At 41.2% G+C, this 54,093-nt stretch overlaps 5 protein-coding genes across 13 annotated transcripts in view; 1 reads left to right on the forward strand and 4 right to left on the reverse strand.

The window, feature by feature from the left end:
- Positions 1-1,103, reverse strand: part of ppp5c (protein phosphatase 5, catalytic subunit) — a 30,468-nt gene extending 29,365 nt beyond the window's left edge. Inside the window, exon 1 of the mRNA XM_035528510.2 lies at positions 996-1,103. Within this exon, the coding sequence (XP_035384403.2) occupies positions 996-1,095 (100 nt within the window). The 5' untranslated portion in view covers positions 1,096-1,103. The remainder of the gene's footprint in view (positions 1-995) is intronic.
- A 9,619-nt stretch (positions 1,104-10,722) lies between these two features.
- Positions 10,723-12,352, reverse strand: LOC118241748 (gamma-crystallin M2-like). The gene is made up of 3 exons (XM_081723102.1): positions 12,299-12,352; positions 11,586-11,750; positions 10,723-11,463 (listed from the first exon to the last, which is right to left on the reverse strand). Exons 1-3 carry the CDS (start codon positions 12,350-12,352, stop codon positions 11,320-11,322), a joined length of 363 nt encoding a protein of 120 aa, XP_081579228.1. The 3' UTR covers positions 10,723-11,319.
- Positions 12,353-17,527: 5,175 nt separating this feature from the next.
- Positions 17,528-32,960, reverse strand: tgfb1a (transforming growth factor, beta 1a). Of its 2 annotated transcripts, none has more exons than XM_081723824.1 (8): positions 32,204-32,960; positions 30,556-31,567; positions 24,010-24,300; positions 23,056-23,133; positions 22,678-22,825; positions 22,117-22,267; positions 19,317-19,427; positions 17,528-19,237 (listed from the first exon to the last, which is right to left on the reverse strand). In XM_081723824.1, exons 2-8 carry the CDS (start codon positions 30,890-30,892, stop codon positions 19,190-19,192), a joined length of 1,164 nt encoding a protein of 387 aa, XP_081579950.1. In that variant the 5' UTR covers positions 30,893-31,567; positions 32,204-32,960; the 3' UTR covers positions 17,528-19,189. The 2 variants fall into 2 exon arrangements, with proteins under 2 accessions (XP_081579950.1, XP_026886447.2); XM_027030646.3 differs by having other exon boundaries at positions 24,010-24,276; positions 32,204-32,940.
- A 2,636-nt stretch (positions 32,961-35,596) lies between these two features.
- cyp2y3 (cytochrome P450, family 2, subfamily Y, polypeptide 3) lies at positions 35,597-51,622 on the reverse strand. 7 transcript variants are annotated; one of them, XM_081723819.1, is made up of 13 exons: positions 51,295-51,622; positions 50,284-50,446; positions 49,025-49,174; positions 48,792-48,952; positions 48,490-48,666; positions 47,814-47,955; positions 47,345-47,532; positions 47,009-47,150; positions 43,660-46,583; positions 42,428-43,021; positions 41,601-41,852; positions 41,379-41,445; positions 35,597-35,934 (listed from the first exon to the last, which is right to left on the reverse strand). In XM_081723819.1, exons 1-9 carry the CDS (start codon positions 51,460-51,462, stop codon positions 46,402-46,404), a joined length of 1,473 nt encoding a protein of 490 aa, XP_081579945.1. In that variant the 5' UTR covers positions 51,463-51,622; the 3' UTR covers positions 35,597-35,934; positions 41,379-41,445; positions 41,601-41,852; positions 42,428-43,021; positions 43,660-46,401. The 7 variants fall into 7 exon arrangements, with proteins under 7 accessions (XP_081579945.1, XP_081579944.1, XP_081579948.1 ...); XM_081723818.1 differs by having other exon boundaries at positions 42,948-43,021; positions 51,295-51,613; XM_081723822.1 differs by having other exon boundaries at positions 35,597-35,966; positions 51,295-51,613.
- On the forward strand, positions 35,998-44,594 carry LOC113590493 (cyclin-dependent kinase-like 1). Of its 2 annotated transcripts, XM_027030647.3 has the most exons (10): positions 35,998-36,933; positions 38,683-38,881; positions 39,083-39,204; positions 39,929-40,001; positions 40,687-40,777; positions 41,656-41,856; positions 42,956-43,038; positions 43,466-43,522; positions 43,674-43,826; positions 44,348-44,594. In XM_027030647.3, the coding sequence occupies exons 2-10, from the start codon at positions 38,714-38,716 to the stop codon at positions 44,453-44,455; spliced, it is 1,056 nt and encodes a 351-aa protein (XP_026886448.2). In that variant the 5' UTR covers positions 35,998-36,933; positions 38,683-38,713; the 3' UTR covers positions 44,456-44,594. The 2 variants fall into 2 exon arrangements, with proteins under 2 accessions (XP_026886448.2, XP_081579951.1); XM_081723825.1 differs by lacking the exon at positions 35,998-36,933 and having other exon boundaries at positions 37,482-38,881.
- Positions 51,623-54,093: the final 2,471 nt, after the last annotated feature.

A 54,093-nucleotide genomic window follows, 5' to 3' on the forward strand; every position in this document is an offset into this window, starting at 1 on the left:
ACACGACCAGACGGTATACTTGAGAAAACTCGAACAATTATCTACCTAGGGTTAGCTAGTTATCTTTGAGTAATCATGCGGACAGTGTAGCCTAAGGTAACCATGACATGTTAGACCCTATATTGAAAGCAGGAATTGCATTTGAACAATACAAATATGACAACCATAAATGATCTCTATGGGGGGAAAAATCAGGCGGGCAAACTCAGTACTCTACTCGCAGACAGCAGGAATAGCACCAGAGATAGGTAGCCAATTTCTCATCCTGTAGAAATAGTATAAACTATAGTGTGTGGAAGTTTCTTTTAATATTTGAAAATACTGTTTAGCTGAGCGTGTTAAAGTTTGCAAAATGTGTTACAGCTTCATTTAAAGTGAAAGTCACAGAACAAAAATGTCAAAGATCACTACTTTTGTTTGAATTAACCTTTTTGTCTCGCGCTAATTCGTAAAATATAAGTGAGAAGTTAGCCAAAATTGTTCCACGTTAGGATTAGGGTTCCGGTTAGGGTTCAAACTAACTCACGAACCGCTGACAACACAACTCCCGGGCAGAAAGCTCCTTTGCTCGTTTATTCCGGCTCGTATGTTTCATAGCTAGGTTAGCTAGCGTAGCATGGCTAAGCTGCGCGCGAGATAACTCGTTGGCTAATCAAAACAACACGTAGAGAACACAACACTTATTCACCTACTAGTGCACCAAACGTGTGGAGCAGAGCCTTTTATGTTGTGGAGAGGGTTAGAGCCTTTTCGTCCTGCCCAGGTTAGCTACAGTAACGCTGTAGTAGAGTAGCCAGCTAGCTTTAGCTCGCTAAGCACAGCGGTTTGATTCGCTACCGGCTTCGTGAGGAGGGCTAGCAAACCTACCCTAGCTAACTAGTCTGCAGAACTGCACTATCGCAATACACACTACAGATATTGTACTGTGACAGACAACATAATTGAACAACCTTTAATGGACGTATTTCTTTCAATGACACCCAGTTTGCCTTTACCTTTAAAGTAATTATTCGCCTTCTCCTTGAGTTTCTCAGCCTTCGCATTCCGTTCCTCCTCCGCCATCTTCTCACTGCCAAAATCCGTTACGCTGGTCATCAGAACTCGAGCTGGTGTCGTAAATATGACTGAATTTACGACTTTTTTCAAACCAGGTTCAAAAATTACTTAATGGGAAGGCTGTACTAGACCTGAATTATATAGTTTAATAAACATTTTCATAATCTGTGGATGCAGATATTTTACGTATCAATAATAATGATGGTGGTTATTAAAATGGTTTGCTTTGCAATGTTTTGCCCTGGCCTGCAGAGGGCAGCACATGTCTGCTCAATACAGGGAGTGTTGTCATGGGCCTCCTAAAAACCTGTGGTTGTTTGAACGTTTGTCATAACAATATGTGCTAATAACTGCTCAGACATTTTTCTCATTGAGAAACAAGGGTTTTCAATTACATATGGCCTGTTAGTTCCATGAATTTTAAATGTACTTTACATATATGGTCAACCCTTCCTGGCTTTCCAGTTCCCCTATGTTGCAGATTGTTTGGGCTTCTCGTTGAACTGGTTTAAGCACTTGTACTTCTGGGAAATGAAAAGCAGTTGGATCAAGGGAACATATGGGAGGGCAGCGTAGCACAGATGTAGATGTTAGTCACACATAGGCCTGTGATCTGACACACAGCACCTGCCCCCACATAATGTTTGGGAAAAACACCATGTAACTTCAAATTAAAACCACACCAGCTCTCACAGTTATGAGTGCCTCACTGCTTATACACACAAAAACAGCACTGCACCTGTGAACTGTGTGGGCTGTTGAATTCTTTCTTACTCTTCCAAAAAAACAAACAAACAAACCCTGATTTATAAGGTCTGACTAAATTAGAATTTTTCCTCTTTAAAGAACTTGCAACAAATCAGAGCTCTTGCACAGTTACTGTCTTATAAAAAGGGAATGTGAGACATGTTCAACCTTCCTGAACTGGAGTGATATCATGACTCAAAGTAAGATTAACTTGACACAGTCATCCACACAGAAGAGGTATTGGTGGATATAGGGGGTGGGGAAGGAGCCTGACTCACTGGGGACATCCCATGTAGGAGTAACAGAGGCCAGCCACCAGGAGTGAATCACCAGCCTCATCAAACAACCTAAGAAATGACCATCAAAGTGTGAGCAAACTTTCACTCTCTGATGTTTGAGGAGTGAGCCACTCTGCCCGGTGACATTAGAACTTGGCTTTCATTCCTGTTACAGAGTAAACAGTAGTGGGGTCTTGATGCAGGTGAGAAACAGGAAGAGAAAAATGAGTGGAAACGATCCCTGGGAGGGGGGTATGATGCCCATTGATGTAGAACAGACATGAAGGAAGTCAGCGAGGCAGACAGAGGGGGTGGAAGAAAGTCATAGTCATATATTTTCAAAAGGTAATTGAATTTTTTAAAGTTAAATGTCAGTTTTCTTGTGTAACTTTATGTCCACATTTTCTGTAGACTATATCAAATAACTTTAAATTGGAAATATGTATACACAATACTTTTTTATAAAAGGTTATAAAAGTAATATGATGTCATAAATTGGTTATTAAATATTAAATATTGTAATTACACTGAGATTTGAAGATTTTTTCACTAAAAATGACAGACATATAGTTTCTATTTTCATAGGCACACCATTGTATTATAATACAGACTGTAGCTGCAGTTCCAGTATAGTACAGACTGTAGATACAGATAGTTCTTTTTCTGCTACACCAGTCCAATCAATCCCACTGGTTGTGGAATGGTAGTTTCTAACTGAAAGTTAAACCCAAGTGATCCTCAACTGCCTAATTATATGACAGATTTTCTACATAAAATGGATCATGGTGTTATTGCAGTTATGAAAATGGTTATTAACAAACTGAAGTTTAAGAGGAATCCTGTTAAATGTTCTAATGTCTGGGATGTTATTTTACTATAGCAGTGTCTCCAACTCCAGATGTCACGAGGTCCGCACTTTCAGTATCATTTCCTAGTAAAATTAAGGGCAAATAAAATGTCTTATTCTTTAAAGTAGGAAGAAGGGACTCAATCCCATCTGCTGATGTGTGGGTGCTTAATTAATTTACAATAAAGACACTTATCAAATGCTTTATACATGCTATACTTTTGTTTAATAAACAGTAGTCAGGTATCTTAACTGAAATTTTCCTTTTGAACATAACTACAAGTCTCACATTTGACACCCCATATAAATATATAGTAGTTGATGGGCATGAGAAAGTGTGAGTCTATATGAGCCAAGAGGAAGAACCTTAGTACTGTGGTAGAACATTAGAACATTCGTACTGTGGTAGAACATTCGTACTGTGGTAGAACATTAGTACTGTGGTAGAACATTAGAACATTTGTACTGTGGTAGAACATTAGTACTGTGGTAGAACATCAGGACATTCGTACTGTACTAGAACATTAGAATATTAGTACTGTGGTAGAAGATTACTACTGTGGTAGAACATTAGAACACCTGGTGGAGCAAAGTACTAGTATCATGAAGGTTGTGGGTTTGATTTCCAGGGAGCATGCATGCTATCAACTGATAATTGTATGTACGTTGCTCAGGATAAAAATGTTTGCTACATTCTGAAAATGTAAGTAACGTAAATGTTAGACATTCCAGTGAGTTGGCAGTGTTGTTGCTTACAGTCACCAAGCACCTAACATTTTAAGAGCGTATACATGGGTTATTAATACTCTAATACCCAAACCTGTTAAGTGTGTATACATGGGTTATTAACACTCTAGTACACAAATGTTCTTCTGACAAGACACACAGAGATCCAGGAGTGAAATGTAAATTTATGAACTCCTCCACCCTGCCTCTTGTGTGCCAATATCCCACACCCATATATGTTACATATGGCTGGAGTTTTCCCACACAAAGTCATTTAAATATTTTCTTTTCCTTTCAGATCCAAAGTCAGGCAGGGGCCTTTTACAACCTATAACACATCATGTCTGAACCATGGAATTAACACATTCTGCATTTAAATACTTATATTCTGACTGCACTATCTTTGCAGACATCAAACACGGTTCTGTTTTTTGGTGGTGGTGGGGGTGGGGGGGAGGTTGAGTAAATGACCATGGTGTATGAAAATGTAGGTAAAGCTATGCTGTTCTCTGAGTGATAACTAATGAAAAAAGTGCAACTCCTCTCCTATCATCTTGTGTGTCTGGTAAGGTGTGGGTGCTTGGAGTCTGGTGGAGGGAAGGGCATTTATTATAATCACAAGTATTTTTTAAATAGGTATCAGGGGGTGAGGCCCGGCCAAGAAGCAGTTCAAAAAGAATCAGAGATAAGTCACTGTTTGAGTAAATAAATGCTGATTTGTCCAGTCACACCCTTCCGCTCAACCCTCATCCACCCCCTCCCCCCACCACCCAGCTCTCACTTTCTCTCTTCATTTCCTTCTTCAAGCTTTAAAACATGGCTATAATGGGGGAGGGGCTGTATGCTCTGTGCTATTTTGAGGCTTTTAATGGCATTCAGTTTGTCTATCAAGCTATATCAGGGTGAGTTTGTAATGCCCCATCATGACTGTGTATGTTAAGGTGTCTTGATGGCATATTACAGGTGCTGTGTGGTGCAAAATGTAAATGTACTATGTAAATCAGTTTTATGAAATGTAAATGTCTTATGTAAATGTAAATGTAATATGTAAATATAAATGTCCTATGTAAATCAGCCTTTATGAAACTGACATTGAATGTTTAGGAATGAAAAACAGAAACTGATGTGGTGAAAAAAAAAAACTATATAATGCATACCTGACTGAAAACACAGCCTTTTTAACTTTCATTGTGTATACACACACACACAATCAGAGAGAGACACTGAGAAATGGAAGAAGAAAGAGTGTGCATGTTTGCAGTTTTTTAAGCATCTGTTTACATTTCTCATGGAGCTGTTTAAGATGCAGGGTATTTACTCAGTGGATGTTCTGAAGTATGCTGAACTCCTCCTTGCCATGTGCAGTGGATGTTCTGAAGTCTTTAAACCCTAACCCTAACACTTTCCCTAACCCTAACACTTACCCTACCCTTCATCCTGTCTGCCCAATGGAGTTTATAGACCCATTACACCATTCAGATAAATTTCTACAAGTGGCAGATTTAGAAGCTAGACTGGTAGATAAGATATGTCTTAATTAGAAGTAGTTTTTTATTTGAATTTTAGGCCTATTCCCATTACCTAAATCAGTGTTTTGCTTTACAGGGGTTCCTGGCATCAACTATTTTTTGTCAAAATTGCTACTGCCGGTCAAAATTTCATTTTTGCTATGAGAACGAATATGATTAGTTTTTAGGGCTGTCTTGTTTCTAGGTTTACCCTTCATTATTATGTTTCTGATGCTAAAGCAGAATGTTTGCCTTCATTTTAAACCTCAATTCAATGAGGATACCTATTGACTGTTATGAGTTCTAAGGCAAGCTCATGGTGACGGTAATGCTGGGTTATGTGAGTTAAGATCTAGCCACAGTAGATACCCAGCCATGGTAGAGCCTCAGGACCAAGGCATCATTTTTTATGAATCTCCCATGACATAAGTGAACCCCGCTTAACTGTAAAACTTCACTTTATGAGTTAATGTTTCCATTACTAAAACAAACAAATAAGCAAACAAAGGGTTTAGTGAGTCTCCATGGACATCCACTAGCCTGCCCAGGGGGACAGGCAGGACATCGTGGCCCCACTAATTTCTAGAGTTATGTTTACCCTTTAATTACTCGTAAACTCATAATGTGGATCTGTGGAGGGTAATGGGGGGGAGAGGATTCTTGTGTTTTATTTAATGAAGCCATAATAGCTCCCTCCAGGTCCGCTGGTACTGCATAATCATTATGACGGATTAAGAACACAGCAGGCCGTGAAGATGGGCAGGATACAGAGGTGAGCCGTCGTTGAACAACACAGACGTTTATTAACACGGAACAAAATGAAACTAAAACATGAAGAACGGCATTATGCTAGCAAGACAAACACAATAAACGGCTAAACACAGTGAGTGGCAGAAGCAAAGGTAACAATAGAGATATGTGAGAAAGATGGAGTGAAACATAGACAAAGAATGACTATAACACAAGGATGTAAATATACGTTATCAACCACTTTAAAGAGGGACAGGTGTAACACATAACTGACTAACAAAGGAGGGGCGTGGCCATGTAGACAGACAGACACACACACACACACACACACACACACACAAAGAAGATATCACACGGACATGGGGAGCAGTCAAGGAGGAGGGGCCAGGTTGTGACCCAAGCTAAATATATAATGTACATAAATAAGATCAGTTCTAAATATCTAATTTACATAAATTATGTCAGTTCTAAAAACAAACAGTGGAGTAAAATATATGACACTTCTCAAAAGCCAGCATGAGGATATGCAGGAACAGAGCATTTTGGGGGATTTGTCAGACTCTCTGTTTGGCTTGGGAACTTGTGAGAGACAGGTAACCGCGTGAACCTTGGCTTGGCCTTTTCCCTACTGTCCTGTCCTCCTGTTGCTTTCCTCCACTCTCCCTTCTCAGCAGTGGTTCTCATTTCCCCTCACTTCCTTCCTGCCTCCATGTACAGGCAATATGTCACCTTTGTAACTACCATTTTACTTCTCCACTTTGACATCAGATGTGGACGAGTGTCCACTAACACACAGAGACCATATCTGTCCCCAGCAGGATGAGAATCAGCCATCTCCCACTCACCCTCCCACTCAGACACCTCCCACTCACCCTCCCACTCAGACACCTCCCACTAACCCTCCTACTGAGACACCTCACACTTACCCTCCCACTCACAGACACTAACATCAGACCATTGTTCTCAGTCTGCCACATGCTGTGATGTTTGTGTATTTTCTTCCACTTTATTACTTTTGAAGCGATGACCACTGCCAGCCTGCAGTGACAGCATGCATGGCAAGTGACTCAGGCTGCACCTCTGTATGCCATTCTAGATGACTGTCTCCTAGCGAACCATGCAGTGTGTATGGCTGTGTGTGAGTACACAGGGAAGCAAAATAACCCACTGCACAGTTTTCAGATGTGCCGTTAGCAAGTAGAGCAGCTGCTTAACAGGGCTGAGGTGAGCAAAGTGTGTGTAGGTTTTTAAAAACATTTTTCAACAAATTCTCCCACACAAAATTCATCTCACAAACACAGCCACACATATGCAATTATACTTCTATCCCTTGTGGCACAAAAAAACTAAGGCATTCTCAAATAGAAATATTAAAATATATAATGTGTGTCAGGGTTAGGGTTAGGGTTAGGTATATAACGTGAGTGTTTTAGGGTTAGGGTTAGGTAAATAATATATGTGTGTTAGGGTTAGGGTTAGGTAAATAACATAAGTGTGTTAGGATTAGGATTAGGTATGTAACGTAAGTGTGCAATTAATACTCATACTGGAGAATGTTGGAATTAGTGTGAAACCCATACTGCCAGAAAATGATTTATCACTTCTTCCTCACTGGGTGGCCTACAAAAGGGTAGTCATGGGATAGTCTCTGAAAAAATAGTGGGAACATTTCAGCTAATTGTCCACATAGTTAGACAAGTACAGTCTCCAAGACACTGTGGGAATATTTGATCTGATTGTCCACATAGTTAGACTGACTATCACAGTCTCTAAGACTGTCAAAACAGCTCATCACTCACTGAGTCATCAGAAATTATTTTATCCCCTTTAGGGCCATGCACCAGGGTTATGGTTATGGTTAGGGTTAACTCTACGACACAATGTTTCATTAACTTTCTGAAGAAAATGAGTGCAAGTGAATTATGTGTTTAGTGCATACAGCGAGGAGCTCTGTGGTGTTTAATTGTGTAAAAAAACTTACAAGCAGTAAGATGGGGGAAAATCCCATCCAGGTTTGATCATATATGAACTCAATGCTCACCATAAGCCTAACTGTAACCCTAACCTTAACTGTAAACCTAAGTGTAACCCTAACCTTAACTGTAACCTTAACTGTAACTGTAACCCTAACTCACTGCTCACCTTGCTTGTACTACAGAAAATACAGTTACTACATGACCAAGAAGCCTGTTAGAGACCAACAACGTGCCAAAGAGTACTAGTATTGGTCACAGAAAATTGATGAGATGTGTGATTGTGTGTGTGTGTGTGTGTTGTGCGCACGTGCATGTATGTGAGTGTGTGCGTGCATATGTGTGCGTGCGTGTGTATTATTTCTGAGTCTGTGTGTACGTGTGTGTGCATATGTTATGTATGCGTGTGTGTGTTCATAAGTTTTTGTGTGCATGTGTATGTGTGTGTTTGCATGTGTGTGTGTGTGTATGTGTGTTTGTATACATGGTTGGGAGCTCGTGGGGGGAAGTGACTGTGCCACTTGGTCAGGCACTGACTGGCATGAATAAAGATCTAGTGGTCTTGCTCTATTTAACTCCCCCTCGAATCACCTTCCTCTGTATGTGTGTGTAGGTGTGAGAGACTGAGAGAGTGGGGGAACTGCTTATATATACTTATGTTTACACATTTATCTTTTATTACTTATATGTGACTGCTTCTCTAATTGTGTGTGTGTGAGTCTGTGGGAGTATGTGTGCGACACTGTGTGTGTATGCATGAGACTGTACGCATGTCTGTGTAAGACTGTGCAGGTGTGAGACTATGTTTGTGTGTATGAAACTGTGCTTAAGACTGTGTGTGTGTGTGTGTGAAAGAGAGACTGTGTCTGTGTGCATGAGACTGTGCGCATGTATGTGTATAAGAGAGGGTGTGCATGAGACTGTGTATGTGTGTGTGACACTGTGTGTGTATATATTCATGAGATTGTGTGCCTGACTGTGTGTGTGACTTGCGCATGTGTGGGACTGTGTGTGTGTATGAAACTGTGTGTGTGTATGTGTGTGTGAGACTGTGTGTGGAATGATTGTAAGTCCCCCCAAAGGCAACTTTAACTTTAATTAGAGCCACTACTTCTCTACCCGTCCTTCTCTTCCACACCATATCGCTTCTTGGAATTGAGTTGCATCAGATTCAATCCCTTCACTGAAAGCAGGTGGGGAAACGTCTTGCTGCTTTCTCATACTTGAGCAGGTTTTATTACACATATATGAGAAAGCAGTTATCCCACACAGTCAGGAAACACCAGAGAGGCGAGCACTAGATAGATATGTTGATATACATCTATCCTGGCCTTTTAAACAAAAAGTTTCTCGGCATACCTGTTTTTTTTTTTTTTACCGCACACATACACACTCATACACCCACCCACCCTTACACAACACCACATATACACACCCACCCATTCACACAACCACACATACACCCCGACCCATACACACAACCCCCCACACACAACCACACAGACAGCCACACATACACCCACACACCCATACATAACACCACATATACCCACACCCACTCATACACAACACCACATATACACACAACCACACACACACCAACCCACCCACCCTTACAGAAAACCACACATACATACAACCATTCATACAGCCACACATACACAACACCACATATACACACAACCACACATACACACACATACACCAATACACACAACCACACGTACACACACCCATAGACATAACCACAAACACACACACACCCATACATACAACCACACATACAAGTGGTTTGTGTGGAGTGACAGAAGGACTGCATTATGAAATGGTCAGAAAGAGAAGGAAGTCACAGGTCCATGGGGAATTGAGAGAAACATTAAAGAGAAGAGAAGATAGCAAGAGAAGAGGAAACACTGAGAGAGAGAGGAAGAGAGAAGAAAGAAAAAGAGACAGAGGCAAGAGTAGAGAGAAAGAGTAAAAAAAAGAAAGACAGTGAGAAAGAGAAAGAGAGTGAGAAACTGTACCCACCAGTTCCACCTCCACACCAGTGTCACTGCATCTACCAGCTCCACCTGATCCTAGATCAGTTTTATATTGTGAGGCTTGACTGCTGGAAAATATTATATACATGTGACATCACACATAGGACATCACGTCATGGACTCATCACACTCGCTAAACAAATTAAACAATGTTGTCCATAAAAAGTAAATAAATGTAAAATGAATTAACTGTATTGCAGATTTTTACAGTAATGTATCTGTGATGTAATTGCTGACACTTCATTACTCAATTTTAAATTAGTTTCAGTAAACTAGTACCAGAGTTTTCTTGAGTTACTTTCTGAAAGATTAATTTCAGCCAAACTAAGTTTGTCATTGTCTGAGGATCTAAAAGCTAATTCATAGCATTTTCCACAAATCTATGCAGCGATCATTATTATATTATTATCATACTGTCATTATTATCATTATCATTATCATATCATTATTATATCATTATACATTCAACAACATGATACCTATAGTGCTCAAATCATTCTGGAACTATAACAACTCATAAAGTCAGTATCAGTGATGCGGAAGTAGATAAGTGTCATGTGCCTAACTCTGACCCTAACCCTGACCTTAACCCTAACCCTGACCCTGAGCCTAACCCTAACCCTAATCCTAACCTTGACCCTGACCTTAACCCTGAGTGTTACACTAGGGTGCACTGTGTGATGAGCCAAATGTTTTCCTGAACACTTCTATGATTTTTTTAAAAATCAGGGGCACATGAAAAAGACAAATAAAACATGTTGAAATTAGCCTGTGCTTGAATACATCAGAGAAAGAGAACTTTATATAACGTTGAGCGGTTCAGAGGCGGACGCATGTGCGGAGAAGAGTGAGATTTATTATTGGAAAATCCAAAATCAGAGTCATTGTAGCAGTCCAGGGTCATAGAGCCAACACGGAGAGTACGGGGATACATAATTAAACAAACAAAACACACGAAGGCAAACAGGGGAAGCAGGCTATAACGAAGGCTAGGAAACACAAAGTCTAAGAAAAACACAAAGGCACAGAGTACAAAGAAACACAACCATTTGAATAAATATGCAATGAACAGCATCGACACCAGTAACATGACAGGGTTTAAATACATGAACTTAACAAGGTAGAAACGAGGGACAGGTGTAAGCAATCAAACAAGGGGCAGAGAAAATGAAACTACAGCATGGAACTAAAATAACACAAGACAGGGAAAACACGGAACACCAAAGCTGGAAGGGACTAATCAGGACACTTTAGTTCAGGGGGTGTGTACAAGTTGAGAAAAACAGAATAACAGACAGACTCTTCTTTTAAAAGTTTTCTTAGGGTTTATATTTAATACCAGAAATCCGTGATATCAAGAGATATCATGAGTCCAAGTACTACATCCTAGTACTACATCCTGCCACTGTAGTGGGGATGCTCATACATGAGCCAGTGGCCGTCCAACACGTGGCAGAAGTAGCAGCTGCCGGTCCAGTGGTAGCAATCAGTGAAGGAGTCGCAGTTGTCTGTCACCTCTGGCCAATAAGGTTCTCCCTGTCATATATCACTCTGTAGGCTCCCTGTGCTGTTTGAGAAGAGAACCAAGCCTGTCACATTGGTAATGACGCTGTTGTAACATGTCCGTTCACTAACCTAAGTCAGATCTAAAGTCCTACCATGGAGATCAGGCTGCAGGACCTGGGCCAGCTGCTCCCACCCCACAGGCCCAGGCAGTCTGTGTACACGCTCCTCCTGTGGAAGTGCTGGCTGCCCATGTAGTTGGTGTGGTCATAGACCATCCAGCAACCACTCTCCACCCTGCAGGAGTGACAACAGTTTGCCTACCCTTCCCATGGTCATGATGCGTAGGCATAAGAGCTGACGATCTGATAATCAATGTTGTTTCTAGCTGGTGAGCTGACCCTGGATCTGGGTTTAACCCTGGCATTTATACCTGATCCAAAACCAAAGAACATGTACTGCCTATTGTGAAAATCCCTGACCAAGCAGCAAGGACCCATGCAGGTCCTTTCCATGTGCTTAGTCTCCAGAAGCCTTTCGAACAGATGCTGTGTGAAACATAGTGTGACCTTGTCCTTTAGGTCTTTAGATTCTGAATTACAGGTTTGGTCCTTTTCCATTTCAACATGCATGTTTTGAGCATTTGTTGCTTGAAAGTTTTATGAGAGCACATATTACACTCTATTACATATTACGTAATGAACCATGTCCGTGTTATGCATGACATTAGAGAACACTGTTTAGTTTTGAACAAGTTTGACTGGGGGATGCCCAGGACATTTTACTCTCATTAACTACTGCACCTCCCCCAGGGCCCATCTGTTTCAAGTCCTTTGAAGTTCCTGCTTCTTTAAGACTGGGGATTTACCCTAAAGGGACACCTTTCCTCAAAGGCGTGGACTTGGTTGGTTTCTGGAGCCATGGTTGGTTCCACTCCTGATTGAGCTGATGCTAGATTTAGCCTGCTCACTGACCTCTCATGCTCAGGCTGGGCACAAGTGCTAACTGTATGATAGGGCTATACATGGTTTAGATATTATTATCTTGTAGCTATAAAGATGTGGTTGCCCTCTGTCTGATGCTACTAATAATGCTATTAATATATCATTACTAATGAATGGCATTGCATTCATTAGTACTATGACCACTAGCCAATGGTTTATTATTGTTCTATTAGAATCACCCTTCTTTTAGAGGCAGACAGGCCTCTACATGATCTACTGTAAGTGTTAGACTTCAAATAATGGTCACATAAATGGTTTTATATGAAATACCACAAAAGGGGTCAGTGAAATATAAATATTATAGAAGCCAAGAAGCATCTCATCCAGAAAGGAACCCTCCATAGTCTTTTCTACTCCTGGAAGCTTTGTTGACCAAAAACAGCAAAACTGTTTTCACTCACTATGACTGTGACTAATAAGCACGTATGACTGTTCGTTTACCCATTTTGGGTTTCACAGGGAATTGGAGCTGCTCAGTAAACACAACATCCCACCCCCACCGTATCTACTCTGACTGTTATGTGACAGATGTGTGTATGTGTCCTTGGAGTTAGTGCTGCTTGCTATGACACTACATTAGTTAGTAGGTGTTAAAGGCAGGCTGTGACTGAGGGAACAGCGTGGAGCTCTGGCTGAACTCCAGCCAGAAGGTCAAGGCTAAAACAGGTCAGCACTGTGCTGAGGAGAAAATCAACTCAGCAGCTTGGGGGAATTTCCTGACCCACAAAACCTCAATGAACTCATCTGACCCCAGACCCTCTGACCCCTGACCCAGCTGCACTCATGCCCATTTGACTTCTGTCCCATGGATCAATGAGAAGAATGAATTTTAAGTGTTTACACAGGTCCCAAAAATCTCATAAATCTTAATTCCTCTCATGAGAGAGAGAGAGACAGGAATGGAGAAACGATAGAGGAGAGAGATTCAAAAGCTTGAAAGAGAGAGAGAATGAGAGAAAATCTCCTGCTGGAAGGGAGGAAACAGAGCAGGAGGTGGAATGAGAGACAGTCACTCTACAGATATAATTGTGATCTTTCTTTTTATAGGACAACCATCTCACCAAAGCCCAGTAAATGAGTCATGTTTAACCAGGCCTCTCCACACACACCACACTAAAGGGGCCAGACAACCTCAGGCTGACTCATGAGTCAAACACCAGATCCACTTAAGAAAATAGACATCCACATGATAAACACTAGCCGAGGTGTCCGACACAATGCCTAATACAGCATAACAGCTCTAGACACATTGACATTCCTGCTCAAGGGAGCCATGTTCCCACACTTGCACATCCTCATTACAATGAGAACAATGAGGACAGTATAGAACAAAGTCCTGAGAGGATATGAATATGCTGAACCCTGAGTATGCAGGCTCAAATCCTGAGGACACACACACACACACACACACACACACACACACACACACACACAACCACCCATCATACTCCAAGCATTCTTCCTCTCTGATTTACCCTTTGATATGAAAACTCTGGTTTTCTTTCTCCAGAGATCAAAGGCACATCACTTTGATCCTCAACATAAGAATCTGTAATATCTGCTGTGACCAACACAGGCTGGTCTGGAGACTGACTATGAGGAATCTAATCTAACCATTAACACACAATTTAATGATTCATTCTTGTTTTCTGTCTACTAAATCATGAAAGAAAGATAAATAGATTTGCTGTGGTCTGGTGGAGGTGTGTGTGGTCCTGTCTGCTGTTTTTTCTTTTCTTCTATTCTGCACCCTTACTCATCCCCTATCACACATTGTGTGTAGAACACAAAGGGAAAAGGAGTGTCTTCAAAGTGCTTTACTTGCAGTAAAGAGGGAGAGAAGATGTGCTTTATTAAGCAAATCTGTGATAGCCATCTTTCCATGATGTGTGCAGGTGTGAAAGAGATAATGAAGAGAAAGCGATGGAATACCAGCAGGACAGAAATGGTGAAAGGTTTAGGGTTAGGGTTAATGTTTAGGGTTAAGGTTAGGGTTTTTGTTTAGGGTTAGGGGTAATGTTCAGGGTTAGGGTTAAGTTTAGGGTTAGGGTTAATGTTTACAGTTAGGTTAATGTTTGAAAAAGGTTTTGTTTCAACTTTCTTGGTTAGGTTGGGGGCTGATAACATTGTACTTTTAAAGTGTAAAGTGGTTCACACATTTCAGCAAAATTTGCATGCGATTTCCCATTTGAGTGAGAAAATAGTTTATAGGTACAATATATGTTGTACCCTGTTTTCCTTTAGGAAATACACCCACACCCGTCTGAATGCACCAGCCACTTCGGTCCTCAAAGAAAACAGTTGAATAAAATAATTTCTTCATTTTTTGGATGTGGTTCACTTCCTCTCACTCTGTGAGAAAGGATATAACAAACTGCTGTTTAAATATGTATGTGTGTGTATGTATGTGTGTGTGCGTGTGTGTGTGTATGTGTGTGTGTGTGTGTGTGTGTGTGTGTGTGTGTCCATGCATGCACGGTTTATTAAAATCTGTCTCATCTAGAGATTTGTTGAAGGCCAAGAATAATTTAAAACAAATAAATGGAAAAAATAAATTAAAAGATAGATAAATAAAAATATAACTAACCATGCAATATTAACAAGTTATATAGCGTATTATTTGTACTTTGGGATGTGTCATCTCGATGGGTAGAAATTTGGTCTTAATTGACCTTTCAGTTAACCTATTCATAAATTAATTATTTGTATTTATTTTAAAATATTCATTCCTTTAATGTCTCTCTTAAAATTATTTGAAGAATGCAATGAGAAATTATTTTACTTTTCTTCTCTTTTAATTTGTTTTGTCTTTATTTTATGTTCTTCCTTTTTTTTCTTTTCTTTTTTTCTTTTAATTTTAATACTTTCCTGAGGTGACAGATCTCAGGATGTGATTACTAATCCTCTATTCATTCTGTTTTCTGTAAAGCACTTTGTAAACTAAGACCTCTTGGTAGTAGTAAACCCTACAGAAACTGAGATGAGATGAAACATATGAATGGAAGATCATTTTAAGAGCTTGCATGCTAATTAGATCTCATTCCATTTAGCTAATTCCAGATGAGTTCCTGTTTTGGTCATGTTTTATTGGATATACGGGAGTGGGGGGCTGAAAGAGAAGTACCTTCAGGGTACCCCCTACAGTTATCACACTGTATACACAGGGGACATAGCACACACATGGTTAGTTTGTGCTCTGCTATTTATAACCAGCAACAGCTATAAACTAAGCAATGTTTTTAAATGTTATGTTTACATCATATTTCAGAATTCCCGTGTCCTAATAGTTATGTTAGGAACAGGGTCTCACGGGGTTATTGTGTTTATGCTTTGGTCCCGGTGTAAGAAGTGTATGTGTGTGTGTGTGTGTGTGTGTTTATGTAATAATAGTGGCCAATGGAAACACACCCTTCTCACCACTCTACACTTAATTAATAGCTGAAGCCTAAGATCTGAAAAAAGTGTAATTACACTGTAGATGTTGTTGTCGTCTTTCAGAAAAAAAGGAGGAAATCTAGATTTTTTTTAAGACAGGGTGGCATGTTCATTTTCATCCTTTCATATTTAACAGTAAAACATAAACACTAACTTTAATCTTAGGTTTGAAGCTAAGCACTGGTTAGCTTAATAGATATACTAATGAAAGTTGTGTTCATTAGGCTAATATAATTGTCATGAGTAATGTTTGTGAGTGAGCCCTGAGGCCAAATGTCACTCTGTAATGAAAATATTTCATCCAAAGCCGTTCTGTGTAATAAGAATCAATTTGCTAATTCCACATCTAATACTGCCAAATACCTGAAGCTTTTCAGCAGCTTGGTGAGCTATGACATACTGCAAGTCTTCATTCTGAGGTAGCAAATAGGTTTCAGAGCAATATCAATAATTTTATTAGGAACATTTGGCTTAGCTGAATAAAATGCAGATAAAATTGCAAAGGTCTCTATGAAGATATAATGGAAGAAGTGAATCAAGATGATTGTGAGAGAGAGTGTATGTCTCAGGGGTTATTCACTTATTTACTGCTCGCTCGCTCGCGCTCTCTCTCTCTCTCTCTCTCTCTCTCTCTCTCTCTCTCTCTCTCTCTCTCTCTCTCTCTCTCTCTCTCTCTCTCTCTCTCTCTCTGTGTGGCACGCATGTGTGTGTCCGTGTGTGCGTGTGTGTGTGTAAGCCCTTCCTCCACAGACCCTGTGTTAAACCCAAGCGCTGAGTGAAGCACTACTTGGAACAGGGTCCTGGGTGCTTTATCTGCCCAGTGGGGCTCCTATATTAGCACTCTGAGAGATTTATGTGACACTTGACAATGGCATTATTATCAGTAGAGCAAAAGCAGGTGGTCAGCATAGCTGCTGCTGGGAGGCCAAAACCCCACCCCCAGTCTAAACCCTGACCCCAAGCTAAACCCTGCCCCACTCTAAACCACGCCCCAGTCTAAACCCCACCCCAGTCTAAACCCTGCCTCCAGGCTAACCCCCTTACTCTAAACCCCGCCCCCAGTCTAAACCCTTCCCCCAGGCTATTTCCCGCCCCGACTCTAAACCATACTCCAGTCTAAACCCTGCTCCCAGGCTAAACCCCACCTCCAGCCTAAACCATGCCCCAGTCTAAATCCTGCCCCCAGTCTATACAATACCCTCAGTCCATCCAGTTTACCTCTGTCAAAACACCCCTGCTTCCCTGGATTGCTTTAAAACACCTAATGAAGATATTTTGAGTTTCGTTGCATGTCTGTGTCCTTCTAAAAGGGGCCATGTGAACAACTCTCAGAGCTTCACTCAAACTGAGAGGCTCCAGAAGTGTGTGCTTGCTCTGGGTAACATGACTGTTCAAGCTCTAAAGTTCACTGTTTCTGTGGTGAACTCCATGTTTGTCTGGGTGTGTGTGGGGTGTATATGTGTGAATGTCTGTCTGTCTGTGTGTGTGTGTGTGTATGTGTGTTTCCATGGATTGAACTCAGAAAGTCCATCTGGGCCCACTCCTCACACTCTTAAAGACTCATGAACAACAACCCTATACCTAACCCCTAACTCTCTACTAATTAAACATTATTTGGCCATTATTTGCAATAAGAATTATTACATGGCCAACGAGAGTAAAACCAACATTACAGACATTTTTAATTTTCTGGTTGCATCAAACTGGTAAAAACTTTGGTTTATTTTAACTGTGTTGAGAGAAAATGGAATAAAATAAGTGCAAATATAAAACCAAAACTCATTGTGGATGAACATAATATCTCTGTGAAGACTCCTCAGTTTTGAAATGAATAGGGTTAAACAAATACAACCATCAAATAGTTTCCATTTTTCTACATTCACAGCTAATAGCAATTACATGTTAAAAACACTACAACAAAATATTAATCTGCAAACAAGACTATTTTATCTTTCAAAAGATGTTCTAAATTGTCTTTCTGATTCAGTCACAGTGTGTTGGGTGTTTAAGTAATATGTACATGCTCAAAACCAACAGAACAGTCTGCAGTTCTTGCCTCCTCGATTTCTGTTGGCAGTGAGCAGAAAATGAGGTTGTCACTGTAAACACCTAAACATGTGAACACATCAAGGACAAACCCAGAGCACAGACAACTTCCCTCACCACAGTGAACAAAACACACCCACACATGCCAACACAGGCTGGACTAAAGAGGAGGAGCTTTTCCATGATGGAAGGGATGCCTTTGGGGGAAACGGACGCACAGCACCTTAAGGTTCCTATTATCCACCATGTCATTTTCCGAGAGGACACATTTAGTCTAATCTTGTGTATGCCCCATCCCCATCCATGGCTGTGACTCTCAGAAAACTGCCCCAAGCAGGAAACATGGAGAGGATCTGGACACAATTTATCTTTGTAGGTTCATCATACAAACACATGCACATACACACAGTAGGGCTACATGGCACACAAGGCAATTAGAATGTGGATAAGCAAAATAAATGAGAGTGACTAGACCCTTCCAGTCAGGGAATTCTCCTCTGAATAATCACTGGAAGGATTAGGTGGTACTGGGGATCAGGGATAGCAAGGTCACATAGATACAGGCTCACACATGGACTTACACATGTGCTCACACACTCAGACACAAGGTTTCTCAGGGTCTCTTTTGCTTTGTTTCTAATGTAGATTCATTGATGTCAACCACTGCTGTCCTCCAATACACATGAAAAGTATCTGACTGTTCTGTGTCCACCTGAACAGCTTTCTGAGGAACACGTTGAGACAGATGTTCCTCCAAACCCTGTTTGTGTGCTTCCTGACAGCATCTTCAACTAGACACAATACAATGCAACGTTCAACCTTACCCACAACAATAAATAAATTAAAAAAAAAATCACTGTAGAGAAGATTTGTACAAAAAGCAAACAAAACCGCATTTTACACTGAAGTATAGTATGTAGTATGATATATTGTCCTTGGTGATATCACAGAGAGAGAGAGAGAGAGAACATCTGAAGATGAAAAATGAAATGTGAGTGAGAAGTCAAAGTAGTCAGCAGTGTGTTAACACTGGGTTTCCACCTTTTCATCTCTTTCTCTTCTCTTCACTTCTGTTTTTTTTTAAATCCTGTACATTTCCAGTCCACTCTGCTCTTCTTTCTCCAGGTCTCCCTCAGGGAAACTCTCTGAGTATGTGTGTGTGTGTGTGTGTGTGTGTGTGTGTGTGTGTGTGTGTGTGTGTGAGAGAGAGAGAGAGAGAGAGAGAGAGAGAGAGAGAGTGATGATGGGAGCTGAAGGAGAACATTTCTGCAGCTTTAGCTGCACTTGCAGTTTCTCACCACCATGTTGGACAAGTGCTCCACCTGAACACAAAAGACAAACATTCATAATTGTTCTTTATGTACATAATAACTCTTCAAACTGCTTAATAAAGATGTTTACCTTGTGTTGCCGGCCCACATAATACAGGATTGGAAGGGGGTCCAGGACATGAGGCACACAGCAAGGCTGGGCAGATGCACCAGGGTTGTGGTGTTTGTACAGGGCTAAAATCTTCACCACACACACACACACACATATGCACGCACACACACACACACACACACACACACACACACACACACACACACACACACACACACACACACACACATTCACACACACACACACACACACATACACATACAAACATGAACACCAGATAGTTTAGACCAGAGAACATGTAAAAGACCCTCCAACATCCGACAAAGGGTGTTTGTGTGTGTATGTGCGTGTGTGTGTGTACATGTGTGTGTGTGTGTGTGTGTGTGTGCATGTGTACATATATGCATGCGTGTGCTTATGTGTGCAAGTGTGGGCATGTGCATGTATGTGCATGTGCATATGTGTATGTGCATATGCATGTGTGCATCTGTGGACATGTGCATGTATGTGCGTGTGTGTGCAGATCCGTGGAATATGTCCAGACAGCCTTCAGCAAACACATATACAACCACTGAACTTGTACTGCAGCCCCTACATTCAGTAAATACTTGTAAGGCCCTATGTAAAGACCCTACACAACATTACATTCAGTACATACTTGTTAGGCTCTATCTAAAGACCCTACACACTTATTACACTCAGTACACACACATAAAGCCCTTTGTAAAGACCCCACAGAACATTACATTCAGTACAAACCTAACTAGATGGAGACGTGCAAATTCCTAAGGCCGTATTAAAAAAAAATGGGACAGATGACAGTAAATACAAACTCATAACACCGTATTTCAAAGAAAACCTATAACTGACAATGATGTACATATTCAGATCTCTAAAGAGCAGCATCTACTGTGACCACACGTGACTGATCAACACACTACAAAGCACAAAGCTATTTGAAGAGCAGATCAGTCCCACTGGCCAATCAGACCATCTGTATAGAAAAGATGTGGCACATCTTCACTCTCTCACTGGATCCTCTTAGACCACACCAAAGATGGATGGTCAAGGATTTGACAGTAGACACATGGACCAATACATGAGCATGGCCCGGAAAAGCATTGGTAAAAACACCAGAAGAGCCAAACACCAGCTACTGGTGGATAAAACTGTCTGTAAGACAAGACAGACCAACCTGTCCACCGACTGGCTTGACTACAAGAAAGCCTGTCATTCAATGTCCCACACATGGACCCTGGAATGTTGGAGGACTCTATAAAATCAAAAGACTTGAAGAGCCTTCATAAAGAAGACCATGAAGACAGCTGGAGGCCAACTTCAGACCAATAGCACTATACACCAACAGGTATGAGATTACCAAAGAGATGATCTGTCCCTGCTGCTGTTCTGCACAGGCCTGAACCCCCCCCCCCCCCAGTGACATCATCAGCAAGAGTGGCTACAGATATCCGCTACAGAATGGAGCAAGCATCAGTCACCTCCACTACATGGATGAGATCAAGTTGTACACCAGAAACGAATGAGACATTGATTCACTAATCCATCTCACCAGGATATACAGCAACAACATCGAAATGTCATTAGGACTGGATAAGTGAGGTCCAATGGTTACAAAGAGTGGAAAGGTAATCAGAACTGAGGGGATTGTACTGGGAACAGCTAAGATAATACACAGAACCCTGAAGCTTCTAGACCTCTTGTAGAAGACCTGAGCTTGAAGGAAAGAGACCGTCCAGTGTGAGTACCACTACCACAGACAGAAAAAAAACAAATTTTTATGTCTTACACATTGTGCATGATTGCTTAATGTCCTCACATCTACTGGAGAGGCCGACCTATTTACTGTATGTACATTAGGGAAATCGCTGAACATTGTGATTACCTCACCTGATACCTCATCTGATACCACATCTTTATGGTTTAAAAATACAAACAAAATAATGCCACATGTTTAAATTGTTCTTACTGACTATGATCAAACATTGACCTAATGTATTAATAAAATCACTAATTTTACATCTCACAAAATTTTGACTGGCAAAAATGAATCACCCTCCCAGAACTGCGCCTCTGTCCGTTAGACAGTTTAGTTTAGGTTTGATCATTTAAATCTATATCTTTGGTTTCTGCGCAAAAAGCTACAAAAGCTGTAAAAGACCCAGCTGTAACCCTTTGGGGAATAATTTTATTCTTGTCCATTTCATTTTGTACTTCTGTATTTTATTTTACACTTGTATACATTTCTTCATTTGGCAGTGACTCTTATCCAGAAAAACATCTTGGGAATTGAACTCATGACCTTGGTGTTGCTTGTGGTCTTCAACAACTGTAATTCTCTACTCTCACCTCAAGTCAACCATCAGTTAGGAACACACAGTTCTCACTGAAGTGTTTGCTAACCCCCTGACCCCCAGTGCTGTGTTCCATGGGCAGGTATTCAGGTATTCAGGTATTCACTCAAGTACTCGTTAGACATTTGGACAGCTTTCTCTTGCATTCCACATATGGAACTCAATACATATTTCTTTACACTTTCACTATCATCAGTCCCTAGCAGCTGGTTCACAAGTAGCATGTGAAACTATAATGTATCCTGTTTCTCAATCACAAACTCTGTGAACACTTTTCCAAAGCTGGCTCTGAGCATGCCTGGCCTAGGAACGCCTCCGACGGGAAACAACTTGAGGAAATAGCTGAGTTAGGAAGAAAAAAGAAGGAAAAAAACACTGGAATGTTGTTCTGGGAAGTGTTTGCTGGGCCATCAGGGATCAGGGGCATGAAAGGCATCACTTCCTACCTGGGAATATTTGTTCTCCGTATTCCAGATATAGGTGCAGGAACCCATGCAGTAGTTGGCATAGTATCCTTTGGGCTTGTGTATCCACTTCCAGCCCAGGTCATTGCGGAAATCGATGTAAAGCTTCCGCATGCAGCAGGTCTCTGTTTTTCTGACAGGAAAAGTGGAAAAACAGGCGCAAAGGACAGGGGTAGTGAGCAGAAGGCAAGCCGCTGTGTTTGGGGAAGATAAAAGACTGATGACAGAATGTTGAGATAAACGAACAAACCAGTGAACTATATTACCTATACAATCTTATCCCCCTAACAGCAAACCTCCCAGTGCTGAATTAATACGCTTGGGTTGAACCAACACCAAGTTCTAGACAGAAATGAACACTACATGCATTAAGCCAACACTGGGCATTTATCTCAATGTTCAGGTGAAAGGAGAGGTGTGAGAAAGTAAGAAGAAAACAGAGAATTACAGTAACAGGAGAGACAGGAAGAGGAGATAGGGAGAGAGCGAGACAGAGAGAGAGAGAGAGAGGGAGAGAGAGAGAGAGAGAGAGAGAAGACTTACTCGTCACAAGTTTCCACACCAGCAGTTGACCGTTTTTTGCGTGAAGAGGCATGGCTGTGGCTGTCAACAGGGACAGACATAGCGAGAATATACGGCTTGGCCATATTGTTAGAAAGATCATGTCTGTCTCCTCTTATTTTACTAACACCTGAGAGCACAGAAAGGTACACACACACACACACACGCACACACACACGCACACACACACACACACACACACACACACACACACACAGAGACAGAGTTCAATTTGACATTTTGTACATAAACATTTGGATATCATTATGTATGTAGTAAAGCAAGTGTTTCCTATGAGACTGATATGCTGCAAATAATATGATATAAGGATATATGATTATATATGATATAATATCAAACCTGATATCCGAAACTGTAAGTTTTCCTCAGGTTTCCTACAGCCACAGTACAGCCTCATCTCAAATCCTTGCTCCTCCTCTGTTTAACACAAATACATAGTGTTGCTTATGTCTGTAGTCAAACCACATTATTTAGCATCAATGTTGTTGCAGCCAACCAGGCTTAAAATATTGAATTTTTCCACAGAATACAGCAAAGGTCTGCAATTTCCCAGTCAGGTCAGTCTTTGAGTTTTTCTTTTTTAATGATTTATTTAACAATTTAAACATTTTTAATAACTATGCCCAGGGCAATAAGTGCTGATAGAGTTCAGGCAAAAAATGCTTAAAAATATAAAAGAATGTTTATGTACAGAATATTTATATGCATACAGGTGGCATTTAGCATAAATAAAACATTAGCTTTCATATTTTCCAATGCCCATGCATGTTTCAGCCCAAATGAAGGGTTATGTGCATGTTTATGTGCTAGTGTGTTAGTGGAAGAGAGCGAATCAGTGTTTCTAAAGCTGATGTTTACATTTCGAGACTGAACTGCCACAAATTCAGAAGCTGTTGGGTTGAATCAGTCTCAGAAAGTTCCATACTTCTCAGGACTTGGTCAGACTTGGTTTGACTTGAAAGGCTCGGACAGACATATAGGCTTGTTCAGGACTCTAGAGGTACCAATATAACTTATAACCATATTCACATATGAGTATGAGTAAAATCATTATATGCCATGTGTCCACCTGGCTGTATCTTCCAAATGACCTTCTTATTACACAAACAGTGTTCATCTGAGAGCATTAAAGCCATTATCTGATAACACAAATAGTCCAGTACACTGTCACACCAGGCAGGAAGAAGCAGCACTGAGTGAATTGGTATCTATTTGATAGGAAACGCTATACACTACATAATTCAGACACTGACCCCCGAAGTAGAGCCAGCCCACTGTAGACTGTTCACTCACCAGGAGACTGCAGCCAAGCTTTGAGGGTTTCCGTGACGTCAAAGGAGAGCCAGCGATCAGCCAGGTCGTTAGAGATGATGTGGAATCCCAGGTATTGTGCCTGATCACCCAGACCCTGGTAGAGCTCCAGCCGCTGCTCTGAGTTCGGCTGGATGGTGGGGCTCTTGATCCGGAGACGCAGCTCTGCCTGGGTCAGCAGCCTGTGGTCCGCGATGCTCTGGTTAATCTTCTTCATGCTGAAGAACATCTGCTTCGTGTCATTATCAGCTGGATGGGCAGAAGCAGAAGGACCTTTCAGAAGCAGAAGGAGCAGAAGGAGAAATGTCTGCCCCATCACCAACACTAAATTACTGTACCAATACAATGACATCAAATTTATATCTTATGTGGCTCTGTAAAATTGTATAAGTCATCATTATGGCCAACTTTAGCAGATTTTAGATAGAAAAACAACACAAAACATAACACATCCATATTTGGATCTTAAATGTAATTAACATTTGAGACAGATGAACTAATCACCTCCATGCAGACAGATGAACTAACCACCTTCACGCAGACAGATGAACTAACCACCTCAAAGAAAGATGAACTAACCACCTCCACACAGACAAATGAACTAACCACCTCCACAGAGACAGTTGAACTAACCACCTCCACACAGATAGATGAACTAACCACCTCCACTCAGACAGTTATGATTACAGCACACCACTCATCATCCAGCATGACAAACAAACACCAAGGCTCTCAGCAGAAGACACAGACTCACTTTCATCATGTGCTACTCCTGTTGCTGTGAATAATAACAAATAGGAGCACAATTCACTTCACTAGAGCCACCAAGAGGTACCAGAGGACGTCCTGCTGGACTGGTTGCTGGTCTAATCAAACACACCTGTGCCTACTGTGCAGGATCAGAAAGCTCTCCATAGTCTATACTTGCCACCTTAGAGAGGTGTGCAATTTACTATATTACTATATATTATGCCCTATGCCACAGCCCATGCAGGTAACTGAGTGTGCATTGCTACTCAAACTGTGTAATTTAGTAAGCCAGGATTGTTAGGCACTGGATTAGAGTAATGTGAGCTGAAATCACATGATTCTCACTAAAGGGTTCAAATGGAAAAAAATAAAATAAAATACTGCAAAAGAAAAAGAACAACCAGGAGCCTCAGAATTTAGAAGAGTGAGTTACAAGGAAAGAGGAGAGTGAGTGAGAGAGAGAGAGAGAGAGAGAGAGAGAGAGAGAGAGAGAGAGAGAGAGAGAGAGAGAGAATGAAACAATAAGTGTATCACAGAACAGAGTGCCAAATATAAGTATATTTCTGAATCCAATGCTGGGAGGCCAAACCCAGTATTATGTGAAAGTGTTGCACACAGGAGAGGGAGGGACTTGTGTTTGCCCAACTCCAAAGACACATTTCTGTTCCAGCCTGTCTTCCTCTGAGATTATCCACCCAAGTACTTAATCACACATGTACACACACAAACACACACACACACACACACACACACACACACACACACACACACACACACACACACACACACACACACACACATTAGTTAAATAGAACAAGCCATGCCTTTCTGTACCAGACATTAATGCACATGTATCTTATACATTTTGACATGTATTAGCAGGTCTTAGTTACATGAACATTGAGGTAATCTGTGGTCACGCGGGATCTATACTTGAGCAACACTGATAAACGCTGTGCCTGGAAGACATAGACTAACCCTAACCCTAACTCTAACCCTAACCCCAACCATAACCCTAACCATAACCTTAACTCTAACCCTATCCCCAACCCTAACTCTAACCCTAACCCAAGTTTGTTGGTCAGTGAGTCATGTGAAGTGTAGGTGATAACTAACTTCAGCAATTACTGTGGTTTCTAATACAGCGAAGGCTGCGTGTCAGGGCGGCTGCAGTTTAATGATGGTGTTATGCAGGTTTAGGGTGTTGTGTGGATTCGTTGTTAATGGAACAACCCACTGTTTCACAGGCTGTGTCTCACTGACTGATGTTTCCTCTGTCATCTCTGTTTGTCTCAGTACTGTCATAAGGCTGAGAAGATTTTGTAATTTTGTCAAAGGGAAATCCCCATGTAATGCTTACTAATCTTTATTAGTCTTATGTGGGGGCATGTGGTTAATTTTTTCATATCTACGGGGGGAGGGGGGTCTTTAGGGTGTTTTCTTATGCCATGAAGTATAAAAGATTGATTTCAGTGAAGGCAAGAAAGGAATCATACATTTACATTTATTTACACATCACACATCACTCACCACACATCGTACATCGTACATCACACGCCACAGGTCACACATCACTCACCACACACCGCACATCAAACATCGCATATCACATATTGCACACTACACACCACACAGCACACACCATACGCCACACACCACACGTCACACACCACACGTCACACGCCACACATCACACCACACGCCACACATCACACCACACGCCACACATCATGTTTAGAATTACTGTAGATCTCCTGAATGCCAGGCAGCACTTCTGCAGTCAGCAAAGACTGAACTACATATTAAAATGACAGCAAGTCACTGCTGATCTACAATAAAGACCTTTTATTAACATTATTTATTTATTTATATCTTTATAGATCAGTGTGTGCCATAGATGTCTATGTTAAAGTTTCACCTGTGTTGACTGTTTTGCTTCAGGATTGTTTGAGTGTGAAGGATGATCAGGTTTGTGTCGGTCTGTGGTTAGGGTTAGGGTTAGGGTTAGGGTTAGGGTTAGGGTTAGGGTTAGGCTTAGGGTTAGGGTTAGAGTTAGGGTTAGGGTTAGGGTTAGAGTTAGGGTTAGGGTTGGGATTAGGGTTATGGTTAGGGTTAGGGTTGCAGGATGTCTGCACTGCCTCTCACTCCACTCCACCTCTCACTGTTCTTTTAGGTTATGGTTAGGGTTAGGGTTAGGGTTAGGGTTAGGGTTAGGGTTAGAGTTAGGGTTGGGGTTAGGGTTAGGGTTAGCAAAGCTTGCAAAGTCAGCTGTCAAACAAGAGACTGCACTAAATACAAGGAGAGCTGGTTGGATGAATTTACACATACACGCTTAAGACAGTGGAGTTTATGACATATCCTATCAACAACTGATAGACAACAGATCACCAGTCCGACACTTGACACATTCTGTATGGAACACATCTGGCCTTCAGAGAACCTACATGAAGCTCATTTGTCTTGATTAGGAAACAACTACATGTGCTATCTGCAACAGCACCTGTGGAAAGTTCACAAAAGACAGATAGTGTTTGTTAGTGTAGAATAAGATGGGAGGGTGCAGGGAGTGGTCTGTGTTTGTGTGTGTGTGTGTTTGTGTGTGTGTGTGTAGGCCCACGTTTCAGGTAAGCTCAGGACAGCTGTCCTAACAGGCATGGAGACAGGTCTATCATTACTGATGGGTGCAGCCATGTTCCAGCAAGCTTAAATACCAGCTCCTGAGCACACAGATCCACCCACCAATCCATCCACCTATCCATCTCTCTTCCGTATAAACTCAAATGCATCTCCAACATTTTTTCACTGATAACGACATAATGTAAAAGATGGAGGAGCCTGTGATTGAAGGTTAGGGTTAGGGTTAGGGTTGAAGGATGTCTGCACTGCCTCTCACTCCAACAACCCTCATATTCACTCCACTTTACATGTCAGTGCACTCTGTTCATTAATCTCAGTTCTTTCTGAGAACTCAGCACAGATCCAGTTTACAATGTTTGTTCTTTTACAGTGGAAATAAAAATTGTTGAAATATGCTTATATTGTCTGGATTTTGATGACTGTTCATAATGTGCACATGTGCCCTGTGTTTATACTATTCCTGCTATGCTATTTCCCCTTTAACATACCAGTAACCTCTATGAATTATGGGCATGTCTATTTTTGGTTGTCTATTCTTATACAGAAAGGTATTTAATACTAAGACCACTGGCATTCACCAAGGCAGAGAATGAGTACCAGCACCAATTAAGGAGTTTGATATGCATATACAGATGACGACACCCATTCTCATGTCAAACACACTGTTAACTGCAATAAGTAGTGTTACAGAGGAAGTGCATACAAATCAGTCCCATCATGCTCTATGTTTCGCTCTGATATAGCAAAAAACCTCCCAACCTGCAGGAAAACAGCTTTTTATACAGAACTGAAAACAGTTCAAAGGATTTTAATAAGAATTGTTTTTTTATCTGTAAATGCAACACATGGCCAAAACAAGCTCTCTCTCTGAAGAATCTGAATAATGTGTACTGTGACTTGAGAATTTAGAGAAGGCAGTGTGAAAGCAAAATGAAGAGGAAAAGAGAATTGAAATGCACCTGCTTTGATAGTTAACAGGATCCATGATAAAGAGTTTTGCACTCACTACGTGTGGCAGTCAACCAAACTATCACATTTGCATGAAGCACAGACTTAATGAGGAAAATAACAGGGATAAACTAAATATTAAAGGGGGGGAGTTTAATGCTTGCATGAATAGTAGGGGAGAATAGGAATGCTGTTCACTAAAAAAATGTGCTAAACTATGGTTAGAGAGAGAGGGAGAGACAGGGAGAGAGAGAGAGAGAGAGAGGGAGAGAGGGAGAGAGGGAGAGGGGGAGAGAGAGGGAGAGCACTTATTTGGTAATGACTATAGATGTGCGTCTGGAGGGCCTTGTGACTTATGATGGGAGAATTTAGTGACGTGATAGTTTTTCGCCTCCCACCAAATGCACAACTCCTTTTGACACATGCACACACACACACACACACACACACACACACACACACACACACACACACACACACACACACACACACACACACAGAAGATGGGTAGATGATAGCTTGTCCCTAAGAGTCATTGTCAGCAGGAAATTCATCAATCCTCATGGGAATGTTTAATTATCAGTCACACAGCAGGCGGTACCAGCCACACACACACACACACACACACACACACACACACACACACACACACACACACACACACACACACACACAGACACACGGACACAGGCACAGAGAGAGAGAAACAGAAGGAAAGAAAATGAAAAATAGAGAGAGCACAACAGAAAGAAAGGGGGACAGATACAGCAAAAAATGACCCCAAGCTGCCCAATGATCAAGTTACAGGAAACCCCCTCCCAGATGGACTGAGAGAAGACCATGTAAGACAAAGATAAGAAAAGGGGACAGAGAGAATCTTGCCTGTCCACCCCTCCTTCTCCCCCTCATACCTCAACATATTTTTCACCCCCTTTGTCGACAGTTTGGCTAAACTAAGCATGCTGTCTCCTACGTCTTTGTTCACCATTGTACAGCTGTGATCAAGGGCCTCGTGGTAACCTCTCCGTTTGAAGTGGTTAAAAGGAGCAGAGGAGAGGGGTGATAAAAAGAAGGCGGGTGGTGAAGTTCAAACCCCAGTATTTACCCATCAACAGATGGGCCTAAATTGCTAACAGCAGGTCCACGAGGTAGAAGAGAAGCTCACCAAGCCCAGAAAAAAATCAAACGGGTGCATGCAACCTGCCTGGGCTGTTAATGCATTGCTGTTAAAGTATCAATGGAGCACGTTTGTACATGGCATACAGGGCAATAACACAACAAACAATACAGCAACAGAAAGGGCATGCATACTCTGACATCCATGTACAACTATAATAGTGCCGCCATTGTATTTCTGTGAGGTTCTAATCTTACAACCTTTCTGGAGACAGAAGGAGGACACAGCCCTGTGAGGGATGCAGCATACACTCATTTCACTGCTCCGCAGCTGGGCTTTGATGGGCATTTTCAAGACGTTTCCAGGACTCAACATTTGTATATAAGAAGGACGTGCATTTTATGGCAAAAAATATGTTATATGAATTATATTAGCCATCAGCAGAATTTACTTTTTCCAGAATGAGATTACAAAGATTTGTTAAGGTTAAACTTATGCTTAAGCTTAAGGCTGTGGGTTCATGATGATTTGCAATGTAAAAATCTGAAAATCAGCCCCTATACCAGCCACCATACCAAACCGTATACCAACCCCCATACCAGCCCCCAAACCAGCTCCCATACCTGCCCACATACCAGCTCCCATACCTGCCCCTATACCAAAGCCCATATCAGTACCCATATCAGCCCTCATACCAGCCCCCATACCAGCCCCTATACCAGCCACCATACCAAACCCTATACCAACCCCCATAACAGTGCCCATACCATCTCCCATACCTGCCCCTATACCAGCCCCTATACCAATCCCCATACCAGCCCTCATACCAGCTCCCATACCTGCCTCTATACCAGCCCCTATACCAACCCCCATATCAGTGCCCCTACCAGCTCCCATACCAGCCTATGCCCATACCAGCCTCTATACCAGCCACCATACCAAACCCCAAACCAGTAAGGTCGAAAAATGACAAACACATGGTGGCTCTCAATTCTCTAACCTGTTTAAAAAGCACATCTGAAGCTCACATCTGTCAACTCAGCTCACATCCGTTCCATTCAGTCTCAGGTACTTACTCCTTGTCATGATGAACTTGTGCACCTCCTTGGCGAAGTACTCTTCCTCGTCCTGAGGCAGAGGGTCAGGGCTGGGTTTGTTCTGCCGCTCCTCACTAAGCTCCACTGTGCTGTTGTAGAGTGAAACGATGGCCTCGGGGATGGCCTCGCTCCCATCATCGTCTTTAGGATCAGGTTCCTTAGCCATGCGGAGCTTGCTGAGGATCTGGCCACGGATGGCTTCAATCCGCTTCTTCTTGACCACCTCCAGGTCCAGCGTCTTACAGGTGGACATACCAGCTGCAGCAGCCACCAGGCACAACACAGCGAGCCCCAAACACAGCAGCCTCATGGCCATGTGTTGCAAAACTGTCTTTGTCAGAGAATATGTGAGTGCTATCACGGAGGTGAAACTGCTGTCAGTAGCGTGACAGCGATGTAACAGTCAGGGTGGTGTTATTTGGTAAAGAGGCTGGACAACTACCTGCTATAGTTGATGATGATGATAATAATGTTGGTAGTGGTGGTGGAAAGCACCCGGAAAGGCTGGAGTTGTGTGTGTTGTCAGAGGGGAATCCCAGTGCACATACCGTCTCTGTTTGTCTCTATTGCAGCTTCAGGCAGCAGCCGTTTGCTGGAGTGAGCTTGTGTGCGTCTGAGACTCACACCCTGTCTGTGCCAGAAGATGAGCTCTGTCTTTCTCTCCTATACACACCAACACTCACTCTAAGGCTGGACACACACACACACACACACACACACACACACATGCACACACACACACACACATGCACCTCACCAGGGCCACACTCAGATGCCAATAAACAGCAACACACACAGGTCCACTACGCAAGCTCAAATGGCTCGCTTTCAATGTTTCCCTGATTCTGCCTTCTGAAGTGCTGTTCCAGTACTGTCACTGCTGGCAAATGCACACAGAGTTGCTTGTTCAACTCCACGAGTCTGGCCGAAAGCTGAAGACTCCCCTTCTGTCGCCGCCTCTGTGCTGAAGACCTTTTCCCTCCCGTTGCCTCTGCCAAAATAAACAGTGTAAGGCCGGGAGTAAAGTTGCTGTCCAGACACAATGACAAGCCTGTGTTTTAGTTACATTTGTACAGCTTCTGGGTATATACTTCAGCTTCCCTTATGAGCTTTTCTGTCTTCTGACAATAGTTCACCAGTCAGCCTAACCCTAACTATAAACCTATCCTTAAAAAACATCCTCCATTTCTGTCCAGCTACTGTCAATAGTTTAACATCTGATGCAATTAGAGAACATGGGCTTGTTGGTCTATGAGATAGAAGGCAGAGGCTTCTTTGAAGAAACCCTAACCCAAACCCCAACCTAACCATAAACCTCACCCAAACCCAAACTTAACCCTAACTCAAACTATAACCTAACCCTAACCCAAACCCAAACCCAAACCCAACCCTAACCCTACACAGCGGTCAGTGCGAATGACAAACACGTGAGTAAAGGGCCCAGTGTTCACAGTTTGAAAGGAAGAGAAACACAGCAAACAAGAGTTAATGCTGAAGAAATACAGCAAACAAGCTGAAGAGAGCATGAAAATGTCCAACCCTTCTGAACAGATGTATATCAAAAGGGAAGTAAATCTGAAGTCTTCTAGTAGATAACCAAGGTTCAATACAAAAGCAAGGCTAATACCTTTTATCAGAAGCCGTCCAAAGCAGTTGTTGTCCACTACAAAACCATGTGAAGAGACGTCATTAAGCTTGCCCACCACTTTGTGACAGCACAGTCCAGCACGGTCCAGCACTCACTGCTTTTCACACACCCACACACACAAACACCCGTCACCACTCTATGAACGGAGGAACTGATAGGAATATGGATCCTCTTGGAAAATACCCCAAAGTTCTTCTGGCCACTGATGTAACGGAGCCGGTAGGCCGTCTTGATATCAGTGGAGTCACAGTTGTGCAGATGCAAAGAGGTCATAAACAAAGGCAGCTAATCTGCGAGGGAGCGGCGCTGCAGTGCCGGGGGCTGCAGGAATCGTGAGTGCTCTGGTTGTCAGTAGATCGCGGGGATCAGGTTGCACACCCTCTCCCTTGGATTCTTGTTTTCTCCAGCACTCGGTGCCTCTGTGCACGTTTATGCCTGTTGACGTGTTCCAAGTAACGATGAAATCCCCTTTACACTTCCTTAGTGTCACACTCGTGCTCACTCACTCATTCTCTCACTCACTCTGCCTATTTCATATACTTTTTAAATAGGTCTATCCTTTTTCCTCACTCTCTCTTTTCTCCTTTCTCTTTCTCCAGAGCCTGCTGGTGACAAAATGATTTGTGAAAGCCGTTTCACTCACTTCTCTCCTTCTTACACTCCTTTTCTCTTCTTTTTTTTCTGGTTCCTGTTGCTGTGCTAATAGGGCAGAGAGCTCTCCGCCCAGGAAATGTGGGTAACGGACTCTGTGAAACATCTGCTCCTCACACAGCTCTCTACTAGCCAGACAGCCCATAGCAAAGAGCTTGCGACAAACAAAAGGGGCAATAAGTCTTATTCTCTTTCACCTACACACAAGCACACACACATACAGAAGACAGACAAGACAAGACAGACAGGTAAATAAGCTGTGTGTGATAGTGACGTCTGGCCAAACTAACCACAACCTTAGTGCCACACTGTGATACACTGAAAATGTGCTGATGGTAGACATGGTTCTCATATACGAGCACACACACACACACACACACACACACACACACACACACACACACCGTGTTGTCTCTGTTGACTTTATGACCTTTTCACAGAAAATGTGCTATGAAAAGTATGTGCAGCTCTAACAGTGAAACCACAGTCTCACATTTGTCTCAATGAGGCGTGACTCAGGTCATGGGATTCACTACATCATATCAGTAATTATTACTGATATGCATTAAACTCCTCTATATCTCCTCCAGTGCGGCACAGTTTGATAGATATATTTCGCCCCCTTGTGGACTTAAAACTATGGGAATGTATCATAATTTATTTTTTGAGCTTATGTTTGACAAATTTGATAAACCAATAAAGAAAGTGTGTAAAAGAGACATAGTCTGTGGTGTTTATATTTAGGAGTAATCCCAGAAGAAACAAATCTGATTCTCTACATAAGATATTAGCCAGTTGTGTTTTGAAACCATAGCCACAGCTAGCTTCAGCTCTGAGGCAGTCCTTGTACATGTGGTAGTAAGGTCTGCAGTACTGGGCCAACAGCCAGTTCAACATTTGTGTCTGTGGGTATGGACCACAGACCTGCAGGCTCCTTCACACCAGCAGATGACTGGGACACCTGTGTGCAAGAGGACTCAAACACTGGGCTCAGCAGCCAGGACTGTGAAAAAAGGAGCACTTCCAGAAACAGGAGAGTAGAATGACTGTGTAGCAAAAACACTTTCACAGTAGTGTGGGGACAAAGACATTATAAATCACCACTGCTGCTCTGCATGTGAGTCAGAACAAGGGACCACTTGTGCTTGCAGTGACACCAAAATGACCTTTAGATGGATAAAAAAAATGTTTTAAAAGTAAGTCTTGTGCTTAGTGGTATATGTAATTTTATGTAAAACTGAACTAAAAGGTTGGACCTGTTACTACATACATAAAATTCCATGCTGGGAAAAAGCACAGTAATAATAAAAAAGACATTGGTTAATCCAAAATGCAAGTATTCACCAGTTCATGTTACAAACTTGTATGTTGGCTTTTTCATTCAGGTAGTAAAATTAATCTATGTAATATAATGTAATGTCAAATCCACAATGTTGTAACCAAGAGTGTTTAACTGTACCATCACATGCAGCAATGTCACTTTATAGTACAATATTATAATATTTTAAAGAACCAAGACTTGCACAATATTATTTTAGCAGAACACCTGCATGACCCCTGTGCTCCAAGGTAGGGTTAGGGTCATTGTTAACCCAAGGTAGGGTTAGGCTCCAGGTTAACCCAAGGTAGGGTTAGGGTCAGGATTAAACCAAGATAGGGTTAGGATCATTGTTAACCCAATGTAGGGTTAGGGTCAGGGTTAACCCAAGGTAGGGTTAGGGTCATTGTTAACCCAAGGTATGGGCAAATCTTGTATCAGGGTTATGTTAGGGTGAGAGTTAGGGTTAATCCAAGTTAGCATTATGGTTAGGGTTAGAGTTAGGGTTAAGGTTAGGGTTAGCGTTAAACGAAGTAGGGATTCATCTTGGACTACTGCTCCAAGGCTCTGGTAAGGAACATTATCACCGAAGATGTGACCAGGTCTTTAAGTCCATCACTGAGGTCATCAGAAACACCCACAGTACCATCAGGAAACTTGAGTTTGTCAAGGAGGGAGAGCAGCCTAAGAAAAGAGCCAAGAACAGCTCTGTTAGGTTACTTTCCACACCAAAGACTGGATGATGACAATCAAACTGGACCATTATCCAGGCCTTGCTGAGGCCAGTCATCATCTTATTAGAGTCAAAGGGGCCTTGGGAGAATCAGATGGAAGAGGACAAAGTACCAGGAGCTGGTGGAGGATTATTATAGGATTGCGTGGAGGACCAGGTGCATGCCAGTAGAAGTGGGCAGATGGGAGTCAAGGTTAACCCTAACCCTGTCAGGGACAGATTTCCAGTGTGTTAGTGTAGTGCTAGTGTAGCTTTAGTGTGTGTTAGTGTGTGAGTGAGGGGACTGTTCTCTTTGCTCAACTCTTGGTACTGCAGAGTTTTAGAATATGAATGGGAGTTGCTGTATTATAAATGTGTTGTAAATGTGTTATAAATTATGTGCCCAGACTTTGTTTGCCCTTTTTGTATCTTTATTATTAATGGATATTTGCCTAATTCTGCCCTGCATGTATCATTTTTAGTTTTCCTGTGCACCTTTAAACTAGTTTTATAGAACTCTGCATGCAGGATATCAATTGGTTGTTTGTCCCATTTGTTGAGTTCCTGATTTGTAAGCGGCCCAACACCTCTCAGCCATACAGGGCAATCGGTTCAAGTACAGATTCAAATATTTTTAGCAAATATTCATTGTAATTTCTACTGACATGGGTTATGCCATAAAAAGCCCTGCTTGCTTTTCCTTCCAGTTTATTCACTGTGAAGTTCAAATGTCCAGAACTCATTTAGATCCCTAAATAATTGTAATTATTTGAATGTTCAGTATTGTTCGTACCAAATGTAAATGTGTGTTTTGATTCGTGAGATCTGCATCCTTTCTGAAATATCACAACATTAGACATTTTAGGTTCACTGCCAGGGTCCGGGTCTGTCAGTACTGCTCCAGCAGGTCCAGGTCTGTCAGTACTGCTCCAGCAGGTCCAGGGTCCAGGTCTGTCAGTACTGCTCCAGCAGGTCCAGGGTCCAAGTCTGTCAGTACTGCTCCAGCAGGTCCAGGTTCTGTTGTAGACCCTGTGCAGTTGGGGACAGAAGAACCAGGTTGTCTGTGTAGAGCAAGAATTGAATCACTTAGTCATACAGAGTGAATTCAGGAGCTGTAGATTCTTCTATTATTTTTGACAATTCATTAATATAGATATTAAAATGCGATGGGCTTAGGCAGCAGCCTTGTCTCACTCCACATTCCTGAGAGGAAATTCGTAAATGGCCAGTTTTTATTCCACACCTATTTCCTCTGTACATTGTCTTATGGAGATCATGTTTTACCCCCTACATCACTTCCTATATTTTTTAAATAAACATTGGTGCCTGGAATGGAATGGAATCAAATGCCTTTTAAAGTCTATAAAGTATGCAAATATTTTGCTTTTATTTTGTACGACATATTTATCAATAAGGGTGTATGGGGTATCTTTCTCTGACGTGTTGAGGGTGGTGAGTGGACCGGAAGTAGATAACTTGTTGCTAGACGCGTTGCTATGGTGCGTGTGCGACAGGTAGTACTATAAGGAAGGTAGACTTTATTCGACAGGGTTAGATTAGAGAGGTCGACTTTATTCGACAGGTTAGGGTTAGATTAGAGAGGTCGACTTTATTCTCTTTACAAAAAATGTTTACGTGATGTATACAGCGATTAGTCTACATCACACAACCAGGTAACATTTACAAATGAAGGCGCAGCTGATAAATGGCTATTAAACAGATCTAGCTCGATCTTAACATACCTGGCTATTCTTGCCAAGGTAAAATCTCCGAGGAAAGAACGTTCATCAAGAAGAAAGCACATACAACGACAACAAACGCTTAGTAACATACGTGCTCTTTGCGTGCCGTATCTCAGACTCCTGAATAATACTCAGACATAAATGATCTGTTCACTTAAACCAACGAAGCGAGAAACGCCGTAAATGTAGTTTCACGCTGTGCGGAAGGTGTTAAGGAGTCCTTGTATGCGACTTTGGGAATAATAATAATTTAGAAGATTTACGGCGCTTCAAAGTTTTTTTGAGGGTAAGTAAAACTGAAGACTCTGAATAAATAGTTTCTATTTCCCCCCCAAATGCAGCTAGGTAAATGCTCTTTTAGGGAATTTTATTTCATTTAGCGTCATGATCCAGTAGCCTGTAGGCTTAAATACATTCTGACATTGCGCTCCACGTCCATGTGCGTTTTCCTCTCCAAGCATGTATTGGACGTTTTTGTTCAGTGTTGAGAGAAACGCCCAGCTGTGTGAAGTAACGGATCAATCCCATCGTTAGGGTGACAGGTGTATTTAGGACTATTTATTTAGGCAGCCAATTAGCCTTACTTACAGGACGGTGCCATCAGATCCTAGTCAGATAATCTTATTACTCTGCTTGAGGTGTTCCTCACATATAATATACATTTTTAAAAAAGATAACACGGGGGGGAAAAAAAGAATATATAAATTTTATATATATATATATATATATATATATATATATATATATATATATATATATATATATATATATATATATATATATATATATATAAATTCCCCCATGGTCATAAAGTCTATACAGATAATACAGATTTCAATACACTTCATGGACACTTCAAATCTATAATTCTTTGATATTGGTTTTTAATTACTATTTAGAAATTAAGATTTACATGCTTAAAAAGTAATTTAATTGGAGGTTAAGTGGTGTCATGTGATCATAGGGACAAAATGAACATTGCAAAAAAGATGAGCCACCCCTCAGAGCATCACTATCAGCTCTGTGATTAGGCATGTTTAGGCCTTGTTAAGGTGCCACACAAAAGATCATATAGAAGTTAAACTTTATGTATCTTTTCTGACCATACACTAGTGTGAAGCAGCTACACACACCTAAGCACACACACACACACACACACACACACACACACACACACACACACACACACACACACACACACACAAAGGATATTTAACTGATTGTGGCATGTGAGATATATGAAGAAGTATTTCTGACAATTCATTAATATAGATATTAAAAAGCGATGGGCTTAGGCAGCAGCCTTGTCTCACTCCACGTTCCTGAGAGAAAATTCGTTTATGGCCAGTTTTTATTCCACACCTATTTCCTGTGTACATTGTGTTACTGGTGCCTGGAATGGAATGGAAATGCCTTTTAAAGTCTATAAAGTATACATATATTTTGCTTTTATTTTGTATGACATATTTATCAATTAGGGTGTATAGGGTATAATCATTCTCTGATATGTTAAGTGCAGTGAGTGGACCAGAAGTAGATAACGTGTTGCTAGACGCGTTGCTATGGTGTGTGTGCGACAGGTAGTGCTATAAGGGAGGTCAACATTATTCGACAGGGTTAGATTAGAGAGGTCATCTTTATTCTCTATACAAAAAATGTTTACGCGATGTGTACAGCGATTAGTCTAACTGATTGTGACGTGTGAGCAAGTGGGACTTATGAAGAATAGTCAAAGCAATAACAAACAACGGCACATAATCAATGTGATCATCATGACCAACATAGCAGGAAAGCAAAATCTGGACATTTTAGGGATTTTAGAAATCCCATCTGGACACATGCTGCCTACTTCATAGGGATAATGAAGGATGGATGATAAAAGTAGCTATCGATGTAATATGTATCTCTCGTTAGTGTTATAAAAATCTATTCCAAGCCACTTTATGAAACTACCTTGGCCTACAGACTATACACCGGCAATGATTCATTATTGTTTTTGAATAGAGTAATGCAGCCTTGTGTTGGTCTTTTTTAGCGTTCATGAGCCCAAGTTTGTTATCCCTACAATGGAAAAGTATGAGAAGTTGGCTAAGATAGGAGAAGGCTCCTATGGAGTGGTGTTTAAATGCCGCAACAGAGACACAGGTCAGATAGTGGCCATCAAGAAGTTTGTGGAATCTGAGGATGACCCAGTCATCAAGAAGATAGCACTGAGGGAGATCAGAATGTTGAAGGTAAAGACAGAAGCTCTGAAGGTCTCTCTCTGTCTCTCTCTCTGTCTGTCTCTGTCTCTGTCTCTCTCTCTCTCTCTCTGTCTCTCTCTCTCTCTCTCTCTCTCTTTTTTTTAAATAGCTTTCCTGGACTTTATTATTCACAAATTGAGCCATCCTGACAGGATCTACAGCTTTAATTGTGAATCTGATTGAACCCTGTAGCAGCTGAAGCATGTGAACCTGGTCAACCTACTTGAGGTGTTCAGGAGGAAGAGGAGACTGCACCTGGTGTTTGAGTTCTGTGAGCAGACTGTCCTCAATGAAGTGGAAAAGCACCCAAGAGGGTCAGGCTTTCTTCACTTCAGATTTATCTCCTCATTTATTTAACCAGTGGTTTCCTCTTATGGTTGATACATGGATTTATGATGAATAACCTGATGGATCTACATGAAAAAAACACACTTGCATTCTATGTCCTTTTCATTTGGCAGCTTTCTTGGAACTTTCCATGTATTTAATAAGAAAGTTCCCAAAATATTACACAAAACATTACCAGTAAACTAAATGCTTATTTAAGGGACCCACTACACTCACATCTTCTACTCTGTGAAATCTCTAGATCTATTTTCAGGGACTTTGTCCAGATATAATTTAAAATAATATTGCTCAGAAAATCTTGATTATTTGTTAGTAACACGGAGCTTGTGCACCAGAAATCAGTCTTTAGTTCAACTCAGCTTTTGATTTCAGAAAAGTCCACCCTTTGTGTGGTTAAAGGTGGTTTTAGCTGATCCTGTTACTTGATTAATTTGTATGCTCAATAAAGCCAGTGGCTGCCTGACTACATCTGTCTGAACGCCAGCTGTTTTCTCACAGTGACCGAATCTGTCCTTGAAAACAGAGGTGCCTGTTGCTAAGGGAAAGGGGTGCTATGTTGCTGCATCCATGTTTTTTCCATTCTAGCACCACACACACCTTTTAAAAAATAAGAGAACAGAAAGGAATCTGTAACGCTTTCTAGTCATACACCCTTCCTCCTCTTGGATTTTTGTTTTCTGTGTCCCGCAGAGTACCGGAAGCTCAGCTCAGGAGCATCATCTGGCAGACTCTTCAAGCCATCAACTTCTGTCACAAACACAATGTCAGTGGCCACCCTTATTAGAAACCAAACCCAATAAGTAAATTTGAATTTGTTTTGTTAAGACATACATGCAGTATTCTTAAGAAACACCCTTCATTATGTATCTCTTTAGTGCTACTACAAAAGTGCAGAATTGGACTTTTAGCTCCTTTTAATCAACTATACAGTGTATGTGAAAGAGAGGACATTACTAAGCATTTTTCATAGATCGTTTTGGTCTGTCTGCCACCAGGACTGTTTCTGCAATGTAGTTTGTTTGCATTAAGATATTAATATGCAAACTAAATGTCCATATTATGTTCAGAGAACAAACAAACAGCAGGGAACCTCTTAATTCCGGAGAAGTAAAGACACGTATGATGTCATTAGCTGTAAATGTACTCCAGCCCTGGTCGTTTATCTGAAAAAATCTTTATTAGTGCTTAGTTCAAAAATGAGTTCCCTACTCAGTGTTGATCAACTCTAGCACTAACTAAGTGCTTGTTTCAAAAACTCACATCTGAAATCTGATCACAGCTGAAATCTGTTGCAAGCTCTAAAATCTGCTTGTTTCTTTTCAGATCTCATATAACCTTTAGTACTTGTTGCAAATAAGGAGCCTAACAGATGTCCTGTGTATATGTGCTCAAATGTGTCCAACAGCATTCATCGTCAGTGTATTCATCAACAGTGTATTCATCAACAGTGTATTCATCGGGATGTGAAACCAGAAAACATCCTGCTGACCAAGATGGGTGTTGTTAAGCTGTGTGATTTCGGTTTTGCCCGGATCCTCAGTAGGTCATATTTGTTCTCTCTCTCTCTCTTTCTCTCTCTCTCCCTCTATCTCTTTCTGTCTATCTCATCTCTCTCTGCCTCTCTTTTTGTCTCTATCCCTCTCTCTATTTGTGTGTCTCTCTCTCTCTCTTCCTTGTCTCTCTGTCTCCCTCGTTCTCCCTCATTCTCCCTATGCATTTATGAGCCGTTTAGCCAATGACTTATTTATGTTGCCCACCTGTGTCACCTCTCATAAATCAGCTACTGAGGGTGAACCCTAACCCTAATACTCCCAAACCCGGCCAGGCGCTTAGTGCAACCCGAGCTCTGTTTACCTTCCTTCTAAGGTTTCAGTGCGTTGTTACCATAGGCTAAGCATAGTCCATTATGGGCACATCACCTTGTAATGTGTGCATGTATGTGTATTGTGTGTATGCACACTACCACTCAAAGATATGGACACATCTGTCCATATGTATGTTTTTAATAGTAATAAAGGCATTTTAAGCATAATATTCTGAGACAGGTCTTAGCCTATATATGAATTCATTTTCAAAACACATACAAAATTTTAGATGCACCCTCAGCAAATAGTTTTCTTTTAGAAATTTAGTTCCTCACCTTACAAGTGCTCTGCATATGTGAGGATGTCTTCAAGACAAGTATCTTAGGTGGTTGCCTCATGAAGCTGGTTAAGAGATCAAAGTATAGGATAGTTACTAAAGAATCTAAAATCTAAGATATTTGCTTATCACATAATCATGTTATTTCACTGGTTTAATGCCTTCCTTAAATTTTATGTAGAAAATAGTAAAAATAAACATAGAGTAGGTGTGCCCAAACCTTTGACTGGTACTGTATGTACTTGCATGTACTGTGTGCACGATCTGCATGACAGCTGGTCCAGGTGACGACTACACAGACTATGTGGCCACACGGTGGTACCGGGCCCCAGAGCTTTTGGTGGGGGACACGCAGTACGGACCACCCGTGGACATCTGGGCACTGGGCTGCGTCTTTGCTGAGCTTCTGCACGGAAATCCCCTCTGGCCTGGACAGTCTGACGTAGATCAGCTCTACCTCATCCGCAGGACACTGGGTACAGTGTGTGTGTGTGTGTGTGTGTGTGTGTGTGAGTGAGAGAGAGAGATAGACAGAGAGAGAGAACGTTGGCTTAGATAAATAAACAAGGCATTGGGTGAAAGGGGACATTGAAGAACCAATTGATTGACTTACAAGGCTAACCCTGTTAAAACAGTAAAAGGTAAGCTGGAGTGGGAGATGGCGAGAGAGAGAGAGAGAGAGAGAGAGAGATGGAGAGAGATATGGTGAAATTAAACATCTCAACATTTTACAGACACCTGTCTCGTATAAAAGTAAGCATGTTTTTCATCCTCCTCATACAGACAATTTGGTTAGTTTGGTCACGTTGGTTTTACCTCAGCTCAAGAATTTAAGAGCAGTATCTTGTGAAAAAGTCAAATTGGTTTAGGTATTTGAATATCAATTTCAACAATGGTAAATAAGTGGGACACAATGGTGGAAACTTCAAAGAACTATATGTAAAAAAGGTGGGCGATTATATAATCACCTTTAAAAACTTTTGTGTTTTTTCAGACACTGTTCAGACATTCTCCAGAGGCAACAAACGCATATTACCTTTAACTTACAATAAAGGACGGGAGCAGCTGTTCTCTTCTACTAATGCTGAACTCTGCATCTTTATTTCCTATTTAAATGTATAACTTTAAAACTAGCAAACTGGGAATTTAGGAACAACACTGCACTATGAAATGATCACATGCATCCCTCCAACACAGAGCTTGCTGTAATAATAATATTACATCAAAGACAAAAGCTAGCATCAAATATTTCTTTGTTTTCTTAATGGTTAATCTGTGTCTGGTGTAGTTCCAAGACAAACAATGTGATCCTCCTATACAGTATTAGGGTTTAGGGTTAGGGTTAGGGGTTAGGGCTAGGATTAGGGTTTTGTTTTAGGGCTAGGGTTTAGGATACTAGCTCATTTTATGACAGTCAGTAACCACATACGCAATGCTCGGATTTCATCTTAGAGTTTGCTAAATTAATTCGTTTAGGTCATTTTAAACAAATTAACAAAAGTTATTGGTCAGCTAATTCTGTATGTATATTAAGGCCTAATGAGGTCTTTGACATCTCAATTTTAACCTCTGTAGGTGACCTGACCCCTCGACACCAGCAGGTATTCCGTTCCAATGTCTTCTTCAGTGGAGTCAGCATCCCTGAGCCCGACACCATGGTAATGCGCGTGCACACACACACACACACACACACACACACACACACACACACACACACACACACACACACATACACAAAAATACAAACACACACAAAGGATTATGCCAAATATGTGCATATATGCACACACCCACACACACGGAGTGTTTCTGTAACAACAATTCATGTTCATTGATATTTATTCACCCGACCCCCTGCAAATATGTACATTCACACACTGGGCACACACACACACATACAAATGCACATACACACAAATACACACACAAACACAGATGCATACATGCACCACACAAATACACACACACACACACACACACACACACACACACACACACACACACACACACACACACACACACACACACACTCTCTCTCTCAAACAAAAGTACAGGTGAGCTGATAATAAATTGGGTTTGTTGTAGGATCCACTGGAGAGGAGGTTTGGTGGGACTTCCTCACATGCCATTGCTGTATTGAAGGCAAGCTTCATATATGTGGTGTTTGTGTGGTATTCATAAATACACTACTCGGTTCTGTTGACCATTATGCATTTGAAGTACAAAATATGTAAAATGTGTTTGTGTTTGTGTGACTGTGTGCGTGCGTGTGCTCATACCTGTGTGTATAAAGTCCTGTCTTGTGATGGACCCAGCTGGAAGACTGTCATGTGAGGAACTGTTAGAGCTGCCATTCTTCCAGGAAGAAGGCGGGTCAGGGTGGGGCCGGGATGCCGACAGGCCTGGGAGACGCCAGGATAAAGGCACCAGGCGCAGAGTGCCTGCGGTGAGATTCGTTCTCTTCACTGTCCTGTACTCTTTAAGTGAATTCAGGACAGTGGAGAGGCTTTTGCTGTTTTTCTTTGGTCCAAAGATCTGTTAGGGTCTAGGGTTTAGGGTTAGATCTGCTTCCTGTACTGTAGACCACTGGGTTAGGGTTTAGGGTTAGATCTCCCTCCTATACTGTAGACCACTGGGTTAGGGTTTAGGGTTAGATATGCCTCCTGGACAGTAGACCACTGGAGTGTAAGGCTACACATGTGTTCAAAGAGCCATTATGCTAGCATACTTATGTCCCTCTGTCCTCTACTTATTCATGTTAAAATAGTCCCTCAAGCCATGAAATTTCTTATTTTAATATAATCCTTACCAAAATATAAATCCTAAACCTATATGTTTGTTATGGACCTGATTAATTTGCAAATGATAAAATATTAAATGAATATGAGCTATAGTGCTGGGTGAACAGAGCTCACTGGACATAACACTGAGCTTTGATTTAGAAAGACTTTTATTTTGTTATTCCAGGCCCAGTATTTGCCTCAGCTTCCTGGTAACACCCTCTCCCCAGCAGCAGAACAGAAGAACAAGCACAAACCTAAATATGACCATCATCTACCCAACATCCAACCCTGAGGGAGAGAAAGAAACCTCTGAACCGGCAGCGACATGGATGCTTAATATTTTATGTATAGTTATGGGTGTGTGCATGATTTTTTTTTTTATTGTGTGTGTGTGTGTGTGTGTGAGAGAGAGTGAGAGGGAGAGAGAGAGATCTAATCTGTATACATAATGTAGACATGAGGAACATTGTGAGAGTGACAGTGCTGTAGAACTTTAACAAGCTTTAGCTGGTGTCATTTTTGAAGTAACATATGACAATACTCACCTGTCTTTCAGAACTCTCATTCATTCTTCCTATATGTTGCAGACATGAACTGAACGTTATTAATCTGCATAGGCTTTAGTGACCCTAACTGATTTGTTATTAACCACTATGATCTTTAGCTTCTCCAGGGATTTCTGAATGGACCCTTTAAAGTCCCAGCTTGCACATCTGTAGTGCCAAATTAATCAGGTGGTGGTGCACTGCAAATGGCACAGGTCATATTCCTCCCTTCCTAATGCTTACATTGTTCACAGCTATTATTACATAACAGAACATAATATAGTCCAAAACATATAATAATAATGAATGCTAGTATTATTATTATTATTTAATAATACCACTACTAATAACAGCAACAATAGTAATGCTAGTATTAATTAATTATTATTATGTTCTGCAGTGTTCTTATCACCCCATGCTACATCTGCTACTTGCCCCTTTAATGACCCTGTGTCTTTCTACATGTTTCTGTGTCTTTTCCTTGTCTTGACCTGTAATTTCATCACTTACGTGCCATTCAAATGGTAATATGTTACACTATTATGGACATGAACTGAGATTATTAAAACCAGTAACAGAGATAATTAAAAATCAATCATTAAAATAATTGCACCTATTGCTATTTTCATTTAAATGAGATGAAAGCCTAAAATCAGATGCAGTTTATAAATTTATTTTTTTTAAATTATTAATTGTAGTGAAGTAATAAAATAACATCTTGAATTCCTCATTTTCAGTTTACAGAAAGTAAAAAAAGCACTTTTTACTGAATATGTTGAAATAATCACAGTAATGAATTCTAAGAAGTTAATATCATACCTAGACAGAAACTGCATAAGTTTTCTGAAGACTGTATAGCAAAAAAAATATTCTGACACTTGAATACTTTTTGCCTTTTTCGAATGACCTGAATTGGCAGTTGTACAGTAAAAGACATCTTAACTGTACAGGGACACCTTAACTGTAATGGGATACCTTAACTGTACTGGGATACCTTAACTTAACTACTGGGATACCTTTACTGGGATACCTTAACTCTCTATCTACTCATGTATATGTAGTAGGAGAGAGTGAGAGCATCAGGGAACTGGCCGGATGGACAGCACGTTCAACCCAATACCCACAGCTTACTGCCTCAGCTTCTCTGGCTCTGACTTTAAGGTCGTGTGTGTGTGTGTGAGATACACAAGTGAACCCAACTGCACTGAACACTCTCTGATCCAAGCCCCTCTTTAATCTTCATGAACGCTTTGTACAAACCTCTTTACATTTACTAATAATGGCTTGCACATGGAAAGCTAAGTGTAGGATTTGATGTCTTAATCAGGATTATTTCAGATAACAAAAGGTAATATCACTATCAGAATGCTATTCCACGCAGCCTCTCACATCTGGTAGTACAGTATACTTATGAAGATTCAAAACATGCCAAGCATAAGAATTATCTAAATAATCATTCTTATTTATCAGACTCATATATAATATATAAACAAAGTTTAAATGAAAATAAGATATATTAATACTTAATTTTAGGTGGGTGTTTACATATTTAGAATATTTCCTATCACCTTACATATAGAAATATCTGAAAATATTTAACAATTTATGTTTGCTTAAATTTCAGGTAGATGTTTTAATTTTTTCAGGTAGATTGTGTAATTTGTCATTATTAAGCCTGCAGTACTGAGTTTGGTCAGCGGGTGGAGGCAACGAGCTGGTACTTGCGGGGCAGGCTGGCGAAGCCACTGATTTCAGGAGTGGGATCAATGCTGTCTGGGCCACCTGGAGTGCTGAAGGTGAAATGCTGGAGCAGAGACACGATGAAAATAAAGAGCTCCATACGTGCCAGAGACTCCCCCACACATGAGCGCTTACCTGCAGGAGGGGACAGAGGTGGGCCCTGTTAATTAACAGAGCAAAGTGTATGTTGGGGAGTGTGTGGGAGTAGGTGCAAGTCACTAGGGAGGTTGGGGGCGGGGGGGGGGGGGGGGTTGCCTTACTAGTATACATTAGACTGTTTAAGGGTATGTTAGCACTGTGTGAATGTAGTGTTTCACAAGCACTCTGTACTTGTACATCACTGTTGCCAGTTCAAGCCCACCCACTGACAAATTGCCACTGTTGTGTCCACAAGCAAGACCCTTAACCCTCAATTGGTTGAATTGCATTCAGTCATAATTGTAAGTCACTTTGAATAAAAGTGTCAGATGAATGCCATGAATGTAGTATTCTACCATTAACTCTGCAATTCTGAGTTCTGCAATACATCAGACTGTTTAAGGACTTAATGAGAGACTCACCTGCAGAAAAGGGGAGGAAGGCTGGGTTCTTTTTAAAGTTGCCATTCTTATCCAGGAAATGTGTGGGGTTGAATGACCAGGGACTCTCCCAATGTGTCTCATCCCGCAGAACAGAGTGCAGCATGGGAAAAATCACTGTGTCCTGTAGGAATCACACTTGAGGTCACACATGGAGGTCACACACGGAGCTTTTGTTTTCTTTGGTATACTTACAAATGTGTTGGACACAGTATGTGACTGCACTGGGTAGGTATTAATTAGCAGATAGGTAGTTAATAATTAGTAAAGCCAGTCATGCTGTTTGAGTGCTTTGAAAGAATCAACCATAACTTTTACCTTGGGAATGGTGTAACCTCTGAACATGATGTCATGCAGGGCATAATGGGGAACATTAAGTGGCACAAGATCCACATAGCGCTGAACCTCATGAATGACTGCGTCAACGAAGGGGAGGGACTTCCTGTCTTCCATTGAAGGGGACTTGTCTCGTCCAATCACAGTGTCAATCTCTTCCTGCATGTGCTCTAATGAAACAGGATTAAAAAGACATTTGGGTATATAACACATTGTCTCATTTCTCAGGATATTTTGACCTCAGTAAACACTATTCCAGCAACTTACATGTGCATATTCCTGACATTATTGGCACTTTTACAGACTAATTTCTTTCTAGTATTTCTTTAAAAATTACTGAACAGATAACTGAAGTCTTTTTCATTATATATTGAAATCCAACTATCCTTCATTCAGGCCTGGTTCCCACTGACACAGACACATTTAAGCCTGGTTCCCACTGATACCTTACCCTGTATTTGAGGGTACTTGATCAGTAACAACAGAGTGTATCTAACAGTAGTGCTGGTGGTCTCAGTTCCAGCCAGGAACAAATTGAGGATCGTCGCTATCATATTATCATAGTGGAACTCCGTACTGGGACTGTCCTTCTCCTAGAAAAGAGAGTAAAGATAAAAATTAAAGAGTCTGTACAGACTTCACACATTTATTAGACTCAGAAGACAAACAGTCAAATTTCAAATAAAATTTTCTAAAAGTTCTGATCTATTTCATTTTAAATTAAAATTAATTTAAATTTACATAAACTTTTACATCAACCTTTTACATCTCTTGACTCACTGAACTTAAGTGACACTGAACAGAAATTAATCAATGAACAAAGGCGAGTTTCTGAACACAAGTGAGTCTGTGAACAAAAGTGAATTTGATTAGGAGTGAGTCATTGCACAGAAAAGAGGCTATAAAGACAGTGACCAGTCAGTGGCTATAAAGACAGCGACTGGTCAGTGGCTATAATGACAGTAACTGGTTAGTGGTTATAAAGACAGTGAGTGGTCAGTGGCTATAATGACAGTGACTGGTCAGTGGGTATAAAGACAGTGACTGGTCAGTGGCTATAATGACAGTGACTGGTCAGTGGCTATAAAGACTGGTGCAGTAGCATTTGTGCACGAGGCTTTGCCCACCTTCTTGAGTCGAATAAGGAAACAGTCGATGAAGTCTTGGGGGTCACTGGGGTCAAGTGTCTCCATGTGCTTTTGGACTTTGCCCAAAGCAAAGGTCCTGACCTCCTCCACCTCCTCCATAAAGGAGTGGTGATAACCCGGAAGGAGTTTGATCAGTCGTGGGAAGACATTGTACAACTGTGAGATGAGAGGACAAGTTTACTTAAGCTTTACTAGTGTATCAGTGGTTAACTCAGACTGGGAACTGGAGCTGATGGCTGATGAGGTTCCCACTGGTCCCCCTCCTTGTCCTGGTCTCTCACCTGTCCCCATCCACTGCTGGCGAAGCGTAAGACTCCAGAGATGATGTTGAGCAGATGAAGGAAGTTGCTGTCATCATAGCTGAACCGCTGCCCAAACACGAGTGCACAGATCACGTTGGACACAGCCCGGCTCAGGTGGAACGTGGGGTCAAATGGAACACCTGCAGGAAGGAGACATGGTTAAACATCAGAAGTATGAAACAAGCAGTAGTGAACCAGATGAAGCTGCTCACAGCTGGTTTCTCTGAAAGAGTCCAGAAGGTGTTTGCTCTCCTCTTGAATCCACTCCTCCATCCTCTTGCGTCCCATCCCAAAATCTCTCAGCGTAGTGAGAGTGAAACGTCGGAGCTGACGCCAGCGCTCTCCATTACTGATCAAAAGACCTGAGAGAGACAGAGAGGCTTCAAACATTCACCCTGTTAATTGCTGAATCATCTGTGTAATTTTTGGAATATTTGGCTACCTAACCTGACTGAGAACATCATTTAGCAGCTAGTTAATACAGCAGGTCCTATGTCTGACCCTATGTGGGAAACTAATTAACATCCACTTGGCAACACTGCTTTTAACACTATTTTTAAAACATTTTAATCATTCTTACATCTGCAGAAAGTTACTGCAGAGTCTGCTTGGTAAACATGCTTCAATACATGAGAGAGGCCCAGAAAGGCATTGAGAAGAACACTAGAGGAGCCAAACACCGGCTACTGGTGGATAAAACAGTCACTCAAGACTGTAAGACCAGACAGACCAACCTGTGCAGCACCTGGATTGAATAAAGGAAAGCCTGTGATTCAACGTCCCACACATGGACCCTGGAATGCTGGAGGACTCTAGAAGCCTTCATAAAGAACTTGATGGAACTGTGGAAGACTACCCAACATCAGACCTCAGAGTATAGGACTCCATTACAATCAGCCAGCTGGCTTCAAAGTATGGACGTGGTAACAGCAGTGAAGGATTACACCTTACAGTTGACTGTAAAATGGATGGCAGCTCATCCAATACAACTATAGAGTAGGTACAGCTAATATATCACTTTATGAATATAGATATACTATATCTGTGAATACAATGATTACAGTGTAGAGACATGAGACTTATCATAATAGAGACATGAGTCTTACCCTGACAGAGTATTTCACTGTGAGTTATACTGTGTATGACTATGTAAACCAAACTTGAACTTGAACTTGAGTAGAGATATGAGACTTATAATAATATTGACATGAGTCTCACTCTGACAGAGTAGAGATGAGTCTCACTCTGACAGAGTAGAGACATGAGTCTTACCCTGACAGTGAGTGTTACCATAACAGAGTAGAGACATGAGACTTATAATAATAGTGACACGAGTCTCACTCTGATAGAGTAGAGACATGAGTCTTACCCTGACAAAGTAGAGATATGAGTCTCACCCTAACAGAGTAGAGACATGAGTCTTACCCTGACAGTGAGTGTTACCATAACAGAGTAGAGACATGAGACTTACCATAGCCTTTCAAAACTGTCTGAGCAAAAGCAACTGGTGCTCTGCCTATGAAGTCATCCGCCTGGTCTATGAGTGCCTCCTTCACTGTGTCATAGCCCACCAACACAACCACTCGCTGGGGTCCCAAATATACTGTCATGACAGGCCCGTAGATCTTACTCAACTGTTAAAGGACATAAGGACACTTTACCAGCAGGCTCCACAACCTCCTGAACAGTCTCAAGGACCCCTGCATCAGGGTCAGGGGTAGTTCACTTCCTGACCCCTAAAGGACTTTCTAATTCCCTGAAGAGCTGAATCAGGTGTTAGAGATTAAGAAGTGCAGAATGTTTAGAGCATGGCATACTGAGGACAAGCATTAGGAACCACTGCGTTAGAAGCTCTCACAGCATTATCACAGCATAGTCACAGCACTAATCACAGCACCATCACAGGACCATCATAGCACTGTCATAGCGCTGCCACATTAGATCATACCACTTGTGCAATGTTGTGGCCCTCCAGGAATTCGGTGTGACACCCAAACCAGACTGATGTGATTTTTAGGATGTCATGCATTAACTAACCCTAACCCAAGTCGTCAGCAGGTGCTTAAATCAACTTTTTGGCATACTTACATTGAATGCCTAAATTCACGTTTTAATAATAAAAATTGTAATAATGTTAATAATTGTAAAAACTATATATACATTTCATAGTATAGATAGTGTTGTGTGTCTAGTGTCAGGGTCCCACCCTATATGGTCACCCTACACTGACTGCTGATTGGCATCATGTCAGAAGTGGCTTTCATACATTTAAAGATTTCACTGCGAGTTATACTGTGTATGACTATGTATGTAACAAATAAACCAAACTTAAACTTGATTTCTTGGACTAATTGTGTATTTGCACATACCTGCACTAGTCCTACTGCAATAACATCCCTGTAATACACTTCACCTGTCACCAGTGACTACGTCTGGAAAATACATTTCATGTAGGCATAAATACACATGGTTTCTTCTTTACCTTCAGAAAGGTCTTAAATGGGGCACGGTGGTCCAGGGTGAGGACATTGCCAAGTAGAGGCAGAGCACGAGGTCCTGGAGGAAGTTTATAAGCTCTACTTCTCTGTCTGATCACCAATAGCAGAATGGCCAGCAAACCCAGCAAAATAACTGTGCTGGACATTTCCATGACTGGTATTTAAACGTCTCTTTTTCTGAGCTTGTCTTCTTATTCTTGTCCTTGCTTGTTTGCTGACTGTTGTTCCCAGAGGGCTGTTTGGATTTCATCAGTAGTTGGGAGGGAGTTGGAAGAGGAACTGTTCTGTTGGAATGTTTACGGGACAGAGTTCCACTTTATTCAGGGTGCACCTTCACCTCTGTCCTGCATGACTGAGCATGATAAAGCACAAACAAAACACTGTGCTACAGGACTGTGGAGTATTCAAATAGGAAGGCAAACAAATACAGAGTTTGAAATAATGCTTACACAACCTAAACAGTGTGACGCGGGGAGGCTTGGCAGGATGCAAAGAGGAGCCGTATGACATATAAAGACGTTTATTGTTAAACACAAAAGACAACGTGGCGCTTAGGTTATCGCAGAATCAAACAATCACAATATTCACATTTAAACAAAAGACTTATATATTCATACACTAACAGCACACAACAAGGAGCAGGTGTGAATAACAGAGAGGGTGTGGCCATACGGACGGAGGAACGACCACAGACACACACACACACAGGGAGATGTTTGGAAGGAGGGGCTATACCGTTTACTAACCCTATCTCCCTAGGACCCTGCATTCGACACATTGTTAATAAAATAGTAAACAATATAGATTTTAAAATGTTAGCTTCTAGAAATAATATTAGCTTCTAGAAATGTTAGCTTCTAGAAATAATCAATTGTAATTATAATCCTTCCTTGTTGACACATTGATACAAATGGGGAGGGGTTACACAAACTTATTTTGTGTGCAAGCTTAAAGAATGTTAAGGGTGATGAGATATTTACTTGCCCCTGTATCCATGGAACTCTGCTTATCTAGCAGCAGACAGGTTACCTGCTCATCTGAGGGAAATGGACAACAAGAGAGCGGCAACAGGTTGTGGTTATAAAAGGATGTTTGTACTGTGTGTGTACTGTGTGTGTGGCAGAGAGGTGCTCCTTAAAAACGTTACTTGCTGTGTGATCTCACTGTTTAGCTCCCTAATCCGGAATGATTAATAAAAATACCTTTACTCACTCATGTGCTTCCTAAACTGGAGAATAGGTGATCAGTTCTCCAACTTGTTAGCAATGTGTAGTTCAGTGACCCCCAGCACAGCACCTGGTGCTCCCACAGAGCTCTTTAATAGCCGTTATTCTTCAGCCTAAACAATTCACACCACTGTACTGTTTCAAGTTTCAAGTTTGGTTTATTCGTCACATACCAAAAAAAAAAAAAAAAAAAAAAAAAAGTCAAAGCCAGAGAGAACCACACGAGAACCACACGCTGAAGAACATCAAAGTTGCAATTCAAAGACTCTCATAGTCAAATACAGATAGAACTACAATTCACCATCTTCCATCAATGTGCAGTGACCTCAGTAGGAGCATCACACTCTCATTAGTGGGCGACACCTAGGACCTGCAACTTCTAGGACCACAAGCAAAGTTAAGTTGTTGTTGTTGTTTTTTTTTTTCAGCCATCCTGCGGTTCAGCATTTTGGGTTAGGGTTAGGATGAGGGTTAGACTGTTTGGGTTAGGGTTAGGCCATTTGGGTTAGGGTTGTCCATACAAGACTATTGCAAAATGACACTTAAACCATACATGGTTGGTCCATTTTGTAAAAAGGAATACTGACTGAAGTGTTTGTCACAGAATCAAAATGTACCCAATACTGAAGAAATATGAATATACCCACTTAAGGGAAAAATGCAAACTTCAGTTGTTTTAAAAAGAGAACTCTTGTTTCTTCACACCACAGACAACATGTCCAAGCATCTAATTCTACTAGAGACCATTTGCTATCCAGAAAGGCTCTTTCACAAAGGCTCTTTCACAAAGGCTCTTTCACAAAAAACAAAGTGTGTCACATTTACAAGCATACTAGAAGATGTATTTACGTTTGGATCTATTCTATTTTTCTTCAATTTCTTACAGATGTCACAACACACTTTAAACAGTGTGTCGCATATTACATTTTCTACCAATACCAATTATGGACGTATGTCTTACACAATTTTAGTGAACACTTGATATTAACATTATATATACTTTTAACATTACATATACAGCTATCCCTATACAGCTAATCTATAGAAGTAATACATTTTTCATATATCTTTCACGCCTATTACTTAATAAATACATGACTTTTTAAGTTATATTCTGGTTGTTCAGAGAGTTCTCATTTTTGACAATTATTGAGTACATGTATTTTCAATCACATGATTTTGTGGCTTGAAATACTTGTTGCTGGTTAAATGTTTTAAGCCAACATGACTGTGTTTATTGCATCTAACCTTTATAACGTCTAACTTAACATTGAAACTTTTACTGACCTGTCTTCTAGCCACTCATTCTTTATGTTTTAACAGACAACCCTGTTTTATACAAGCATGGCGAGCCAAATATGACTTAAATTACTGAAATAATATTTATAATGGCCTGTGACCTTGTTACACTTATTATTGTAGAATCAGAAGGGAAGCGGGACCCTGGATGCCTTAGTGGACAACAGCTAGAAGGAAAATCCAAACATGTATTCCTTCTTCATCTTCTTTGAGGATTGATAGCACATGATTAGAACTTTTCAAGTGTAAGATGTGGGG

Source organism: Electrophorus electricus, chromosome 11 (genome assembly GCF_041902795.1).
Source record: "Electrophorus electricus isolate QZ-2024a chromosome 11, ASM4190279v1, whole genome shotgun sequence".
NCBI classification, from domain to species: domain Eukaryota; kingdom Metazoa; phylum Chordata; class Actinopteri; order Gymnotiformes; family Gymnotidae; genus Electrophorus; species Electrophorus electricus.

What these genes read in the sequence shown, in the direction of transcription:
- LOC118241748 (XM_081723102.1), bottom strand. Translation starts at nt 12,352, where the DNA reads ATGGCTCCAGAAACCAACCAAGTCCACGCCTTTGAGGAAAGGTGTCCC. An exon ending in AGGAAAGGTGTCCCTTTAGG is followed by an intron (nt 11,751 to 12,298) that starts GTAAATCCCCAG and finishes TGGGAAGGGTAG; the next exon opens with GCAAACTGTTGTCACTCCTG. An exon ending in CCTGCAGCCTGATCTCCATG is followed by an intron (nt 11,464 to 11,585) that starts GTAGGACTTTAG and finishes GATATATGACAG; the next exon opens with GGAGAACCTTATTGGCCAGA.
- tgfb1a (XM_081723824.1), bottom strand. Translation starts at nt 30,892, where the DNA reads ATGGCCATGAGGCTGCTGTGTTTGGGGCTCGCTGTGTTGTGCCTGGTG. An exon ending in CAAGTTCATCATGACAAGGA is followed by an intron (nt 24,301 to 30,555) that starts GTAAGTACCTGA and finishes TGCTTCTGAAAG; the next exon opens with GTCCTTCTGCTTCTGCCCAT. An exon ending in AGCTTGGCTGCAGTCTCCTG is followed by an intron (nt 23,134 to 24,009) that starts GTGAGTGAACAG and finishes TGTGTTAAACAG; the next exon opens with AGGAGGAGCAAGGATTTGAG.
- LOC113590493 (XM_027030647.3), top strand. Translation starts at nt 38,714, where the DNA reads ATGGAAAAGTATGAGAAGTTGGCTAAGATAGGAGAAGGCTCCTATGGA. An exon ending in GTGGAAAAGCACCCAAGAGG is followed by an intron (nt 39,205 to 39,928) that starts GTCAGGCTTTCT and finishes TGTGTCCCGCAG; the next exon opens with AGTACCGGAAGCTCAGCTCA. An exon ending in ACTTCTGTCACAAACACAAT is followed by an intron (nt 40,002 to 40,686) that starts GTCAGTGGCCAC and finishes ATTCATCAACAG; the next exon opens with TGTATTCATCGGGATGTGAA.
- cyp2y3 (XM_081723819.1), bottom strand. Translation starts at nt 51,462, where the DNA reads ATGGAAATGTCCAGCACAGTTATTTTGCTGGGTTTGCTGGCCATTCTG. An exon ending in GACAGTTTTGAAAGGCTATG is followed by an intron (nt 49,175 to 50,283) that starts GTAAGTCTCATG and finishes TGTCTCTCTCAG; the next exon opens with GTCTTTTGATCAGTAATGGA. An exon ending in CTCTTTCAGAGAAACCAGCT is followed by an intron (nt 48,953 to 49,024) that starts GTGAGCAGCTTC and finishes TCCTTCCTGCAG; the next exon opens with GTGTTCCATTTGACCCCACG.